The sequence below is a fragment of the Rhinopithecus roxellana genome, chromosome 6, assembly GCF_007565055.1.
Source record: "Rhinopithecus roxellana isolate Shanxi Qingling chromosome 6, ASM756505v1, whole genome shotgun sequence".
Taxonomy (NCBI): Eukaryota; Metazoa; Chordata; class Mammalia; order Primates; family Cercopithecidae; genus Rhinopithecus; species Rhinopithecus roxellana.
Window position 1 is genome coordinate 39,175,172 of NC_044554.1, and position 72,089 is coordinate 39,247,260.

The window sequence follows — 72,089 nt, forward strand, 5'->3', positions numbered from 1 at the left end:
CAAATCTTTCCAGAGATGACAAAATTACATAACCTTTGCCCACTGTCATCCAGCGTCCTGCCTCAGTGGTAGGATGTTCCAGCTCAGAACTCTGCACCCCGCATGGGAAGTCCTCTCTGCTGCAGTTACTCCAGGCTGGATTCGGCTCTCCAGGTATCCCTGCTGTTTCTTTCTAACTGCCTCTGCAGAACGCATTTGGTATCCTTAAGTATTCTTTTATTTTCCCACCTTGCCACTCACATCTACAGGCGGGCCTTCCTGGATCACTTGGCCAGGCCAGATCCTTCTAACTCCTCCCTGGATCCATGGCAATTATGGTATTTTGCATATTTCTGCTCTTAATCTGTGAGTGCAATGAGGACAGAGGCTGCTGTGTGTCCTTTACACTGACAGTCCCCTCTCTCGATTCAATTACTTTTACCTTGACTCTCAGCAAATGTGGGGTTGACCAAGTTAATAATGAGACAATACAAACCAAAGAAAATCTTTTCAGACAGAGATGATTTAATTTTAAAAAGGAAACTCAGGCATTCACAAGATTAAGTAGAATTATGCAACTGTAATGAAAACGAGCAAACACACACAAAAGGAGATTTCAACCAGAGTACACATTCTCCCCTCACCCACCACACTCGGCCACATTGACCATCTTGCTTCCACAGAAAATTTCTAATCGATTTCCAATTTAGGGCTTATACACGTCTGTCTTTTCTTCCTGGAATGCCCTTCCTTTGAATCATCTCATGAGTCTTTCCACCAGCTCATCCCAGTATCTGTTCAAATGTCTTCCCCCGGAGATAATGTTCCTAAGCACCCTATTTAATCACAAACCCAAACACTTTTTAGCACTTAAGCCTGATTTATTTTTCCTCACAGTATGTGTCTGTTAGCTTTTCCTATCCCATCCATTATATTATATCATACTGTGATATATTCTTGTATTTATTACTCTTTCTAACTCTGTAGCATATTGTAGGAACTCTGACTGGTATCTCCAATTACAATGAAGTGTCTGACATACAAGCAGTAGTCAATACGTGTTTACTGCATGACTAAGTGGATTTGACCCATCTGGGTTTTATTTTGCTATAAAGCATATGGGAAGTGTCTAGTTTGCTTGTTTGTTTGTTGCTACAGACCATCATTAAATAATCGTGTCTTAAAATGATTTCAAATTTTACTTATCAAGACAAAATTCCATATATATATAAATACACACACACAACACTTTTGTAAAATCTAAAGATATGCATAGTATCTCTGCTCTTTATAAATAGGACAGCAAACACAACCTGATTTGTCCTTTCTCCTAACTCCCTCATTTTGATATTGAGTAAATTTTTGTGGTTGTTGGTTTTTTGTTTTGTTTTGCTTTTGAGACAGGGTCTTGCTTTGTCACCCAAGCTGAAGTGCAGTAGCAAAATTATAGCTCACTGCAGCTTCAAACTCTTGGCCTCAAGCAATCCTCCTGCCTCAGCGTCTCAAGTAGCTAGGAGTAGAGGCATACACCACCATGCCCAGCTAACTTTTATATTATTGTAGAGACAGGGTCTTGCTATGTTGCCCAGGCTGGTCTTGAACTCCTGGCCTTTAGCTGTCTCCTTGTCTTGGCCTCCCAAAGTACAAAGTGCTGACATTACAGGTGTGACACACTGCACCTTACCAATATAGAGTAAATTTTAATTCAACTTTACTTTAAATCTTTTAAAATTTTACTTATTATACTTTAAGTTCTGGGATACATGTGCAGAACATGCTGGTTTGTTACATAGGTATACATGTGTTATGGTGGTTTTCTGCACCCATCAACCCATCATCTAGGTTTTAAGCCCCACACACATTAGGCATTTATGTGGGGCCCCAGCATGTGATGTTCTCCTCCCTGTGTCCATGTGTTCTCATTGTTCAACTCCCACTTATGAGTGAGAACATGCAGTGTTTGGCTTTCTGTTCTTGTGTTAGTTTGCTGAGAATGATGGTTTCCAGCTTCATCCATGTCACTGCAAAGGATGTGAGCTCATTCTTTTTTATGCCTGCATAATATTCCATGGCATATATGTGCCACATTTTCTTTATCCAGTCTATCATTGATGGGCATTTGTGTTGGTTCCAAGTCTTTGTTATTGTGAATAGTGTTGCAATAAACATACTTGTGGATGTGTCTTCATAGTAGAATGATTTATAATCCTTTGGGTATATACCCAGTAATGGGATTGCTGGGTCAAATGGTATTTCTGGTTCTAGATGTTTGAGGAATTGCCACACTGTCTTTCACAATGGTTGAACTAATTTGCACTCCCACCGACAGTGTAAAAGTGTTCCTGTTTCTCCACATCCTCTCCAGCATCTGTTGTTTCCTAACTTTTTATAAATTGCCATTATAACTGGAATGAGATGGTATCCCATTGTGGTTTTGATGTGAATTTCTCTAATGACCAATGATGATGAGCTTTTATCATATGTTTTTTGGCCACATAAACGCGTTCTTTTGAGAAGTGTCTGTTAATATCCTTTACACACTTTTCAATGGGATTGTTTGCTTTTGTCTTGTAAATTTAAGTTCCTCGCAGATTCTGGATATTAGACCTTTGTCAGATGGATAGATTGCAAAAATGTTCTCTCATTCTGTAGGTTGCTTGTTTACTCTGATGATAAACCCTAGAAGAAAACCTAGGTAATACTATTTAGGACATAAGCATGGGCAAAGACTTCATGACTAAAACACCAAAAGCAGTTGCAACAAAAGCCAAAATTGACAAATGGGATCTAATTAAACTAAAGAGCTTTGCACAGTAATTCACATTTATTTTAATATAATTTAGTCATTTTATATTTTGTTATTTCTTCTCACTCAGTAATTAGGGTTATGAAAGTATTTTATTAATCTCCAACAAGGACTGTTTTTGCATCTCATTTCTTCATTTGAGTTCACTTCCTGCCAAATTATTTCCTTTAGCAAATTTTCATCAATGAACAGGAGTTATGACATTATGTTGTTTTATTTTAAATCAAAATTTGGCCGCATATAGAGTTCTAGATTGATTATAATTTTATCCAGTGTATTTAAATATATATGGCTGTATGTGCATACACACACGCATACATATATATACTATATATGTACGAATGTATGCAATTTCCCTGCAATGTTTCTTCTTGTTGTTGGGGAATCCTCCATCGGCCTAGGTGCAGTGCATACACAGATACTTGTGTATTGTTCCTAGCCTCATAAGGTGTTCTCTTCATCCTTATTGCTTCATAGTTTCACTTTGTTATAACCGGGTGCTGATTTTTTTTTTTAATTGGTTTTCTTATTGTGTTTGCTTCTTTGGTACTTTCAATTTCTTACCCATTATACTGTCTGTTACTCCCTCCATTTCCTACTACTACCGCTGTCATGAAATATGGTAGACTTGTAAATTCTTCTGCATCTCTTAAGTTTTGTTTCATATTTTTTTCATCTCTTCATTATTTTGAGCTGCATTCTAGGTGCTTATCTCAGTGTCATTTTCCACTCAATAGTATCCATGCCTGTGTCCAGATTATCACTGAGCTGATTGCTTCAAAAACATTCAACCATTTTCCTATTGCTGGTATAACAATTACCACACATTGAGTTGCTTAAAACAACACACATTTATCATTTTAAAGTTCTGGGGGCCAGAAGTTGAAAAAGAGTTTAATGGGCTAAAGTCAGGGTGTCCATAGGGTTGGTTTCTTCCAGAGATTCTCAGAGAGGATCCATCCCCTTCCCTTTTCCAGCCTCTAGAGTCTGGCTGGAGATTCCTCTAGACTCTGGCTTCTTGAGAGACAAAATGATACCCCTCCCCCCAAAATTTTATTTCTATAAATCTGTAAAGGAAAGGTTCAAAATTTCAAAAGTCACTTATCAGTTGGAAACATTTTTAATAGTTTATTTTATATTTAAAATCATATTAACATATAATCAGATAAATCCACACTACTTTCATACTTTTGGCTAGAGAAGTAAGTTTTCAAAGTTCAAGCAGAACTTGGGGAGCCCATCCATCAAAAGAAGAAAAGCCAAGAAAAAGGACTTTGTCAACAGTCAAACTCTGTGTGTATGATCAGCTTACTGCTTCCCTCCTTGGGACGTACTATTAACTTGTGACCCAGGTGAGCCACATTTACCTCATGTTCATGCCCTTGAAGAGTACATACCTGCTTTGACTCTGGCCTTGGTCATGTGACTTACTGTGGCAAATTAGATATTAGCAAGAGTGGTATAGCAGCAGATTGAGAGATGCCTATGAATTGAAGCTTGTCCTCTTGGAATGTTCTATCTTGGGGCCAGTCACCATGCTTTAAAGGAATGTGGGCTAGAATACCGAATAATGGAAACTGTAGAGACAGATCTTGGATTCAAAATATCTTCTTGGAAGTCCCATCCTGCCCTGAGCTCCCAGCAAAATGCAGATGCAGATATGAGATTGTGGATACCAAGTGGAGCAAAAGTGTCCAGCTGATCACAGTCAATACTATTGGCTTGCAAGAAGTGATAAATCATTGATATGTTATGCCCCTAAGTTCTGAAGTGGATTTTTATGCAAACAGGTAACTGAAAGACCCATGGATGGTATTAGACTCAATAACAACTTTTTCTTTCTCATTCAGGGCACAATGAGTCAGGTCTGAATGAGATCTTAGAACAGGACAAGCATGTTCTCTTCATGTCAGTTAACCTAAGTTAAACAGACTAGAGAAAGTTTCATGTTTTAATTTCCTACCTTTGTCAAACTTAAGTAATTATCTCACGGGACTATGTTTTGCTTAAGTTTATGTGTGTCATGGGTGTTCAGTATCTGTTTACTGTGTCGGTATCTTCCCATTTCACATGTCAAGCAGACACATTTGTTCATCTTTGCAGAGTTTTTTGTAATTGGAAATTTCCACCGCTTGATTTTTCTCCTCCATTGGGAACAGATGCATGCAATACTCCACATTATAGGAACTCTTCTATTTGTTCATTATGAAAGGTAAAATTAAAACAGAGAATATATCCTTCAGGCTCAGCAAACATATAAGGCAGCAAAACAGCAACACTGACTCTAATTTTAAAGGGCTGAGTTTCCAGGAAGGAGAATTGTTCTGCCTAAGCTCAGAGACCATCATTCACTGGTATGAAATTTGTCACTAATTTGTATTTGTATCATTGGTACATTCATGTAATATCCAACCCTATAAATTATCTTTCCTGGATTAACATACCATACAGTGTAAGATAAGAGATTTCTTGCTGGTAGTTCCAGATTAACATGACCTGGAAACTAAGATAGCATAGTGCTCATGTTGGCTTACAGGCCGATACTCCAATCGCTATGTAGCACCATTTTATTAAGCCAATAAAGTACCACTATTATAAGATTTTTATAACCTCGCAGGCCATAGCCTTTTCAGGGGCACTGATAGTAAGTATAGTTACTTTAATTGAATTGCCCAAAAATACTTGACCCAGTGTTAGAATTGTTCATTATTTACCCACATCAGTCCTGTGAGCCTTTATGGCACTCATTGTCTCAGAGCAAAGCCAGATAATTTTATAGGACCTGCAATGTACAGGAATCTAAGGGTCTTGGGTTAAGCAGTGAAAATGAACCTTCTCTATCTCGTGTACTGACACACAGGGAAGCTTAATTACAGAGTACAATTTAAGGGGTGGAAGGCTTGGCTCTGGACTTGTAGCACCACGGAATAGTTTCAGGTCTGCTACTTTTCCCATTGGTAATTTTGGGCAAGTTATGTAAGCCCTCTGTGCCTCAGTTTCTGCAATTCTAAAGCGACAATAACAGAACTTGCTTTATATTAATAATGCTATCATGAGTTGTAAATCTGTTATACATTTAAAGCACTCAAAAACTATTTGCTAGTTAGGCATTCACTATATGTTATTTGTAATTATCCCTTTAATATCATTTTTACTGATGGAATTTAACTGATAGGGAGGAATAAAAATATTCTATGGACTGTCTCCCTCTGAAGTTTCCCCTGTCACGGTAGCTCTTATTGATCTGGACAATTGAATAAAACACTAGATGATGCTTGTTCAACTGTGTTATTTCTCACCGTAACTATGAATTCTAAATTTCAAGTCACACAAATTCATTGTTTGGTCCATCAGGAAATACCAAGTTTAAAGCTAACTGCTATGATCTAAATATTTGTGTCTCTCCAAAATTCACATTTTGAAACCCTAATTCCCAAGGTGATGGCATTAGAAGAGAGGGCCTTTAGGAGATAATTAGGACACCAGGACTCAACCCTCATGAATGCGATTAGTGCACTTATAGAGAGTGCCTTATTAAGGGTGCCTGTTTGTCCCTTCCTCCATGACAGGGCACAGCACAAAGGTGCTGCCTTCCAGGCAGAGAATGAGCCTTCAGCAGACACTAGATGTGTTGTGGACTTCCTAGGCTTTGGATCTCTGGGGCATAATGTCTGCTGTTTATGAGCCACTCAGTTTGTGGTATTTTATTATCACAGCCTTAAGAACCAAGACACCAGCAAAAGCATGGGTAGTCATCATCAGAATGAATAGGATTGAGGGCTATACTGGAAAGAACTTTAAGTAAAGCTTTCTTAATTCACACCTTAAATGGTCTTATTTCTGTCATGATTTAGTTTGCAGTAAGGGTTTTTCTGGGCCCATCTGGCTTCTAAAATATTAGGGTCTTCTATAAATTCTGATGGAGTTGAAACATCATATTCTGAAAAAGGTTAACATCCCTTTCATAAGTTTCCCAGGGCTGCCATAACAAAGTGCTACAAACTGAGTGGCTTAAATGGTAGACATTAAATATCCACAGTTCTAGAAACTAGAAGGAAAAAATTAAGGTGTCGGCTACTTCATGCTGTCTCAGAGGCTGCAGGAGGAAGCCTGATCCATGCCGTTTTCTTAGCTTCTGGTGTCACCAGCAGTGTCTCCCGTGCTTACAGTAACCTGATGCTCATCTTTGCTTCTATCAACACATGGGCCTCTCCCCATGTCTCTGTGTTTGCACCTGGCCTTTGTATGACCTCAGTCTTAATTACATCTGTGACGACCGTCTTGTCAGTGCCACATTCTGAGGTACATGGGTTAGAACTTCAATATATCTTTTAGGGGGTGGGGGGACGCAATTTAATCCATAATGCATTTTCAGTGAGACAGTGAAGGGGAATTCCAGGTCCCGGGCAACAACCAAGAAAAACAGATGTGGAAACCAGCGAGTGATTATGCTGATTGTGGTTAGGGCAATTGGTACAATCTGATTGCATCTTATATAATTCAAAAGTAAATTACAGGTTCTCTCTGCCTTAAGGGACTGTCCAATCTGATCAGTAAAAGGTATAAAATAGGAAACAGAGTATCCCTAGTTTCTTCAACTTAGTATGCTTTTGGGACCTTGTGCAATTTTCCTGGACTCCAACCCTGTTTCACAGTCTCACGTGGTGGTGTGGAGGGCAAGCCCGCAGTTTGCCATTTGTTAGGTACACTTTTAAGTGCCTTGCTGTGTATGACTTGACTCAGCAAAATAGTGTAACTATGTTGGGCATTGGCAGCATAGGGAGAGAGTTGCACTGGCTTTTAACTTTTTCCCTTATTAGCCATTAAAATAACATTCTTTTTTAGAAAATAGGTTGTCAGTTTGAGGGAACAGAAACAAGAAGTAACTTATTTTCCTTTCAATGAGAAGTAGGAACGGAGAGTAGACAGATGCCTGGAAATTGGCCATTCTAACTTCCCGAATACTCTTCCTGGAATTTTACAGTGGTAAATTTTCTCCCTTACATTCAGTTGGGATCAATTTCTGTGCTATTAATTCATAGATATAAAGCTTATTAAGTTTTCTTACCACTTGAGTATAATCTGTCTTTCCTCTAATCTTTCAGTCATGTCTTGCTGCACAGTCATGACTTTTATCATCATATGTGATTGTACACTGAAGCCAGAATGGAGATTGCTCAGTGAAGTTCACATTTGTTTTCAATTATTTTTTAATGAACCTCGATATCTTTTCTTCTGAAATTTCTCATTCATCATGATATATATTATGGGGCAGTATGATGTGATTTTTAAATTTTTTAATTTAAAAATTAATTTCAATATAATTTTTGTTTATTTCAACAGTTTTTGGGGGATACAGGGTTTTTGGTTACATGGATGAGTTCTTTAGTGGTGAGTTCTGAAATTTTAGTGCGCCCATCACCTGAGAAGTGTGCACTGTACACAATACGTAGTGTTTTAATCCTTACCCCCTCCTAACCACCCCCTAGCAAGTCCCCAAAGTCCATTGTATAACTCTATATGCTTTTGCATCCTCATAGCGTAGCTTAACTTCCACTTATCAGAGGAAAAATACTGTATTTGGTTTATATCATTTCTGAATTACTTAGAATAATGGACTCCAGCTTCATCTAAGTTTCTGCAAAATATATTGTTTTGATCCTTTTATAGCTTAGTAGTATGCCATGTTGCATATATACCACATTTTTTTATCCACTCGTTGGTCAATGGGCACTAAGTTTGGTTCCATATATTTATGATTACAAATTGTGCTGCTGTAAACCTACCTGTGCATGAGTCTTTTTCATATAATGACTCCTTTTCCTTTGGTTAGAAACCTGGTACTGTGATTGCTGGGTCAAATAGTAGATCTACTTTTAATTCTTTAAGGAATCTCCATACTGTCTTACATAGTAGTTGTACTAATTTACATTCTAGCCAGCAGTGTAAAAGTATTTTTTCCCCACATTCATGCCAAAATCTATAGTTTTTTGACTTTTTAATTATGACCATTCTTGCAGGGATAAGGTGATGTCTCTTTGTGGTTTTAATTGGCATTTCCCTGACGATTAGTGATGCTGGTCATTTTTTCATATACTTAAGGCTGTTTGTATATCTTCTTTTGAGAATTGTCTATTCATGTCCTTTGCCCACTTTTTGAGGAGATTATTTGTTTCTTGCTGATTTGTTTGAGTTCCTTGTGGATTCTGGATACTTGTTCTTTGTTGGATGCATAATTTGTGAATATATTCTCCCACTCTCTTGATTGCCTGTTTACTCTCTTCCTTTTCCTTCCTTCCTTCCTTCCTTCCTTCCTTCCTTCCTTCCTTCCTTCCTTCCTTCCTTCCTTCCTTCCTTCCTTCCTTCCTTCCCTACTTCCTTCCTTCCTTCTCTTATCTTTCCTTCCTTCCTGTCTTCCTTTATCTTTTTTCCTTTTTCTCTCTCTCTTTTTTAAATTTGCTGTGTAGAAGCTTTTTTAGTTTAATTAGGTCCCATTTGTTTATTTCTGTTTTTGTTGTATTTGCTCATGGGGCCTTAGTCATAAATTCTCTGCGTAAGCCAATGTACAGAAGAGTTTTTCTAATGTTATCTTCTAGAAATTTTACAGTTTCATCTTGAGTAGATTTTTGTAAAAGCTGAGAGATGGGGATCCAGTTTTACTCTTCCACATATGGCTTGCCAGTTTTCCTAGCACTATTTATTGAATAGGGTGTCCTTTTCCCAGTTTATGTTTTGTTATGCTTTGTCAAAGATCTGTTGGCTGTAAGGGTATTTGGATTTATTTCTGGATTCTCCATTCTGTTCCACTGGTCTAAGTGCCTATTTTTATACCAGTATTATGCTGTTTTGGTAACCATAGCCTTACAGCATAATTTGAAGTCTGGTATTGTTAAGTCTCCAGATACGTTCTTTTTGCTTAGTAGTGCTTTGGCTATGTGGGCTCTTTATTGGTTTCACATAAATTTGGATTGTTTTTTCTAGTTCTGTGAAAAATGATGATAGTATTTTGATGGGAATTGCATTGAATCTATAGATTGCTTTAGGCAGTATGTTCATTTTCACAATATTGATTCTTCCCATCTATGAGCATGGAATGTGTTTCCATATGTTTGTGTCATCTATGAATTATTTCAACAGTATTTTGCAGTTTTCTTTTTAAGATCTTTCACCTCTTTGGTTAAATATATTTCCAGGGTTTTTTGTTGTTGTTGTTTTGCTTTTTTTTTTTTTTTTTTTTTTTTCAGCTGTTGTAAAAGGGATTGAGTTCTTGATTTGATTCTCACCTTGGTTATTGTTGCGTTTTAGTAGTTCTACTTATTTATGTGCATTGATTTTGTAACCCAGGACTTTGTTGAGTTTGTTTATCAGATATAGGAGACTTTTTGATGAGTCTTTAGGATTTCTGGGTATACAATCATATCATCAGCAAATAGCAACAGTTTAATTTCCTCTTTTCCAATTTGAATGTCCTTTATTTCTTTGTCTTGACTGATTCCTCCAGCTAGGGCTTCTAGTAACGTGTTGAATAGAAGAGGTGAAAGATGGACATCCTCATCCTGTTCCATTTCTCTGGGGGAATACTTCCAATTTTTTCTAGTCAGTGTAATGTTGCATGTTTGTTATAGATGGCTTTTATTACTTTGAGGTAAGTCCCTTCTGTGCTTATTTTGTTGAGGATTTATATCATAAAGTGATGGTAGATTTTATCAAATGCTTTTTTGTGTCTATTGAGATGATCATATGATTTTATTTTTAATTCAGTTAATGTGATGTATCACATTAGTTGACTTGCATAGGTTAAACAATCCCTGCATCCCTGGAATGAAACCCACTTGATCATAATATATTCTCTTTTTGATGTGCTATGGGATTCAGTTAGCCAGTATTTTGTTGAGGATTGTTGCATCTATGTTCATCAGAGATATTGGTCTGCAGGATTTTTTTGTTTGTTTGTTCTTCTGTGCTTTTCCTGGTTTGGGTATCAGGATGATATTGGCTTCATAGAATGATATGGGGAGGATTCCCACTTTCTCTATCTTTTGGAATAGTTTCAGTAGAATTGGTACTAATTCTTCTTTGAATGTCTAGTAGAATTCAGCTGTAAATCCATCTGGTTCTAGACTCTTTTTTTTTTAACTTTTTAAAATTACCGATTCACTCATGCTGCTGGTTATTAGTCTGTTCAGGGCATCTTTGTATTTCTGATTTAATCTAGAAGGGTGTACATTTTCAGGAAATTATCCATTTCCTCTAGATTTTCCAGTCTGCATATGCAAAGGTGTTCATAGTAGCCTATAATGATCTTTTGTACTTCCATGGTATTGGTTGTAATATCTCCAGTTTCATTTCTAATTGAGTTTATTTGGATCTTCTCTCTTCTTATGATGTGATTCTTAGAGAAAGAAGAAATAAATTTGACCAAAGGCCTGGAAAGGAAACAAAGGTAAAGCTTGATCACTCTCTCTTAGCAGTGACCAGTTATAATTCCAGAGGCTGAAAGATCTCTAAATTGCTGTCCCAGTTTGAAATATAACATCCCATATCAGCATTTACTCTCATGATAAAAGATTATTCTATCTTTCCTAACTACCTACTAGTTAAACTGTATCTTACATACTCAACTGTCTTTTTAAATTTTAATATGACTAGTTCTTATTTTCATAGTTAGAACAGTGAAACATGTCTCCTCATCCTTTAATAAAGATAATGCAAGATATAACACATGTGGTATTTACCCGCAGTGCGGAGTACAAACACTCTCCAGTGTCTTACACATTCATCTGTTCCTCTTTCTAGGAGTTATATGAAGTGTCTTCAACTTGTTTGGAGGAACTATTAGGGGAGGTGCAGCTACTCATATATCCTTGACAGAAGAACAATCTTCCTCTATCAGGGAAGGTTGTCTTCTTCCATCAAGTGCTCAGCTTTGGGAATAGTGAGGGTAAGGGAACAACCCGCCTAGCCAGTCAGATCAGCCAAATTAAGCCTGGCGACCAATGAGGTCACAGCTGTTGCAGCCAGATTGACCGCACATCTTATACCAAATATCTATGAGAACGAGAACACCCAACTTGCTTGCTGCCCCATTCCCCTGTATGCTTTGCCCAGTAGTTAAGACCTTTGCCTCACATACAGCTCAACTAAGAATCCTGTGACCTATCAGTCTAGTGAGTTTTTAAATTTACATGAAAATGTTTTCAATTTCCTGTGAAATCTTTTATTGTTTAAATTTCTGTTACTCTTAACTCACATCCTTTTGCAGTCTGTTTTTTTAAAATTCCTTGTCTCAGCTTAATCTTTTCAAAGACCCTTTTCCCAGTCATCTCATGAAAAAATTTCTGAGATTGCAGAGTCATTCCTGAGGCTACTTCTTGGTATACAAATAAATCAGGATTCTTATTTATTTGCATAAATAAGGGTCCTTATTTCATGTTGTTGGGGCACAGAATGTTAGTTTGACCACAGGTTCTTTTTGCAGCATCTCGGGAGGGTATGAGTGAAGAGGTGTGTGACATTTGCTGCAGGTCATCCTACCACCAACATGTTTCTAGGCAAGGAGGGCTTCTTCATAAAGTCCCTGTGATGAACCCCAAATTCAGGAGGGGGGACGCTCTTTCTGGAAGCTATGGATTGATAGAGTCTTGTCAACCTCCAGCTGTTGGCCAGCAAAACATCAGATGCCCTGTTCAGCAGGAGAGCCTTCCCTGCCTTGGATTAGTTCTTTGACAATATGGACAGTGTCGTGTGGTTAAGTTGACTGCTGGGTCTTAATAAAGATCTGTGTGGCTGACTCTGCAGCTCTGCCTGGCCATGGCATGCAGAAGAAAGATGGACAGGCACATGTGAACATTTCTAACATTCATGTTAGAAATTGGTGCCAGAACCAACAGGAGACATCGGAATCAGTGCATACTCAAGTCCTGCAGTCAGTCCTGTGGAACACAGCCCTGTATAAAAAATAGGCCTTTTGTATGCCTGGTTTTCCCATCCCATGATTTTTGAAGCGCCTTCAGAATGAAATGTATTCTTTGTTAAATTTGCATACATTTGTACATTATAATTTTCCTGACATTCTGAAATTTCAGCTTATAATTCATCTTGCGTAGGATCTTTCTGTGTGTGTATCTGATTTTTACCCTTTCTATAGGCTCAGACTTTCCTACCTAATATTTCCAATTCAACAGCAGATTTCTGTTGACTCTGTTGATGCAGGACTACGCTAGTGGAGATACAAGGAATCTGGTTTTTAAGTCACGGGGTGACTTGGCTTATATTGCAGTTGCTTGACTGTTTCCTTTTCCTCTTTCTACCTCAGGCAGTAGCTGGATAAATGTGGCTCATGGCTCTTGCTGCAGAAAGTGACTGCAACTTTACTTTCCCTGTGTTTAAATCTGGGAAAGCTGGGAGGTGAGCATAAGTTTTCACCTAGGAGTCTTCTTGTTATCCACTGATACCTGAAGTTTCCAGGTATGAATGTTTCTGTATTTATACTACTTGGGGAACAGAGAGCTTCTTAGACTCGTAAAGTTTTTCATTGAATTTGAATAGGTTTTGGCCTTTATTCTTCTAAAAATTGTGCCCCTTTCTCTGACTTCTGTTACAAATTGTCCCACAGATGTCTGAGGCTCTGTTTTTTTTTTGTTTTGTTTTGTTTTTCTTCTTCTTCGTTATTTCTTCATTCTGTATTCTTAGGTTAGATTATTTTTCTTGATCTATCTAAAATTTTATGATTCATTTCCTTACCATCTTAAATCTTTTGTTGACATTTCTGGTATTTCCTTATTTCAATTACTGTGCTCGTTAACACCAGAATTTCCATTTGATACATTTTTCTCAATACATTTGTAATTTCTGTAATTTTTCTCACAATTTCTGTTGTTAATTCGCTGTGTCATATCCTTCTTTTAATCCTTTAAATATTGTTTCCTCTAGTTTTTGAACGTATTTTTAGTAACTACTTTGAAGTCTTTGCTAAATACAATGTATAGGGATACTCAGACAATTTCTATTTATTATTTTTTTATTAACAGTTTTACTGAGATACAATTCATGTACCATAAAATTTGCTGATTAAAAGTGCACGTTTATTTTCAATATATATACAGTAATATGGTTTGAATTGTGTACCCTAAAATTCATATGATAAAGTGTTCACCTCCAGTATTGCAGAATGTTACGTTATTTGGAGACAGGATCTTTATGGAAGTAATCTTCAAACAAAGTTATTAGGATGGGCCCTAATTTAATAAGATTAAGATCAGTGTCCTCTAAAAGGGGGAAAGTTGATGATGCATTGTAGGAAGGACGCTGTGTGCAGATGAAGGCAGAGGTTGGGGAATGCTTCTGCAAGCCAAGGAGCACAAAGATTGACAGCAAAGTAACAGAAGCCAGGTGAGAGGCATAAAACCTCTTCTCCAACAGCCCCCAGAAGGAAGCAAATCTGCCAACACCTTGACTTCAGGCATCCAGCTGAGGGACAAATAACTCCAAAACTGTGGAAAAGTAAACTGCTATTGTTTAAGCCACTTTGTCCATGCTATTTTGTATAGCAGCCCTTGTAACCTCAAAGGTACAGATATAGATACACACAAGAATCACCACAGTTTTAGACCATTTTTGTCATCTAAACGGAATTCCTGCACCCTTTTGTATTACCCCTTATTCTCCATCCAGCCCTAAGAAACCACTAACCTACTTCCTGTCTCTACATTTTGCCTGTTTTGACCATTTCATGTACAGTCACTCCTCTGTATATGCAAGGTATTGGTTCCAAGACCAACAGCAGACATCAGAAGCACCCCATACTCAAGTCCCACAGTCAGCTCTGTGGAACCCAGCCGGGTATGAAAAGCAACCTTTTGTACACCTGTTTCTCCCATCCCATGATCTGCATTTGGTTATGAATGTGGAACCTGTGGATACTTAGCACCAATTGTATTTATTGAAAACATCAGTATATAGGTGGACCCGCTGAGTTTAAACCTGTGTTATTCAAGGGTCAACTGTAAATGGAATCAAATGCATTGTTTTTATGACTGGCCTCTCTCACGTGGCAGGGCTTTTTCATAGCTCATCCCCATTATAAAATGTGTCAGAACTTCATTCTTTTTAGGGATGAGAATTACACATACTACATTTTGTTCCTCCATTAGTCAGTGGGTGGACATTGGGGTTGTTTATCCTTTTGGCTATTGAGACTAATGCTGCTGTAAACATTCACATACAAATTTTTGTGTGGACATATGTTTTCATTGCTCATGGGTATATGCCTGAGAGGAGAATTGTAAGTTCATATGTCAAAAAGTGTTTAACCATTTGAAGATTTTCAGAGTGTTTTCCACAGTTCCTACATCATTTAACCTTCTCATCACTAGTATCTAAGGGCTATGATTACCACATCTACTCACCAACACTTACTACTATGTGATTTTTTGATTTTAGCTCTCCTAGTGGGTTTGAAATAGTTTTCTTATTGTGGTTTCAATTTGCATTTCCCTAATGACTAATGATTTTGAACATCTTTTCATGTGCTTATTGCTCTTTTGTATGTCTTGTTTGAAGAAATGCTTATTCATATTCTTTGTCCATTTTCAATTGTGATATTTGTTTTTTATGTTATTAACTTGTGTTAGTTCTATTTAAATTCTATGTACAAGTATTATATCAGGTCTATTATTAGCAATTATTTTCTCCCATTCTTTGGGCCTACTTTTCACTTCCTTTTTCCCTTATTTAAAAGTATTTCATTCTCAAATAATGATTGAATGTATTTAAGGTGTATAACATGGTGGTTTGATATATGTATATATTGTATGATGCTTACCACAGTTAAATTATATCACCATCCATGCTGTACACAGCCTCCCAGAACTTGCTGGTCTTATAACTGAAAGTTTGTACCCCTTGACTAATATCTTCCCATTTCTTCTACTCCCTGAACCCTGACAATCACTAGTCTACTCGCTGCTTCCAAGAGGTCACCTTTTTAGATTCTACATATAAGTGAGATCATATCTCATTTGTCTTTTTTTGTCTGGGTTATTTTACTTAGCTTAATGTCCTTTAGGTTCATACATATTGTTGCAAATGGCAACATTTCCTTTTTTGTAGATGAATAATATTTCTTTGCATATATGTACCACAACTTCTTTATCTATTCATCCAATTATGGACAAATAGATTGTTTCCATATATTGGTTATTGTGAATAGTGCTATAATGGACATGGGGGTTACAACTATCTCTTCAAGATACTGATTTCATTTCCTTTAGATATATACCCCAAAGTAGAATTGATAGATCATATGATAGTTCTATTTTTAGTTTCATGAGGAGTTCCATACTGTTTTCCATAGTGACTGCACCAATTAACATTCCCACCAATAGTGTACAAAGGACATCTTTTGTCCACATGCTCACCAACACATTATCTCTTCTCTTTTTGATAATAGCCATCCTAACAGGTGTAAAGTAATAGCTCACATGGTTGTGATTTACATTTTTCTAATGATTAGTGATGTTCAGCAATTTTTCATATACTTGTAGGTTACTTTTATGTTTTCTTTGAAAAAATGTCTATTCAGGTTATTTGATCAGTTTTAATTGGGCTAGTATTATTATTATTTGCTTTTGAGTTGTTTGAGTTGCTTATGTATTTTGGCTATTATTGATTATTAGATGCATGATGTGTAAATATTTTCTCCTATTCTATATACTCTCTTTTCGTTTTGTTGATTATTTCCTTTGCTGTGTGGAAAATTTCAGTTTGGTGGAGTCGCACTTGTTTACTTTTGTTTTCATTGCTTGTGTTTTGGTTCATATCTTAAAAAGTTATTGCAAAGAGTAATGCCAAGAAGATGTTTTCCCTAATTTTTCTTCTAAGATTTTTATAATTTCAGAACTTACATCTTTTTAGTTTAGTAGTGCCCTATTAAAAACACATTTTTAAAAATTTTGAAGTCTGATTTATCTATTTTTTTTCCTGTTGCTCTTGGATTTATGTCATACCTTAAAATCAGTTGCCAAATACAAAGTTATAAAATTCACTATATGTTTCATTCTAAGAGTTATTGTTTTAGCTCTCACATGTAAGGTGTTGATACATTTTTAGTTAATTTCTGTATATGATGTGAGAAAAGAATTGACTTCTTCCTTTCACATATGGCTATCCAGTTGTCCTAGCACCAGTTGTTGAAAAGATTTATTCTTTCCTCATTGATAGGTGTTAGCGCCCTTCTCAAAAATCATTTGACCATCCATGTATGCGTTTATCTCTAGACTCTCAATTCTGTTTGATATGTATGTGTGCACATGCATGTGTGTATGTGCATGTGTGTGTGTGGTTGTGTGTACATGTAAGTTTGAGCCACCTACTTGTTCTTCTTTTTCAAGATTGTTTTGGCTATACCCAAATTATTGGGTAATTTTTGGATCACTAATCTTGTCACTTGTAATTAGTCTATTCACAATGTATATTTCTTCTTGAGTCAGTAGTTTTTGATTTTCTGGACATTTGTCCATTTCACCTAAGCAACTTCCAAATTCATATGAATTTTTATATTCTGTTTGTCAATTTCTACAAAACATAAGCTGAAATTCTAATATGAATTGAGTTGTAGTTGTAGATTAATTTGGATAGTATTACCATCTTAATAATATTAAGCTTTCAGAAGCATGGGATATTTTTACATTTACCTAGATCTTCTTTATGCTCAACAAGGCTTCTATAGTTTTTAAAGTACATTTTACACCTTTTGTTATATTTATTTCTAAGTATTTCATTATCTTTTGAAGCTATCGTAAATGAGATTTCTTAGTTTCATTTTCATGTTATTCGTTGCTGCTATATAGAAACATAACTGATTTTTAATATTGATTTTCTATCTCGCAACCTTCATGATCATGTCCGTTAGTTCTAGTAGCCTGTTTTAGTGTGTTCCTTAGGATATTTTACATCCAATACCATGTCATCTATGAATAGAAATAGTTGCACTTTTTCCTTTCCAGTTGGAACATGTATTTTATTTTACTTGCTTAATGTCTTGACTGGAATACCTAGTACAAGGCTGAGTAGAAGTGGCAAGAGCAGGCATTCTTGTTTTGTTCCTCATTATAAGGAAAAAGCATCCAGTCTTTTTACCATTAAGTATAATGTTAACTGGGGTGTTTCATGATACCCTATAAAGTTGAGGAAATTTCCTTCTGCTCCTAGTTTGTTGCACATGTTGTCATGAAATGGTGTTGCAATTTGTCAAATGCCCTTTTTGCAGTGATAGAGATAATAAGTTTGGTATTTATTCTATTGATATGCTATAATATATTAATTAATTTTGGGCCTGTTAAACAAAATTTGCCTCCTGGGATGAATCCCACTTGGCCAAGATGTACAATTATTACAACATGCTGATCAATTAGGTTTGCAAGTAATTTGTGAATCATTTATTTCCATTCAAATTCATAAGCGATATTTGTCAGTAGTATTCTTTTTGTGAGAAATTTGTCTGGTTTAGTGTATGAGTAATATTGGCATCATATAATGAATTGGCATGTTTTCTCTTATCTCCATTTTTTGGTAATGTTTTGTAAAGCATGGGTATTAATTCTTTTTTAAATGGTTGGTAGAATTCAGTTGTCAAGCCATCTAGGTCTGGGCTTTTTTGTGGGTAATTTTTGGATCACTAATTTAATCTCGTCACTTGTAATTAGTCTGTTCACAATGTATATTTCTTCTTGAGTCAGTAGTTTTTGCTTTTCTGGACATTTGTCCATTTCACCTAAGTGACTTAATTTGTTGGCATGTTCATAGTATTATTGTAACTTTTTCTGGTTTTGTAAGGTCCAGAGAAATGTCCTTCTTTCATTTCTTTGATTCCAGTAATTCTGAATTCTCCATGTTTATTTTCTTGGTTGGCCTATGTAAACGGTTTGCCAATTTTGTTAATAACCTCAATAACTTCCTTTAGCATTTCATGTAAGGTGGGTCTGAAGGCCACAAATTCTGTAGTTTTCATTTATTTGGAAATCTCTATATTTTACTTTTATTTTAAAAACAAATATCCCATTGATATGCTAAAATATATTAACTGATAACTTTGCTGGGTGTAGGATTTTTGGGTGACATTATTTTATTTGAGCAATTTGAATATATTATACTACTACATTCTAGTTCTACAGTTTCCGATGACCAATGAGTTAACTTAATTGGGATTCTTTTTTAAATAATAAGTTACGTTTTTCTTCCTGATATAAATATTTTCTCCTTCTCTTTACCTTTCAACATTTTTAAAATGTGTCTATTTGAAGATCTATTTGTATTTCCTACTTGGAGTCTGTTTAGTTTCCTGTATGTGTGGGTTAATAACTTTTAATAAAATGGGGAAGTTTTTAGCATTTATTTTTTTTTAAATAATTTTTTCTCTCTCCTTTTTTCTGATATTCCCCTTATGTGTAAATTGGCATGCTTAATGGTATCTTCTATTTCTCTGAGGCTTTGTTTATTTTCCTTTGGTATTTTTCTTCTGTGATCTAGATTGCATTCTCTATTACTCTTCAAGTTTGCAGGGCTCTCTGCAGGACCTTCTTTGTTTCCTTTTCTGACCACACGTAAATTTTAAGCTCCACCAGTTTTTGGCGGATTACTCTATTGCTTTTAACATGCCCAGTGGCATATATTGCTCTACAGGTTAATACAAACAAAATTGATATCCTTTGAATGAACAGTTCTGTGGTATGTTTGACATTTGTTTTGACTTCCAGAGAGCTTCTTTTAACTCTCTTTCCCTGATTCTCTGTAGAAACCTGCACAGTGTATAGTGTAACCTCTATCTTCATTGAATCTACCAATTTCTTCTATTGGCATTCCGCTGTAATCTCCACTAACTTTGAGAATGCTCTTAGACTTGACCAGGTGCAGTGGCTCATACCCATAATTCCAGCACTTTGGGAGGTTAAGGCGGGCGAATCACCTGAGGTCAGGAGTTCGAGACCAGCCTAGCCAACATGATGAAACCCTGTCTCTACGAAAAATACAAAAATTAGCTGGGCATGGTAGCATGCACCTGTAATCCTAGCTACTTGGGAGGCTGAGACAGGAGAATGACTTGAACCTGGGAGGTGGAGGTTGCAGTGAGCCGAGATCATACCACTGCACTCCAGCCTGTACAACAGAGTGAGACTCTGTCAAAAAAAAAGAAAAAAAAAATTCTCTTAGACTTGAACTTCTCCATATTCAGTGGCAAATAAATTTCCTTTCTTGGGAAAGGATTGAGAACTATCTGTTTTACAGTTTATTTCTCTTCCCAGGCAAATTCTCTGAACCAGAGCTCTGGAAATGAGAATGGGGACAATGGCAAACTTCTCTTAGTGTCATGCCCACATTAGGACCTGAGAGTTTTTTGGTAGTGTGGGGAGTAGTAGCCTGAGGTCTTCTCAGCTTGCCTCTCCGGACAGTAACACCTTTGCCTCACTAGTCAGTGTTAGGACAAATGGGGCCTAAGTGTTCTCAGTGGTACTCATGTAAAATAGAACCTCCATCTCACAAGTATGGGCTTGCCAGAAAAAGAGTCTTTTCACCTCTTGGGTGTACTTGTTCAAACAGGCAGCTGGGGGAAGGATGAGAAATGAGAATGTTCTGCTCCTCTGAACAAGTCAACCCTGGAAGAGGGAGCTGAGTGTTGGCTGCACCAGTTTGGAGTGAAGTTTTCATTTCACTGAGCTTGGAGGGCAGAGGGAGGGTACATACATTCTTGCATCAAATATCATAGATCTTTTATGAAACTTTAAAAGATCTCTTGAATAGATGTTTCTTCATTTGCTCTATCACGGACCATTTCCAGAGGCTTAACATAAAAAAAAATAAATAAATAAAAAAGAATTTTCACTAGTTTCACTGGGGATCAGGTAAACAAAAATCTTCAAGCCATCATACCGAAAATTAAGATAATAATGATTTTTGTTTTTCCCTACCTATATGTCACATGGATAACATTTTTCTATTTCTTTGCTTGTGATCTATTTTTTTCTTGAGAATTAATCATTTTACATATTGTGAATAGATATTAGCAATTTGTTTTTTATGATTATCAAGTAGATTTTTATTTTCCTTCTTTTTCTTTTTCTTTTCTTATGTTGAATAGTTTTAGGGGAACAGACATTTGATTATATGAATAAGTTATTTAGTGGTGATTTCTGAGATTTTTGATGCACCTATCACTTGAGCAGTGTACACTGTACCCACTGTGTTGTCTTTTATCCTTCTCCTCCTGCCAGTCGTCCCCCTGAGTCCCCAGAGTCCATTACGTCATTCTTATGCCTTTGCATCCTCATAGCTTAACTCCCATTTATCCGTGAGAACATGCGATGTTTAGTTTTCTATTCCTAAGTTAGCAGTTTTGGACTTTGTTAGTAACTTGTCTAAGCTCTGTCTGAAATCTGTCTGTCTTATGTCTGCAGCCATCAATGTATCTCTTCAGTTACTTTTTCTTATTCTTATTCTTTTTATTTTTAGCCTGGCTTTCTACAGGCTACATTTTCTCAGCCCAGCTTAGTGCTCAGCCAATGATTGGCAGAGTTTTTCTCAAACTACTCAGTTCCAGCCTCCATCCTGACCTGCGATGCTTCTGCTCATCCTGATGATCCTCTGTATTGCTGGATTTGTGTGAGGGTGGGTGAGTGTGTGAGAAGTGCAGGCCTTTCAAGTGTGCCCTGGCTTTTCTTTTTAGTGGGGCCTTTCTCCTCTTTGTTTGCAGCCTCAGTGTTGCCTGGGGTACATGGACACTGTGAACCCTCTCTGGTCTCTGGAGCAAACGCAAACTAATAAAATCATTTCTGTTTCCATTAAAAAGACACCCATATTTGATTTCCAGGCTGCTAAGTGATTGTGTTTGTCAATGCTTTTTTCAGCTTTATTATTCTTCTTGGCAACTGTCTTCACCATAGGCAGAAATCCTGATCTTGATTCTATTTTGACTTGACTTTTGCATTGCTTTTAAAAATTCTATAAAATATTATTCATTTCTGTAAAAGTTTTATTAATCTATTCATAAAAATGTGCATGTCTTTCTGATATAAAGTCATGATTTGAATGTTATTATATAAAACTTACATTTAATAGGTTTTAAAATCTTTTTCTCAGTATTGGTTGTATTTTGTAGTCTTGAGATTTGTTATCAGTATTTAAAAAATTATAATGATAACAATAACAAACATCATAAAAATGGAAATATATCAATCATGTGCACCTAAGATCAATTTAAAATAATATGTAATGAGAAGTGATATTGCATATAGACAACATTTGCATGAGATGATATGATATCAATCTCACAAATAAACTTTATTTTAACAAAGACTAAAATTATTTGATATTGCCTTAGTTTTCTATTGTTGCTTCAGTGAATTACCACAGTCTGAAATGAGGCAAATTTATTTTATTTTATTTCTGTACGTCAGAAATCTGGTTAGGTGCAGCTGATTTCTCTGGTCATGATCTCCCAAGGTTAGAGTCTGGGTGCCAGCAGTGCTGCATTTCTTTTGAGACTCTGGATAAAATCTGCTTCCCTGTGAATGAGGCTTTTGGCAGAACTTGGGTTCCTATGTTTGTAGGATGGTCACAAATGTTTCTATCCCCTCCATTCTCAGACCAACAGCATGTGTCAAGTCACTGGACTTCACATTTTTGACTTCTTGTTCTGCCATGTCTATTCCATCTCTAGCTGGAGAAAGTTCTCCGCTTTTAAGGGTTGATGTGATTGTGATTGGGTTCACCTGGCTACTTTTGGCTGCTCTGTCTTAAAATAGCCTTAATCCTGACTGCAAAGTTCTTTTTTCTGTGTAATGTAGCACATGCTCAGATACCAGGAATTAGGGCGTAAACTCCACTGAGGAGGGCTGAGATCATGTGTGATCAACGACACATAACTGATCACTTCCAAACCAAGAACTCAAGCCCAGGGCTTTCTGTTTCCAAGCCTATTGCGTTGCATTGTTATTGTCAGTTTTAGATGCATTTGTGTTAGTATTTTCTTATATTTACCTTTAAATATTTTTTTTTTGCAAAATCTTAAATATTCTATTTTTACCTTTTTTGTTACAAACACAGACCCCTTTCATTAGTGAAAATTTAAAAATTAGAGAAATGTTTTATTAAAATATGAAAATGATAGGTAATCCTACAATGAGGTTGCCAGAGTGAAGATGTGTGTGTATGGGTGTGTGTATATCTATATATGTATATGTGTGTGTGTGTGTGTATATATATTTCAATTGCTTCTATATGTGTAAATACAAACATGCTTGCATTACATTTTAGGTTAATATAACCTTAGTTAATACTATTACATTAATTTTTTTTTTTTTTGAAACAGGGTCTTGCTCTGTTGCCCAGGCTGGAGTGCAATGGCACAATCTTGGCTCGCCGCAACCTGCATCTCCTGGGTTCAAGTGATTCTCATGCCTCAGCCTCCCAAGTAGATGGGATGACAGGCGTGCACCACCACGCCCAGCTAAGTTTTTATTTTTAGTAGAGACGAAGTTTCACAATGTTGGCCAGGCTGGTCTCGAACTCCTGGCCTCCAGTGACCTGCCCACCTCAGCCTGCCAAAGTGCTGGGATTACAGGCCTGAGCCGCTGCGCCCTGCCAATATTACTACATTAATTTCTGTTGTCCTTAAATGTACTTCAAAAATACTGATTGTTTAGTAGACTTCACCAGAAAACCCATACCATTTTTGTCAACCATTTTCTTAGTTTGATTATTTGGGCTATTTCAAAAATTTTTTTTAATAAAAATTACAAAAAAATACTTTTATAATGAAAAAACACTTTCTGTTCCCATGAAGAACAATTGTCTGTATTCTTTAACAATGAAAACAAGAATGAATAACTTAAAATTCTGCCAACGTTGGCAAAGTATGGTAAACTGGATTGTTCCAGCATGTCAGACTATTTTCTTTGGGTGGAGTAGGAGTTGTGAAAGCATTTAAATAGCTTTGAAGTGTTTCGCAGGTACTCCTAGTACACTACCCATACGAGTCATAACCAGGTTAATCCTTACTAGCTGGAATACATGGTACTTATTTCTAGCTGTTTTGAGGAAAGAATATTTTTTAGAAAATCTAGAAATTAAATATATTAATTTTTTTTTCTCTTTTTTTCAGAGTCCTTTGCCCAGGCTAGAGTGCAGTGGCGCAATCTCGGCTCACTGCAACCTCTCCCTCCCGGATTCCAGTGATTCTCCTGCCTCAGCCTCCCAAGTAGCTGGTACTACAGGCACCCGCCACCACACCCAGCTAATTTTTGTATTGTTTAGTAGAGACAGGGTTTCACCATACTGGCCAGGCTGGTCTGGAACTCCTGACTTCATGATCCACCCGCCTCGGCCTCCCAAGGTGCTGCGATTACAGGCGTGAGCCACTGCACTCGGCCGTTTTTTTCTTTTTAACTTCAAATCCATGTGCAATTTTAATACTTGCACTGCATTCCTGAGCTTAGTCATCTCTAAGACTCCTGTGCTTGGGCAGACTCTAGCAAGGCAGAGATCTGCAGGGCAGGCCAGAAGGTCTGAAGTCCTCATATGAGTTTATGTTGCAGTTATGAGTTCAAATTTCACAAGGCAGGCCAGACAGGCTGGAAACTCAAGCAGGGTTTCTATGTTACAGTCTTGAGGCTGAAATTCTTGTTCTTTGGGAAACCTCAGGCTTTTCTTTGAAGGCCTTCCACTGACCGGATGAGGCCCACCCACATTATGGAGAGTAAATGGCTTTACGAAAAGTCCACTGATTTAAGTGCTAATCACATCTAAAAACTACCTCCACAGCAACAATTAGACCGGTATTGACCAAAAACTGAGCACCATAGTCTATCCAAAGTGGCATAAAATCAACCATCACATGGATTTTTCTTTTTTCTGAGCACATTTAGGACTCCAGTTGTCTTTCATTCAGTAATTGTCAATTCCACTGATTCCTAACTATAGGTCTCTTGTGTAATTAGACTATGTCAGGAATCGGCTCCTGCATGACAGCTAGATGAGAGGACATGAGTCACATGTGTCTGTACTCCCAATGGTAAGGGTCAGTGACTACACACTTCCCCAGTGTGCACCGCGGCACTTAATCAGAAACCATCAGATGGTCCCTGTTGCTTAATAATTCTTGATGTCCTTTATTAGTTCTGTTCACCAAACTGTGGCCTACAAGTCAAATCTCAGCCTCCATCTCTTTTCGTAAATAAAGTTCCGTTAGAACATATCACAGCAATTCATTTCATAGTGTCTGTGGCGACATTATGCTATAACGTTAGTGTTGATTCGTGGCAAAAGAGACCATATGGTCTACAAAGTCAAAAATATTTACTATATGTACCTTTGCAAGAGAAGTTTGCCAACTCTGTTGTACACTATAGCACTAATCCCTTATTTCAGGACTCTGCTTCATAAACACACCCCGACCTTTACCTTCCCACATTTGCCCTTTCCCTCATAGTTTCCACTGCAGGGATGTCTTTTCCCTCCTTATGTGTTGGAGAATAAAAATCTACTTTTTACCAGTTTCCATGTCAAGTAATATCTCAATGCCAAATGCCTTTCCTAATGTCTCCAGATATAAACTGATCTTTTTAAATCATTATTTTACCAATGGCTTTTTACATGTATCTATTTTTGTCATATATATCATGACTTCATGATTATTATGATTCCATTTGCCCCATTTTCCCCTTGTTAATGGTATACTTTGCAAATGCAGTATTCTCAACTTACTATTTAATATAGTTTCCAGGCTTTCTGAGTACCTTGCAAATTGTAAGTAGCCAAAAACAATTTATTGCATTGAATTATACTATGTTACACTGTGTTGAGTTAAATGTTGTATCTGTTAGTAATTTTCTTGCCCCCTAAAAAAAAAAAAAAAAAAAAAAAAAAACTTTTATATAGACAATGGGAAAGCATTGTCCTCATTTAAAGTACAAATTAAAAACTGCTTTTCTGTAAACAGAAAGTAAATATTTTGGGCTTTGCATACTGTAAATTCTTAATGTCTCTGTCACACATTCTACTTTTTTAAAATTTTTAACTCTAAAATGTTTCCAAAAATTCTCAAGTCATGAAGAGTACAAAAAAGATTATAGGATTCTGTTCAGGATTTGGCCTATTGGAAGCAAAACTTTATGTTCTTCCTTCTCATGGGCATCCAGTGTTGAGAACCACTACTGCAGATGGGTGGCCCCAAGACCAGAGAACAAAATTTAGTAGTTGAAAAGTGATGTGTCTATAGAACTAGTCTTTACATTCTTATGGTTCTCTGAACTATTCTAATATAGACTGCTAGGACTTAAACCTGCCTCTCTTCCTTTACAAGACCATACACAAAAAGGTTTCTAACACATAGTGTTTGACATACTTACACACACTTATTTATAAACCTATGAAGTGGACTCGGACCATTTAAGGACTACTTTCTTTCTGGACATTTCCACTGAGAGTGTAAGTAATAAACATTTATACTGCCGTTTGGAAAAGGAGCAAGATTTGATTGTGAGAAGTGTACTTCTATGGATACTTGGTTCATGCAAAGGGGGATAGTGTTCCTCAAATACCACAGTAGACTGATCTCCACGTAAAGGCAACACATTTGTCCCTACAATGTGAAGTTTATTCTTTATAACTTACAGCCACAACCCTTTGATTTGCTGTTTTTATGAAAAGGATAATTGATACATTTTACTGGAGACTTTCTGAGGATCACTCAGAAAGAAATGAACAAAGTCTCTAGTATTTTCTCTCTTGAGTTAATTGAGGTAATTACATTACTTGTAAATATTTGTTTGGTATTTAGACAGGTTTTTTTTTTTTTTTTTTGCTAGTCATTAAGCACTAATTATCAGTTTACATTATCAGTACATAAATAAACTCTTAGAGAAATTACTACACCTAAAAATTTAAACAGTAAAGATATGAAAGTGACAGAAATAACTATCATATGCATGAATAATACTGAGAAATCACGTTGCTTAGATGTCTTGCTGTTACAAAGACTCTGCATGTTTTTATTATTTCTTCAGCATTCTCACTGTACCTTAATCATAGAGTATTATTTGGCTAAGACATGGCTTCATTCTTTAGAAAACGTTGAATTTTGAATTGTGCAAGGTACTCATCATTTTAGGAGTTTTGCACTTTCCCATGGTCAGTAATTTTGAGAAAAATACACTGAAAAGATGTTGTACTATAAATAGATAGAAGCGGTTGTGAGGCTGTAAAATATTCTGAGTTACACAATGAGTCAGATAAACATTGAAAAGTATGATCAACAGCATTAAAAGTAAACTTATTTTATAAGAAAGCATTGGTATGACCAGAACAACAGAATAAATGTTTTATCCACTGTATACATTGTATACATTTGAGTCATACTCATAAGCCAATTGTGTGTTGAGTTGAATAGTCTAATTAAAGTTTTATTACATCTATTAGAAAAAAATGAGAGATACATTTAACAAAAAAAGAAAGAAATGAAATGATTTCAGAAAAATTCAAATTCTCATATGGCCAAAGCAAACAAAAAATAATAATAAAGTAGAAGGGAGAACAGTTTAATAGCATTCACAAACTTACCCACACTTTATCAAACTCTTCATCATCAGCCTAAATTACTATTAAAATATTATACTAATTGTGGGTCAATTTTAGAGGGCTTTCTATGATCATGCAAATCTCACCCTTCCTTAAAGATCCATGCAATAAATAGCTTATTTACAGCAACATAAGTTCTGTTAAAGAATGAAGGTTTTTCTTTGGTTTCATTAACTGCTGTATCACCAGTATCTATAAAGATGCTTATCAATAAAAGGTGCTCAATTACTTCTGAGTACATGCTACTCATTTTCTATATTTAAAACACCTGTAACATTTGTTCAGGTCAATTAGTACACACATACAGATATTTATGTGTATGTGTGTGTATATTTATATAAAATACATATATATATACACATATACATACATGTATTTTATATTACACAAATGTATAGTCTTTGGTATATGTATTTTACCTCTGGGAAACATTTTGTATGATTGTTGTGGCAGGGACATTTAGTGCTCACTAAATAGCCATTTGCTGTCCTATATTTCCCGGCTTCCCTTGCAGAGCTTTAAGCAGATGTGTAATATATACTTTTCAGGCCAAGGCTGTTGAAACATTGTATATCTCATTTGTTCTTATTGTCTCATAATGTGGAATCCTTGAAGGGACCCTATTCTCAATTACAGTAACAGAGAAGGACAGTGTAAGCATTATTTGTCTTTAATATTAAACCCTTGAGATCCTGAATTTACATGTTATATCAACAGAGGCTATCCTACTATGATTAATGCAGATATTTGGTATTACCAGCTAGCGAATTTATTATTTCACCTTTCCAGATGGTGTTTCTTTTGGATGATACATACTGATAAAACAATGGTCTGTATGGTCTGTAGGTAGCATGTGTTTATAAAACTCAATGTTCATTGATAAGATCTACACACAGCGTAGACATTGATGGAATATGAGTTGAATGGCTTAACATTGATTTCTTTCCTGTTCTCTTCTTTTCATTTGATGATCTATCTACACATAGAACCTCCAGCCTGTAATCTCAATCCTAATCTTTCTTTCTTTCACTTTTTTGGGGAGTCATCTTCATAGTCCAACAAAAAATTCATCTTTGCTGATGGTGGTTTTCTTAATTTTAAAGAGTAAAAAGGTGTATATTATTAGTATTCTGGATGAAGTGACTTTCTGGGCAACATACAGATATATAGACAAGAAAGGTGCTCTTGTGGTCCTTGAAACGTTTACATATCCCATACATCCGGGTGCCTTTTTGGATCTCTTTTCCATTTAGTTGAATATTTCTGTGACAAATGAAGTTATGGCTGAATTCTGTGCTCTGTTTGTTTACAAACACCCTGATCAAGGCTAAGCCCTTGTCCACTCTATGTCTGAATGGCCCACTCACCATCTCATCTGTTCTGCATTAGCAGGGCTTTTTTTCATGGTGTAGTAATTCACTTTTCACCTTTTACATAATTTTTTTTATTAACTCTTAGGCTGTTTCAGAGATGAAGTTAGGCAATACTGCTCCTTCAAAATGAGGTTTGTCATTTTCTTGCCTTTGCTTTTCATTTCTTCGTGGAACTCCCTGACTTAGTCATTCTATTCAATCCTTCATCTAATTATGCCCTACAAGAAAATGACTCCTACATCAATCTGCCCAACACTGAAGTCTCTCTAGGAAAAGAGTTTTATGTTTTAGGTATTCTCGGTGCTCCAGGCATTTTATTTATGAGACTTGTATTAAACCGTAGCCTCTTACACAGCACACACCCACTTCACTTACACAGTGGTACACTGTTGCTAATGGTGACAGTTTGTAGGCTTCCTAGCTAGATTTCTTACGAGTTCTGCTGATTCATTAGGAATAGACATTTCTGTATAATATATGGCCTTTGTTGTAATTTATGAGAATAACGTTTTAGGTTTCAGAGAAAGGCTGATGATCTAAAATGACTTCAAGAACCCACCACAACTTAGTAGAAAAACACAAAATAGTTGTGTCTTACCTATTGAATTTAATGTTATTTGGGATAGCTTCTGTTAGAATTAGACTTTTATTCTCATGTACATGTAAGTGGGAGGTTTCATTATGGAGAGTGACATTAAAATAATGGAGTGCAACCTCTGTATAATCTTGATGTGTTAACCCATGTTTTATGAACTCAAACTTATAAATTGCATTTGTTCAATCTTGTATAGGCACGAGGGTGCATTTAATATCTCTTTCACAACTAATTCTCTTGGAAGGTTTTTTATGTAAAGATAGACATATGACTGAGGCATGAATGTAATATTTGGCTGGAACATAGCATCGCAAATTCCATAGCAGACTCTGGCTGTCATCATTTATTCTGTTATGATACACTCAATCAGGCACTGGCACTTGCATTTCGCAGATATTCATATGAAGTTTTCCATGTAACAGGTACTGTTTTCAGCACTAGGGATTCATAAACAGGAGAAATATTTTTATAATGAGTATTCTGAATGATATCTTACATCTTAAAGCCAAGGGTATCTCTGACAGAGAGCATACCAATTGCAAAGTTTCTTAGATGAGAGATAGCTTAGTTTAGGAGAGAAAGAAAAGGAAACCATTGTGACTGGAGCTTCCTTACCAAGTGGTGGGGGCTCAGTGTCAAAACAGGAAGAGCAGAACCAGGAAGGGTCGTATGAAAAGTAGAAGACACTGAAGCGTTTTCAAAGGGAATTTTATAATAGGTAGGAATTGGAGTTTAATAGGGATGACTATCGTTTATGATGGAAAACAGATTACATGAAGTAAGAATTGAAGGAGAGTGGCCAGTTAATATAACAGTTGAGAAATATGCATAATTCTTAGGATAACTCAGCTGTGGTTCCCACTACACTGTGGATCTTTCACTGAGATAAGGCTCTAAAGACTATTTTCTCCTATATCCTTTATTAAGAATAAAAATAGGCTGACTGATACCCTCTACACTCCAATGATGAAGTGAAGCAAAGAGATAAACAAGAAAAGCATTTTTTTTAAAAAAGAAAGTCTATTACCAATATTATTTCTGTTCTTCCCATTAAGGTTTTGTCTTTAGCAATGTGATATACTTTTGTTCTCTTTCTTGCAATGCTAAATTCTGGCATCTTAAGTGTGATTGGCACACTTTTGCAGAAAATTGCCTGGGTTCCCCCAGGAGATCAACTATCTGTTTCAAAAAAGTGGTTTTCAAACATTTACATGTATGAGGATCTTACATGTGAGAGGGCTCTATGCATCTGTCTTGCTGGACCTTACATCTAGAATTTCTGATCCACGAGGTTTGCAAAGGGGCCCATGAATCTGCATTTCTTCTTCTTTTTTCTATTTTTTTTGGAAACGGAGTCTCTCTCTGTCACCTAGATTGGAGCGCAGTGGCGCAATCTCGGCTCACTGCAACCTCAGCCTCCTGGGTTCGCGTGATTGTCCTGCCTCAGCCTCCCGAGTAGCTGGGACTACAGGCGCAGGCCGCCACGCCTGGCTACATTTTTGTATTTTAGTAGAGACGGGGTTTCACCGTTGTTGCCCAGGCTGGTGTCGAATTCCTAAGCTCAGGCTATCCGCCTGCCTTGGCCTCCCAAAGTGCTAGGATTACAGGCGTGAGCCACTGGGCCCGGCCATGAATCTGCATTTCTAAGAAGTTCCTGGATGATGCTGATGCTCCTGCTCAGGAGACCACGTGTCAGAGCCACAGTTAGAAAGTCATGTGAATGCATCTGAAACTTTAGTCCGGGAAGGACAGCCTAATGAAGGTCTTTATGTCTTGTTATTAATATACAAACAGATAATCAAAGACAATGGTATTTCGGACCCCAAAATTATATTTGGCCTTCATTCTAGCTTTATCTGCTTCTTAGTTTCTTCTAATAATATAATATTGTATTATAATATAACATTTTATAATATATTGCAACAACAATGTAATACAATATACAAATAACAGAATAATCTAAATACAGTTTAATGATATGCTGTTAATATAGTATAGTTAATAGTCATTTTTAATGCACGGTGTTAAAGATACATGTGTTTGGACACTTTCTGAAGTCCAGACAGAAAAAAAAAGGAAAGAGGAAAATCAAGGAAGAGGAGAAGAAAACAAAAAGGAGGAGAAGGGAGACGCAGAGGAGGAGGGAGAGGGAGGAGAAAGAAAACGAGAGACGAAGTGGTTTTACTAATTCTTTGGAGGCAGATGAATATGGCATTCTATTCTATTTCACAAGGTATGCTTTCTTCCCCACTGAGAACTTGTCTCCATGATGTTTTCCATTGATAATCTCATACATTTTTAAACTGTATTAAATTCAATATGTTGATATTGATATTTCATATATTGATAATTTAATATATTTTGGCCAAAATCCACCATGTATTATAGAAACAAGGGTTGCAATTTAGTATTTCTTTATTTTTTAAAATGTCTTGCTCCTAAATCACAGTAAGATCATTAGCTTCAGTTTTTCAGCTATACAATGGAAAAATTTACCTACCTCATTGAGTTGCTGTGAGGGCAAAACTAGATAAGGTAGGCAGTGTTTAACACATTATGCAATCCTCAGCACTTTTTAATCTTTCTTATATATGGGTACTTTTGAATAAACAAAACAAACATGTACTCTAGTGGGTTGACTGCTATCTCTCCAAAATCCGCACCCTTGTGAAATCTCAGGTTATGGCCCTATTTGGATATAGGATCTTTGAGAATGTAATGAATGAATGATCCTGAAGATGATATTATTCATTCACTTGACCCTTCTTATATAGGATGGCCTTTATGAGAAGAAGAGAGGATATGGTGTTATATAGAGAAGAGGTAATGTGAAGATGGAGACTGAGATTGGAATGATTTCTCTATAAGCCAAAGAAATCTGTGGACACAAGAAAAGGAAGAGGCAAGGAAGGATTTTTTCCTAAAGCCTTCAGTGGAAGCACAACACTGCTGGCATCTTGATTTCAGATTTCTAACCTTTGGAACTACAGGAGAATAAATTTCTGTTGTTTTGAGACCCTAAATTTGTGGTAATTTATTAGGGCTGCCCTAAGAAACTGATGCACACACCAGTCACTTCTGTTACTGTCAGTTTTACATTTTTAGTTTGTGTCATATTTCTTTCTTGCCTTCATTTTCTGACCCGAAGTGAATTGTATTAGATTCCCATGACTATTATAATAAATCACTACATGCTTGGTAGATTAAAACAATGTTCATTTATTCTTACAGGTTTTGAGGCCAAAAGTCTGAAATCAAATTTACTGGGCCAAAATCCAGGTGTGTCCAGGACTGTATTTCTTCTGGAGGCTGTAGGGGAAAATCTCTTCCCTTTTCTTTCTCAACTTCCAGAGGTCACCTACTTTTCTTAGCTCATGGCCCCTTCCTTCCTTCACTGCAGTCTCTCACTTCTGTCATCACATCTCCTACTTTTGTATCAAATTTTCCTCTGTGTCTGTCTTACATTCTTGTGATTTGGGTTCAAGCAAATAGGATAATTTCTCCATCTCAAAATCCTTAACTTGATCACACTACAAGGTCCACAGGTTCTAGGCCTTAGGACATGGATGTCTTTGGAGGTCATTATTCAGCCTACCACAGAGGCTAATATTTTAAACTTTATTTTTGGGTCCCGTTTCAGATTCTTATCTACATTCATTCTGTTCTCTTAGTTATATGAAATCTCAATACTCTAACCTGTTGACCTGCAAAAACTGATAGAGAAACAGAATCAATGAAATAGATAATAAACAGTACTTAAATACATTCACAAGGCACTGTGTTCACAAAGCTCCGCTTACTTCAAGCCCAGGTTAAACACAGAGTCCATGGGACATGAGCCCAGGTGACTCCCCAGGACCTTAAGACAAAGAGACAAAGATAAATATTCGTACCAAAACCGTCCCACAGTGATGGTATACATGTTCCCTGTGGGCTGATCCAAAAACTGTTCTGGAAAATGATGAGTGCTAACATCAAGGTATTAAATTCAATTAATTTAGGAATAAAATTTCAAAGGTGAAATAAGAATGTGGTTGGAATTAAGAAGCAAAAATGTAATCAACGATGTCAGACTGTATGAGGAAGCGTAGGTGAAGAGAAGAAGAAAGATAAGCTTGAGTTTTGAAATGAAAACCCAAAGATCTTGGGGAAAGGGGACTTTTCAGGTTCATGACTTCCATTTTTTTGCTTATTGATATTAACCTATTAGGGTATTTTTTTTTTTTAAGAAGAAGAACACATGAGATTTTCAAAGCCCAATGCTATTAAGTATACAAACTACATAATAAACTACTACTCAAATTTGAGGGCTTTTTTTGTTTTTGATGAAGTCTCGCTCAGTCGCCAGGCTGGAGTGCAGTGGCACAATCTCGGCTCACTGCAACCTCCACCTTCCATGTTCAAATGATTCTCCTGCCTCAGCCTCCTGAGCAGCTGAGACTACAGGTGCGTGCCACCACCTAATTTTTTTTTATTTTTTTATTTTTAGTAGAGATGGGATTTCACTGTGTTAGCCAGAATGATCTCAATCTCTTGACTTTGTGATCCACCTTCTTCGGCATCCCAAAGGGCTGGGGTTACAGGTGTTAGCCAGTGCCCCTGTCAAGTTTGAGTTTTATACCAGCAAGTTAGTCTTCAACAGTGTAGGCTCCCTTTCTTGACCTTATATATCAGAGATAAAATGCTGACCAGTCTGACAGAGTTCAACCCTTGCACTGCCTATAGAAATTAAATGAGCTGCAAACATGTCTATGTGAACCCAAAGTGATGGCTTGAGAGTTTAGGTTTTGTTTGTTTTCAAACTTTATTGTATCGGTAAGTTAAAATTAACATGTATTATTTCCATAAATAGTTATAAACCATTACATCATTTATGTAAAATGAAAGGCAGGAAACTTTCAAGGAGGCCTAGGTGAGGGCTGGCATGTGCTTCCTAATATTGGCCTTGGTCTTTTCACAAGACACAGTTTTTATATTTGCTTTCTTGTTTGCTTTTCCTTAGATTACTTCCCTTTCTCTGTTTCAAAGTTTTTCTGCATGTGCTAAAATATTTCATATTAGTTTATGTATCTGGAGAAAGAGATTAAACACACTATTTTTGACTCAAACTGATTGTGAAGTTACTGAGATGAACATCCTGTATGCACTATCTATTCTCGTGGTTTCAGTGAGTTTTTCCTCTGTTGTTGCTCCTTGAAGTGCAAAGTGATTATGGTGTTGTCAATATTTTAGCGATAGGATTTCACAAGACCATATCCATGAATGATAACTGAGTGATAATGAGTCATCCAAGTGACCACTTAGAAGAGCAGTTTCTTGGCCTAAATGAGGAGAATGGGTGCTCCAGGCAGGTGGGGCCATCTTACTAATGTTCTGGGGGCCTAGTAGACTCCCATTAAGGATGAGAGCACTTCTCTATCACTACTCTGCTGAACAGGAGCACATTTACATAAAACGGAGGTGTAAAACTTATGCCAACCTGGGCACTTTTTCCCTGTGTGGAAGCTAAGAGCCTGCATAAATCATGAAGGAAGCAAAAGAAAACAGCACTTCATTTCTTCCACTATCAATAGGTCTCTAGTGAACACTTCATAGGATTGTTCTTAGACAACTTGGTAAGAAACATGGTTAGAGTGCCAAGTTAGAGGGGATGTCTTGGGAAAATCACCTGTGAAACACAGATTTCTGTTGTGTTGATCCACAGTTTGTAGAATTGTCTACACTGTATCATGCTTATTATATAAAAATTTGAAGAAAATATTAAAGAATATATATCAAAATTACATAAATTATGCCTTTTATTGGTATGAATAAGTGATTTTCTTTTGCTGTCTGTTTCCATGTTTTCCGAAGTTTTAATTAAATAAGAAAATTGGTGCGATAAATTATTTTTAATAAGTGAAAATAGCAGATACATGGAAAATCCTAGAGAGCTTTAATGTTGATAGTGCTTGCCAAATAAAGGTGATAGTGACCTTATAAGTATGAATCTTGACTTTGAAGGTTTCCAAACATCCAATTTACCACTTGACACATTTATATTTTTCAAGTATTTGTGAGCCATTAGAAGAAGGTTGAAGGACCTATGTGACTAAAAAGCTCAGACTTCACTTCCTGGGCTGAACTTGAACTCTTGACCCATAAAGATACACCGCTTCTCTGCTCCCTGTTACCCCATCTCATCAAATGGCACCACTGTTACCAGAATTTGCTGAGCCATGCTTGATACGTCATCTCTCTATTATTCTTTTTCTCTATTATTTTCCTCTTGAATCAATTTTATCTATAAACTATCCCTCATCTATCATTTTATCTCCATCTCTATTGCCATCTTGTTAGTATAGACACAAGCATCTTTCTTTTGGACTGCTGATCTTCTGGTTCCCACTAATTTTCTCCTCTCTATGCAGAAGCTAGAGTGATCTTTAAAATTAGATGGGTCATGTCACATTTATTTAAGATATTTCGATGACTTCTTTTCCTGTGCACTTGAATTAAATTTTGACACTTTAGGAATACATGGCAAATCCTGCGTACGATTGTCCTCTTGCATTTTCAATCACAGCTTATATCATTATCCCCTTTGCTCATATCACTTCAACCATGAGAAACGTTAAGGAGAAATAATGCAAGATACGTTAAAAAGAGGAGCTTCTATCATGAAGAGGACAAGCTGGAGCTGATTGTATAGAGGTATATAAAAGATCCATTTTTTTTTCCCAAGCAGCTAACAGTTCTTGGGAATAGTTACCATCCAAAATACCCAAAGAGTGAATATCTATTTACACATGTGCATGCCAATAAATGGGCTTTCCCAACTTACCTAAACTCAGTTGACTGTTGAGATAACAGTGATTAGGGTTTGTCATCTCAGGTCATAACTAGTGAGAGACAGAAATGTCTTAGAAGCAGAGGTGCCCATGGATGGGCTTTGCTAGCCATAGGTTGCTGGCAATTGGAGGCAGACCAGCTAGGAACGTCAGCTACAACTTGCCTCTGCTTCCCATCCTTAGTCAGATGTATGGAAACAGTGGCCTATACTTAACGCCACAGAACTGGAAACTCATTAGCACATCCTAGTTTGAGAGAAGACTGGAACATGGAGGGGAAATTGGAAAAAAACTCATATAATACCTTCACTGAATATCATAGAATGAAGTAAACTATATTGAAATTATTTTATTACATCTTTCACTTTATGCTTAAAATTAATTTCTGTCATTAAGTATCTTTGATTGTTTATTGCTGTTTGCTGCTAACTCAAAACACAATGTAAACATAATTGAAGGAACTCCAGGATAAAATAAGTAACCTTCAGAAGCTATGGAATAAAACTGAAGCAGATTGGTTGTGACTGATTTAGAATAAGTTAGAATAAAAATATTTTAAATGATATATAAGAAGAAAGAAATCTGGGAAAAATAACAAGGCTGGAGAATTAATGTTACAGATGAAACTGCTTTTGTGGTGCCAATCTTAATCTACACACTTGTTAGCAAAGTACCATTCTTTTTTCTTGCTGGGGCATGTGGAGAGAATGAGTCAATTGTATCATCCTTATTTTATTAACAACTGGAATGTTAGGTCATTATCAACATAAAAATTCTTCAAAGCCTACGCTGCACACGTGGAATATTTTTATGTGTAAAACAGTTCCTTAATGAAAGCAGATTTTGCAAAACAGAAATAAAATACGTATAGGTAAACTGCAATTTTCCAATTTTCCCATAGACCAAAGTTACGTAACTTTACTTGCTTAGTGCAAATACGTTCATTACTTTTCATTTTCAACACAGTAGCACAGATATGAATGGAACCTATAAATAAGTAGGTTTGATTTACAATCTTTTGGATATACGTACTCCCAACTGGATTAACCCATGTCCCCCAGTACAACCAAGAAGCCATCAAGGGAGATGACATAAATATAAAGTATGCTAATTTCTCTAGAGTCTTCACTTCCCCTTTATTTAATGAGCTTACCTTTAACTCGATGTTCCTAATCTTACATTATGTTTTAATCTTTAATAGCAAATTAGCAAACTCTTAGTTTTTTCTTGTCCTCATTTTATTTCGTTTGCCTGCGATGCATGCATAGGTTTTAAGTGCAGTAGCAAGTGTTGTGTCGCTTTACAGGGTTTTAAATTGTATTATGTGATGACAACCATCTGCTCAGAGTCTCATTTATCTTTTCCATGGAAGCAACTTGAAATGAAAATTGACAGTAATGCTGTTCTGCAAGCACTTACACAGAAAGCAAAGTGGCGTACATCTCTGCTGATGGAAAATAGAGTATCTTAATACTTAATACTTTTGTATTTAATTAGAATGTTATATAGCATACTCTGTAAAAGTAAAGTGATGTTGCAAAGCACAGATCTAATGAAGAAAATGGTATGGGTAGTTCAGCAAACTTCCTCTCCACCACACAATGGAAAACAGAAAATGTGCATTTCTGGAGTCCTTGGACCAATGTAGAAGCCACTTAGGATTGCAATGGTGGAAACCCAAATTAACGAATCTAATTAATTACTTCTATTAGTAAGGGAATTCAAATAAATGATTTCTTTCACTATCACTAAAAACTGTGTGATAACAACAGCACTGTACTTGAATTTAGAATGACTGGCTTTCAACTCCTATCCTGTGGCCTCTTAGCCTATATAACTGAGAAAATATATTTAACCTCCTCATATCCATCTGGTGCTCTGTCAAATGGGGATTGTTTAGAAAATCAGATAATTCAGTGTGTTAAAGTTTGTTTAGCAAAAAATAACAAATTAGACAACATTTTAAGAATATTTTCTGTGTTGGGAATGCACAGCATCTCCCTCTTGGTCCTGCAGCACTCCCTTGGTAGTGACCTTGGAGTCACCTTTTTTTTTTTTTTTTTTTTTTTTTTTTTTTTTTTTTTGAGACGGAGTCTCGCTCTGTTGTCAAGGCTGGAGTGCAGGGCGCAATCTCGGTTCACTGCAAGCTCCGCCTTTCCGGTTCACGCCATTCTCCTGCCTCAGCCTCCAGAGTAGCTGGGACTACAGGCGCCCGCCACCATGGCTGGCTAATTTTTTTGTATTTTTTTTTAGTAGAGACGGAGTTCCACCGTGTTAACCAGGATGGTCTCTATCTCCTGATTTTGTGATCCGCCCACTTCGGCCTCCCAAAGTGCTGGGATTACAGTCGTGAGCCACCGCTCCTGGCCCCCAAGTCACCTTTAAGGAACCTCAAAGCTGGGCAGAAGTTGACCAAAAAAAAAAAAAAAAAAAAAAAAAAAAAAAATTCTGAAACATGATATGGAAAAGGGCTTTGAAAAAAATATAAATCATCATGCAATTACTACATGTAGTTAAAATTAAGTGCTGTTACTTGTTAATGTGTGTCTGTAAAGTTCAGTTTTAGAAGAAGAGCAAATGCATCTGGTGTGGGTTAGTAGATGGATGCTGTGCTTGGCCACACAGGTGCCTTCTGAACGATCAAGATTTTTTGACCCACTGCTGCCAGACAGATAAACTCCAAGGTTATGACTGCCTTCCTCTCTGAGAATTTGCCTAATAATTTGACTTGCTTCTAAGTCACTTCTTCTCCAGTGACTAGTCAATGTGGGGTATGATGTCTGGTCCTTGCACCTCATTCCTGGACATATTTAAAGTGTGATTCCTGCCACAGAATTTTCCATATAATCAACTGTTTCCTCTTTTGCAGCTTAATCCCACTTTTATTTATCCCTCTGCTCATTGCTGCTTTCCTCATCCCACACAGGGTTGTTTACTGGAGATCTCTCCCAATGAACCTCCTGCATGCCACCCTCTGTCTCAGAGTCTATTTCAAGGTGATGATTCTAAAACATTTTGTTCCAAGAGCAGCTATAGGAATAAAACTGCAAAATAAGATTTTAGTGTTGTATCACCCACTTTCTAACTGGTCCTCCTTGCTGGTAGTAGACAAAGTACTGATAGCCCTTAAGATGCTGCAACAGCACAATTGATGAGATGGTCACTGGTGGTGAACCATGTGATAAGATGCCTGTGGCTGGTACAATATCCCGGGCATTTGAGAAATATGGGGAAGTAGTTATTGTAAATATTATGGAATCAAATATCTGTTGTTATATGCTATTGACATGGGATAAATGAATAAGACTGAGGGTAATTAGTCATGAATTTAAGGTCTCCTTGGAATCTTAAAAAGATATTTCTATCTTCAGCAAGAATAAAAATAAGTAGAGTGTCAAATGCAGGACTTAATTAAAAGGGTAGGTGAGCTTGAAAGAAGATTGAATTCTCACCCCAGCAAATTCCCTATATGGAGTTGAAGGTTCTGAGCTGAAAGGAATATGACCCAACAATTGTGAGTGTGATATCCGGATTGATAAACTTGAAGACTTGGAAGTTCTCGATATGCTCTGAAATTGCGGGTCATACAGAAGTAGCTCACTCCTCTCAATTAAATGCTGGTGCTTCTGCTTCCTTGCAGACAATGAGACTTCTGCCTTACAAGACATCAAGTATCCCATGCAGCATCTACTGCCAACTCAGCTTCTGCCCATTCAATCAATAATTAATTCAGTCAGGGAAGTGCAATGTTTACTAAGGGAATAAAAAGGGTTTATACACTAGAGGAGACAGGATCCAGCTAACATGTACCATCAATAGTCACACAATTATGCAACCCGATCTTGATGATGGTGTAACAAAAGCGGACAATACATATTTAAATAAGGGAGAATTTATCAAAAGAGAATGAGGACAAATATGACCCATTAACATCTTTACTAAGAATCCTAGATATTCCTATGGGCTAGGGTGGCTCTTGGAATCTTGTACAAATAAGAACTCCACCTAAATGAAGTGGAAATGTTAAGAACTTCCAAGAAAAAATGCAGAGGAAAAGAATCAAAAGACTTAGGGAGATTTCCTGCTAGATAATCTTTATTATGTAAGTTTGAAAATCCTCCCAGTTGACTATGCTCCATGAGAGATTCTGGAGAACATACTGTTTGTAAGAAATGCTGTGCTGCACTAAATATGGAAAGGAACAACCAATACCAGCCATTGCAAAAACATGCCAAAATGTAAAGACCATCAATGGTAGGAAGAAACTGCATCAACTAACGAGCAAAATAACCAGCTAACATCATAATGACAGGATCAAATTCACACATAACAATATCAACCTTAAATGTAAATGGGCTGAATCCTCCAATTAAAAGACACAGACTGGCAAATTGGATAAAGAGTCAAGACCCATCAGTGTGCTACAATCAGGAGACCCATCTCACATGCAGAGACACATATAGGCTCAAAATAAAGGGATGGAGGAAGATCTACCAAGCAAATGGAAAACAAAAAAAGGCAGGGGCTGCAATCCTAGTCTCTGACAAAACAGACTTTAAACCATCAAAGATCAAAAGAGATAAAGAAGGCCTATGTAATACATAGCGGTAAAGGGATCAATTCAACAAGAGGAGCTAACCTAAATATATATGCACCCGATACAGGAGCACCCAGATTCATAAAGCAAGTCCTTAGAGACTTACAAAGAGACTTAGACTCCGAGACGGGTAATAATAGGAGACTTTAACACCCCACTGTCAACATTAGACAGATCAACGAGACAGAAAGCTAACAAGGATATCCAGAAATTGAACTCAACTATGCACCAAGCAAACTTAATAGAGATCTACAGAACTCTCCACCCCAAATCAAAAGAATATATATTCTTCTCAGAACCACATCACACTTATTCCAAAATTGACCACATAGTTGGAAGTAAAGCACTCCTCAGCAAATGTAAAAGAACAGAAATTATAACAAACTGTCTCTCAGACCACCGTGCAATCAAAGTAGAACTCAGGACTAAGAAACTCACTCAAAATTGCTCAACTACATGGAAACTGAACAACCTGCTCCTGAATGACTACTGGGTACATAACAAAATGAAAGCAGAAATAAAGATGTTCTGTGAAAACAATGAGAACAAAGACACAACATACTAGAATCTCTGGGACACTTTTAAAGCAGTGTGTAGAGGGAAATGTATAGCACTAAATACCCACAAGAGAAAGCAGGAAAAATCTAAAATTGGGACCCAATATGACAATTAAAAGAACTAGAGAAGTAAGAGCAAACACACTCAAAAGCTAGCAGAAGGTAAGAAATAACTAAGATCAGAGCAGACCTGAAGGAGAGAGAGACACAGAAAACCCTTCAAAAAATCAATGAATCCAGGAGTTGGTTTTCTGAAAAGATCAACAAAATTGATAGACCACTAGCAAGACTAATAAAGAAGAAAAGAGAGAAGAATCAAATAGATGCAATAAAAAATAAGGATATCACCACTGATCACACAGAAATACAAACTACCATCAGAGAATAATATAAACACCTCTATGCAAATAAACTAGAAAATCTAGAAGAAATGGATTCCTGGACACATACACCCTCCCAAGACTAAACCAGGAAGAAGTTGAATCCCTGAATGGAGTAATAACAGGCTCTGAAATTGAGACAATAATTAATAGCCTACCAGCCAAAAAAAGTCCAGGTCTGAATGGATTCACAGTTGAATTCTACCAGAGGTACAAGGAGGAGCTGGTACGATTCCTTCTGAAACTATTCCAATCAATAGAAAAAGAGGGAATCCGCCCTAACTCATTTTATGAGGGCAACATCATCCGGATACCAAAGCCTGGCAGAGACACAACAAAAGAAGAGAATTTTAGACCAATACCTCTGATGAACATTGATGCAAATATCCTCAATAAAATACTGGCAAACCAAATCCAGCAGCACATCAAAAAGCTTATCCACCATGATCAAGTGGGCTTCATCCCTGGGATGCAAGGCTGGTTCAACATACGCAAATCAATAAATGTAATCCAGCCTATAAACAGAACCAAAGACAAAAACCACATGATTATCTCAATAGACGCAGAAAAGACCTTTGACAAAATTCAACAGCCCTTCATGCTAAAAACTCTCAATAAATTCCGTATTGATGGGACGTATCTCAAAATAATATGAGTTATTTATGACAAACCCACAGCCAATATCATACTAAATGGGCAAAAACTGCAAGCATTCCCTTCGAAAACTGGAACAAGACAGGGATGCCCACTCTTACCACTCCTATTCAACATAGTGTTGGAAGTTCTGGCCAGGGCAATCAGGCAGGAGAAAGAAGTAAAGGGTATTCAATTAGGAAAAGAAGAAGTCAAACTGTCCCTTCTTTGCAGACGACATGATTGTATATTTAGAAAAATGCCATTGTTTCAGCCCAAAATCTCCTTAAGCTGATAAGCAACTTCAGCAAAGTCTCAGGATACAAAATCAATGTGCAAAAATCACAAGCATTCTTACCCACCAATAACAGTCAAACAGAGAGCCAAATCATGAAGGAACTCCCATTCACAATTGCTTCAAAGATAATAAAATACCTAGGAATCCAACTTACAAGGGATGTGAAGGGTTCTTCAAGGAGAACTACAAACTACTGCTCAACGAAATAAAAGAGGACACAAACAAGTGGAAGAACATTCCATGCTGATGGATAGGAAGAATCAATGTCGTGAAAATGGCCATACTTCCCAAGGTAATTTGTCGATTCAATGCCATCCCCATCAAGCTACCAATGACTTTCTTCACAGAATTGGAAAAACTAATTTAAAGTTCATGTGGAACCAAAAAAGAGCCCGCATTTCCAAGACAATCTTAAGCCAAAAGAACAAAGCTGGAGTCATCATGCTATCTGACTTCAAACTATACTACAAGGCTACAGTAACCAAAACAGCATGGTACTGGTACCAAAACAGAGAGATAGACCAATGGAACAAAACAGAACACCCAGAAATAATATCACACATCTACAACCATCTGATCTTTGACAAACCTGAGAAAAACAAGAACTGGGGAAAGGATTCCCTATTTAATAAATGGTGCTGGGAAAACTGGCTAGCCATATGTAGAAAACTGAAACTGGATCCCTTCCTTATACAGAAATTAATTCAAGATGTATCAGAGACTTAAATGTTAGACTTAAAACCATAAAACCCCTAGAAGAAAACCTAGGCAATACCATTCAGGACATAGGCATGGACAAGAAGTTCATGTGTAAAACACCAAAAGCAATGGCAACAAAAGCCAAAATAGACAAATGGGATCTAATTAAGCTAAAGAGCTTCTGCACAGCAAAAGAAACTACCATCAGAGTGAACAGGCAACCTACAGAATGGGAGAAAATTTTTGCAATCTACCCATCTGACAAAGGGCTAATATCCAGAATCTACAAAGAACTCAAACAAATTTACAAGAAAAAAACAACCCCATTAAAAAGTGGGCAAAGGATATAAACAGACACTTCTCAAAGGAAGACATTTATGCAGCCAACAGATACATGAAAAAATGCTCATCATCACTGGCCATCAGAGAAATGCAAATCAGAACCACAATGAGATACCATCTCACACCAGTTAGAATGGTGATCATTAAAAATTCAGGAAACAACAGGTGCTGGAGAGGATGTGGAGCATTAGGAACACTTTTACACTGTTGGTGGGACTGTAAACTAGTTCAACCATTGTGGAAGACATTGTGGCAATTCCTCAAGGATCTAGAACTAGAAATACCATTTGACCCAGCCATCCCATTACTGGGAATATACCCAAAGGATTATGAATCATGCTGCTATAAAGACACATACATACGTATGTTTACTGTGGCACTATTCACAATAGCAAAGGCTTGGAACCAACCCAAATGTCCATCAGTGATAGACTGGATTAAGAAAATGTGGCATATTCCCAGCACTTTGGGAGGCCGAGACGGGCGGATCAGGAGATCGAGACCATCCTGGCTAACACAGTGAAACCCCGTCTCTACTAAAAAATACAAAAAACTAGTCAGGCGAGGTGGTGGGCGCCTGTAGTCCCAGCTACTTGGGAGGCTGAGGCAGGAGAATGGTGGGAACCCGGGAGGCGGAGCTTGCAGTGAGCTGAGATCCGGCCACTGCACTCCAGCCTGAGTGGCAGAGCGAGACTCCATCTCAAAAAAAAAAAAAAAAAAAAAAAAGAAAGAAAAGAAAATGTGGCATATATACTGTGGAATACTATGCAGCCATAAAAAGGATGAGTTCATGTCCTTTGTAGGGACATAGATGAAGCTGGAAACCATCATTCTCAGCAAACTAATGCAAGGACAGAAAATCAAACACCGCATGTTCTCACTCATAGGTGGGAATTGAACAATGAGAACAGTTGGACACAGGAAGGGGAACATCAGACACCAGGGCCTATTATGGGGTTGGGGGAGGGGGGAAGGATAGCATTAGGAGATATACCTAATGTAAATGACGAGTTAATGGGTGCAGCACACCAACATGGCACAGTATACATATGTAACAAACCTGCACATTGTGCACATGTACCTTAGCACTTAAAAAATTAAAAAAAAAAAAAAAAAGAAAAGAAAAGAAAAAAGAAATGCTGTGCTGAAAATAGTACCATTTATTTTGAGAGGTTTCATGGTTACTGATATCCTTAGGCTGGTATAATGGAGGGAGATAGTATTACAGGACTGGACTCTTTACAACGTTAGGCACAACAACACCTTGAAATAAGAGGGGCCAGGGTGCACAGCTTAACTGTGGGTAACAAGGTGGAAACAATTATCATAGTGAATGACAAGGTCTGAGTGACAGCCAGGGGTTGCTGACCTAAAGAAAATCACAGAGATATTTAATAAAACATGGTGCACTTAAGGGTAAGATGGATGGGCAGCCAAGAGGAGTAATGCTTAATTCGTACAATAAAAATTAAATCAAGGAATGGCACTTTCAGCCTAAAAATTTAGAGTTTGGAAGTTGTCTCTCCTATCTTCACAACATCAAGAACAACAGCAGCAGCAACAACAACAACAACAACAACAAAAACAGAAAAAAGCCCAACAACTTCCCTTAGTTCCATTAGATTATTGAAGTCACTGGGCAGGTTGCCACTTGCAAACTTCAAGATACAGTTAAATGCAAAGAATCACAGCTGTAATCTCAGCTTGCCAGGAGCAGAAGCTGCTGGAGCTAGTGACTGACTGCTAAGAATCCTTAAGCGACAATTTTGATAAATGCTGGAGGCTGAGTGTGGGCTAGTTTGATAATTACTATTTCTTGAGAGTTCAGTGTTGGAGAGGGACACACTTTCATGGGTTTTACCTCCAGGGGTTCCATTAGATTCTCATAGTAAAAATGAGAAAAATATCCCCTGCTCTACTGGGAAGTAGGAGGAGGAAAATAACCATTAGAATTATTCCCAGGACTTTCTTCATAACAAAGCACTGTCCTCTAGAGAAAACCATTCTCTACCCAGAACCTTTTCTGCTATGAATACAAGTAATAATAAATTCAATCCTTCTAGCCTTTTTGTCTCATATAAGAAGAGAAAAAAATGGCTAGGAAGTGTGTTTAAAGGTCACAACCCCAGGGACTGAGGCCCACTTTAAAAATGTGATTTAATCTGTGGGTGACAGAGTGAGACTCCATCTCAAAAAATAATAGTAATAATAATAATAATAATAATGATACTATAAAACACTTACTCTTATAAAACAGATCTTATAAAACACTTCCTCTTATAAAACAGATCTTATAAAACAGTCCCTCTTGCAGCAACTTACCTCCACATTGAATTGGCTGTAGCACAATAACAGTGTTGTCTTTGGGTTTCCCTATGAACTACTTCTTAAATAGAGTCTGTGTCTACTGCTACTGTGTCTACTACATCTTAAATAGAGTCCCTTAGCTGTAACTAAGAGAGCTGCAAGATGCAGACTTTATTTAAGATGTAGTTCACAGAAAAACCAAAAGACAACACTGGAGAAAAAACACAAATCAAACAAGGAAACTGGGATAACCTAAAGCCCCTGGTATCTGGAATTACAGAAAATTTTAAACAGCAAAACTCCCAGCCAGATTAACATAAAACCTTTCACTATAATTCTACATACCTAAGACCAAATTACCTGATACATCATAGGTATTTTCAAAAAAGAATTACAAAGCATGCAACAGGCAGGAAAAAAAAAAAAAAAACAGTCTGAAATAACAAAGGATATATCATAAATAGATTCAAGCATGATCAGATAGGGAAATTAAAATTGCTATGATTAATATATTAAATGCTCTAATGCAAAAATAGACAACACACAAGAACAGATAGGCAATTTAACCACTGATCCAGGACACTCAGATAAAACCAAGCAGGATAAACACCAAAAAATAATTCTACCTAGGCATATATTTAAACGTGGAAGACCAAAGTATACTTTGGCTACTTGAGGTCTTTTGTAATTCCATGTAAATTTTAGAATTTTTTAAAATTTCTATGAAAAATATAATTGTAGCTTTGGTAGAGATTGTATTGAATTTACACAACTTTTTGGTAGTATGGACATTTTGACATTAATTTTTCCAATCTATAAAACATGGGATGTGTTTCTATTTATTCTTCTTTAATTTCTTCATCAATGCTTCACAGTTTTCAGTGTATGGATCTTTCATATCCTTGGTCAGATTTATTTCTAAATATTTATTCTTTTTGAAGTTACTGTAAATGGGGTTGCTCTCCTGATTTCTTTTTTAATAGACTGTTATTGGTGCAAAGAAATGCAACTGATTTTTTGTGTTTATTTAGTATCTTGTAACTAACTGTACTGAATTCACTAATTAGTTCTAACAGGTATTTTTATTTACGCGTGTGTGCGTGTGTGTGTGTGTGTGTGTTTGTGTGTGTAGTCTTTAAGATCATGTCTGCCAACCAGGGTGATTTTACTTCTTCCTTGTTGACTTAGATGTATTTTATTTGCTTTTCTCATCTAATTTCTCTTGCTAGTACTTCCAGTGCTATGTTTTAACAGAAGTGTCAAGAGTGGATATGTTTGCTTTGTATCAGATATTGGAAGAAAAACTTCGTTTTTCTTCATTGATTATGAGTTAGCTGTGTGCGTTTTAATAAATCATGTAGAGAAAGTTTATTTCTGTACCAATTTTTTGAGATATTTTACCATAAAAGAATGTTGAACTTTGATCAAGTGGGTTTTCTCTAACAAAGTATTCATGTAATTTTTGTTTTTTATTCTGTTAATATGGTATATCACATTAATCAATTTGCACATGCCAAACAAACCTTGCATCCCACGTATAAGTTTTACTTGGTCATGGTGTGTAATATTTTTGATGAATAAAGTTTGCTAGCATTTTATTGAAGGTTTTTGTACTTACCTCTATCAGAGATGTTGGCCTTAAGTTTTCTCTTCTTGTGGTGTCTTTGTCTTGCTTTGGTATAGGATAATGCTGGCCTCATAAAATGAGTTTGAAAGTATTTGTTCTAATTTTATTTTTCAGAAGAGATTAAGAAGGGTTGGTGTCAGTTCCTCTTTGAATATTTAGTATAATTCACCAATGAAGCAATCTGGTCCTGGGCTTTTCTTCATTGAAAGGTTTATTGTTTTGTTTGTTTGTTTGTTGTTTGAGATGGCATCTCACTCTGTCGCCCAGGCTGGAGTGCAGTGGCACAATCTTGGCTCACTGCAACCTCTGCCTCCTAGGTTCAAGCAGTTCTCCTGCCTCAGACTCCCGAGTAGCTGGGGCTGCAGGTGCCTGCCACCATGCCCGGCTAATTTTTGTGTTTGTGGTAGAGATGGGGTTTCACCTTGTTAGACAGGATGGTCTCGATCCCCTGACCTCGTGATCCACCTGCCTTGGCCTCCCAAAGTGCTGGGATTACAGGTGAAACGTTTTTCAAATTACTACTTCGATCATTTTATTTGTTATTGCTCTGTTCAGGCTTTCTATTTTATCTTTATTCAATTTTGGTAGGTTGTATTTTTCTAAAAATTTATTGATTGTCTGCGGTTTATCTAATTTACTGTCATATAATTGTGATAGTCCCATGTACTCCATTTAATTTTCGAGGCATCCGTTGTAAAGTGTTCTATTTCATTTCTGATTTGAGTCTTCTTTCTTTTCTTGTTAATATAGCTAAATATTTGTCAGTTTTTCTTATTTTTAAGAAACTCAGTTTTATTCATTTTTAATATCTTTTATATTCTCTTTTTTCACTTTTTCTGCTCTGATTTTTCTTATGGCTTTTTGCTAACTTTGGGGTTAGTTCATTCTTTTCATTCTAGTTTCTTGAGATATAAAGTTATGTTTATTTGAGATTTTCCTTCTTTTTGATGTAGGTATTTATTGCGAAAAACTTCATTCTTAGAACAGCTTTTGCTGCATCTCATAAGTTTTTGCAAATTGTGAGGAAAATTCTGCAAAAAGCCGAAACAGAAAACCTTACCTCTCGAGTAACAAGGAAAAGAATGGCATTGGCCTGTATGTTGGACATCAAAAACCTGTGCCAAATGACTGAGTGGAGTCAGACATTTAAAGTCTAACAACAACAACAACAACAACAACAACAACAAACTCACTTCTCTGCCTCCAGTGAAATTTCAAAGGCATAAAATATATAAACACTTTCTCAGATGAACAAAAACTCGGGGAATTTGTTGCCTTAGAAATAATGTTAATAGAATTTTTTAGAGAGAAAGAAAATGGCGTAGATTATAAATTTGGATATACATAAGGAAAAAGAAAAAGCAATCAGAAAAAAAAAGAAAAATGAAAGGTTTAATTAATTAATCTAATAGCTGGGAAAAATAATAGCAGCAATATATTGGGTGATATAGCACGTGGATAAGTTAAATGAATAACAGCAGTGTCGTAAGTGATGGGAGGAAAGACTGAGAGATATTCTGTTAAGTGGCACCCACGTTACATAGTGTAGAACACTTCTCCCAGCTGCCTTAGATTAACTCATGTATTCCCCAGTTTCTCGCTTATAGTTCTCAAGAGTAACTGTAGAATGTGCTGGGAATGCAACATCCTGAATTGACGGGCTGGCCAGAACAGCCCAGGCTCTACTCTTGGCTCCTCTAGATAAAGGAGGTTTTTCAACACTTTACTGCAGTGTATGCTGTGTCCTCTGGGGTATAAAAGCCATGGAAGGCTGCTTCCTGAGGCCACTCAGCATCAGCGCAAGTGGGACATGCATAGAAAATATTCCATCTGCCCTGAGCGGCTTTACTGAGCCTTAGGGAACAGGCTGACACTAAACCGTAGGCTTCTACTGTCCCTTGTTACCTATCTGTAAGTACCAAACCCACTTCATGCAAGTTGTGTGTGTGAGTGCTCTGTTTCACAGGACTTAGGTGAGTAGTAGACTTCGCAGCCCAAGATGCAGAGGACTCAAGTGGTAACTCACGCATGATTGACCGGCTTTGTACATGAAGGGGTATAATGTTATTTGAAAGTAAATTTAGATCTTTTTTTTTTTTAAGGTGGAGACTGGCTCTGTCGCCCAGGCTGGAGTGCAATGGCGCGATCTCGGCTCACTGCAAGCTCCGCTTCCCGGGGTCACGCCATTCTCCTGCCCCAGCCTCCCGAATAGCTGGGACTACAGGCACCCGCCACCACGCCCAGCTAATTTTTTTTGTATTTTCGGTAGAGACAAGGTTTTATCGTGTTAGCCAGGATGGTCTCCATCTCCTGACCTCGTGATCCGCCCATTTCGGCCTCCCAAAGTGCTGGGATTACAGGCGTGAGCCACTGCGCCCGGCCAATTTAGATTCATTCTAAATGCACATTGCAACATCTAAACAAACACTTTTTAAAAAAGGAAATATGTTTAATATTAAAGAAAAAAATGAAAAATAGAAACATAGAAAATGCTCCATTAAAGCCAGGTAATGCATATGTACATACAATGGAATATTCTACCTAACAGGGAAGGGAATTCTGACACATGCTACACCATGGAAAACTTTGAGGAATTTATACTAAGTGAAATAATATAGCACAATCAGACAAATATTTTATGATTTCACTTCTTTAAGGTACTTAGATTTGTCACATTCACAGAGACAGAAGGTAGAATGGTAATTGCCAGGGACTGGGGCAAATAAGGTAGGGAAAGTTATTGTATGATAGGTTAAAAGTTTCAGTATTTTAAAATGAAAAGAAACCTGGGGATGGATGGAGGTGATGGCTGCCAACAGTGGGAATGTACTTAATACCACGGAACTGTACACTTAAAAATGGCTAAGATGGTAAATTTTATGTTCTGTGTATTTTTAAACAACCAAAAAGGAAAGCATATAAGTCTGAAAAAGAGAGGAAGTCAAAATATTTAAATCTAAATATATTATAGAGATATGGCTGAAAATATATAATATAAATATATTATATATATATGGCTGAAAAAAGAGAAGATAAAAGTAAAAAATTGCAGCAAATAGACCACATTTATAAACATTGGAAAAACCAATCCATTTTTAATTACTTTATGTGTGAATAGCCCAAATAAACAAAATAAAACACAGACTATCAGAGCTGACAAAAAATCACGACCTAACTCTATGTTGTCTACAAAAGACCCACTTTCAATATAAACACCCAGGTATATTAAAAGTAAAGGGATGGTGAAAGATATTCCTTGTTAATCCTAATAAAATAAAGCTGGAGTTACTAAAGTTATATAATTTGGGGGGGATTGAGTTGTTCATAATAGTCCTGTAGTATCCTCTTGATGATCATAATATCACTCATGATGACCCTCATGTAAGGTGAGTTAATTATTTCTCTTTCTGACTGGTGCTCTGTTTTATGGATGGATAGCAAATTCTGCAACAATGCAATAGATCTTTTCATATAGTTTATCATTACGTTCAAAACTGTTCAATGAAACCCACATAGCTTATAAAATAAATGGTGCCTAATTCCCAAAACTAAAAATGTCAGTCTTAGACATATTAAAACAATGATAATCTAATCAAAATTTTAATATTTATGCATGTTAACTATAATTTTATACACGTTGAGAAGTACATAAATGCTACAACAACTATGCTCATTATTGTGATAGGAACCTGATATTTACTCATGGAAGTGATCATCAGAATGTTTGCAGCTTATGAGTTATTGTGAAGTGGTTGAACAAGGGTAATCTAAAGTCATATAGAGAATTGTAACACCAGATCAAGAAGGGTACGGCTCATAAGACACGTGGTGAACTGAGGCAGCAGTTCTTATTTTTCTGCTGTTCTGAATTTACTTCATTTCTTCTATGTATTTTGGTTTTAATTTGTTATTTTTCTAAATTAATTTCTTAAGGTAGAATCTGAGTTAGTTGAATTAATATATCTTCCTTTCTAATTACACAATTAGTGCTACAAAGTTCTCCAAACTCTGCTTTGGCCATATTCCACAGATGATGGTAATTTTTGTTTTCATTTTAATTCAGTTAGAAATACTTTCTAGTTACCTTTGATTTCTTCTTTTATCCAGAGTTATTTAAGAGTGTCCTATTTAGTTTCAAGTATTTGGAGAATTGCCAAAATTTTTTAACTATTAATTTCTCATTTAATTCAATTGTGATCAAAGAATGTATTTAAATGTATTTAAATTTAATAATATATATTATTCATACATAATACTCGTTCATAGTTATGGGATACATGTGATATTTTGGTACACATGCATACAATGTATAATAATTAAATAAGGATATTTATCCACCATCTCAAACATTTATCATTTCTTTGTGTTGGGAACATTTCAGATCTTCTTTTCTAGCTATTTTGAAATACATAATAAATTATTGTTAACTATAGGTGCCCTACTGTGGTATTGAACACTAGAATTTTTTTCTGTTAGCTAACTGTACTTTTGTGTACATTAACCATTTGCTCTTCATTCCCTCCTCCCCGCTAACCTTCCCAGCCTCTGGTAACCACTGATCTACCCTCTACCTCCATGAAATCCACTTTTTTAACTCCCACATATCAGTGAGAACATATGATACTTGTTTATCTGTGCCAGGTTTATTTCACTTAGCATGACTTCTAGTTCCATCCATGTTGCTGGAAATGACAGGATTTTATTCCATTTTATGGCAGAATAGCAGTTTATTATATATATAAAATATGATATTCATATTATAAATATATAACTATTTATATATTATAAATATTAAATATAATATAAATATATATACTATTTTCTTTACCCATTCATCCACTGATGGACACTAAGGTTGATTCCATATGTTGGCTATTATGAATAGTGCTGCAATAAACATGGGAGTGCAGATATCTCTTCAATATAGTGATTTATTTTCTCTTGGGTATATACTCAACAGTGGGATTGCTGCACCTTATGGTAGTTCTATTTTCCATTTTTTGAGGAACTTCCATACCATTTTCAATAATAGCTGTACTAATTTACAGTCCCACTGACAGTGCACAAGTTTTCCGCCTTTCCACATCCTCTCTGGCATTTGTTATTTCGTGCCTTTTTGCTAATAGCCATTTTAACTAGGGTGGATGAGATGATCATTATGGTTTTGATTTGCATTTCCCTGATGATTAGTGATGTGGAGCATTTGTTATGTGCCTGTTGGACATTTTTATGTCTTCCTTTGATAAAGGTCTATTCAGATCATTTGCCCATTTTTAAAATCAGATATTTATTTTTGGAACTGAGTTGTTTGAGTTCCTTATATATTCTGGTTATTAATCTTGTGTCAGATGAATAGGTTTCAAATAATTTCTTCCATTCTGTAGGTTACCTCATCACATTGTTGATTGTTTCCTTGGCTTGCTAATGATTCTTATTTATTTTATGGCATGTAATTTGTTCTGTCTTTGCAAATATTTCATGTTCACAGTATTTAAAAAAGTATTTGGGGCTGATTTGAATTAAATGTTTTAGTTATGTTTATTGGACCAAAATAATTGTATTTTAATTCCATGTTCATTTTTTAAAAATCTATTATACATATCCCATTAACTACTGAGAGAGTGATATTCAAATTGTAATTACAATTGTAGATTTCTCTAATTCTGTTTTTAATTCTGTCGGTTTTTATCACACATATTTTGAAAATGTTATTAGGCACACCAACTATGTCTTCTTGATGAAAAGCCCCCTTGTCATAATGAAATGCCCTTTCTTATTCCTGATGGTTGCTGTTTTCCTAAATGTATTTTGTTTGGTAGTAACATAGCAACTGCTGATTTCTTTTTTATTGTTGTGGTAAAATACTCATAACATAGAATTCACAATTTTAAGCATTGTATAAGTGCAATTCTGTGGCATGAATCACATTCACATTGTGTGACCGTGACTTCCCTCCATTTCCAGAAACCTCCATCTCCCCCAGCTGAGATTCTTTACCCATTAAAAATAACTTTCCACTTCACTCTGACATCAACACTGGGCAACCACCATAATTTCTGTCTTCATGAATTTGACTACTCTATTATTGTGTATTGTGCTATTTGGTATCATATAAGTCAAATCATACAATATTTTTCCTTGTCTTACTGGTTTATTTCATTTAGCGTATCTTCAGGGTTTATCCATGTTGTTACATATCTTAACAATTTTCTTCCTTTTCAAGGCTAATATTTCATGGTATGTATATAACAAATTTAGTTGATTTATCCATCAATGGACATTGTGCTGCTTCCCCCTTTTGACTGTTATAAATAATGTTGCTGAAGGTAGTCAAATACGCTATCCCCAAATCTCTTTAGCGTAAAGATTATTCTAAGCTGAAGGTGATTGAAGAAGCAGATACAAAATATGATCTCCAGCTTTTCTCCAAACTTTGCCTAAAAGCAAGACATAAATTTACAACGCTGTCCTTCCTTTCCTCGTTACTGGGAAGGACAGACTTTCAGGGGAGATTATTATGCATTGATATCAGCCTGGAGACAGCACCAGAGGAATCTATGTAACAAACTTTATTATCTTTTAAGTACTGTTAGATTCCTATATATTTACTTCCACACAATTTGCGGCTTCTAGAGACTCAAAGTCTTTTTCCTTTGTCTTGTCACTTACCGAAAATGTATTCTTCTTTGTTGAAAATGCCATATGCACCGGAATTCTAAGCCACTTATTTGAGAATTGCTCATTTCCTGGGTATCTCCCATGTGTATATGAGAATCACATGTTAATGAACTTGTTTGTTTTTCGCTTGCAAATCTGTCTTTGTTAGAGGAAGCCCAACAACAAATTCAGAAGGTAGAGGAAAAATTATTCTTCCTCCCTTACACTATTACAAACATGGGTGTACAAATATCTGTTCAAGTCCCTGCTTATATTTCTTTGGGTATATAGTCAGAAGTAAAATTGCTGGATCATATAGTAATACTTTGTTTAATTTTTTGAGGAATTGCCCTACCATTTCCCATGGTGGCTCCATCATTTTACATTTTCACCAGTAATGCTTAAAGACTTCAATATTTTTCTCTCCCAAAAACACTTGCTATGTTTTTCTTTCTCTTTTTTTGGGCGGTGGATGATAGCCATCCTAATAGATATGACCTCCTCTCTTTTTATGAGTGTTAACATGGTATATATTATTGTAATCTTTTATTTTAACCCATTTGTGTCTTTACATTTAGCACGTGTCTCATAAACAGGATAATTTGGGCTTGCTTTTTATCCAATCTGACTATCTTGTAATTCTGGCAATTCTATGATTTATATTTTATGTCAATAATTGAATTATCAGGTTTATCTATTATCTTTTTATTAGCTTTATAGTTTCTCTATGTGTTTGTCATCCCAAGTGTTCTCTTTTCTGTTTTTTTGGATTAATTTAAATTTTGTTATGATTTTAGTTTTCTATTTTGCTAATTATCTTTAGCTCTTTTAAGAAAGTTTTCTAGTGCTCGTCCAAGCAATATATCCATTTCATGCGTAGTATAAGAACTGAACAATACTGTACTTCCATTTCTCCCATTGCAAGCTTCATGTCGTTATTTTTATATGATTTATTTATAAGTTACATATTTATAATTTTAATCAGTCAATTATTTATCAAAATATTTAAATTTTAGAAAGAATCTTATTTATTTCCCAGTTTGGATACTTTTCTTAATCTTCATTTCCTTGCATAGTTCTCTGCTTTCGTCTGACAGATGGAATCTTTTTTCTTTTCTTTTGCCTGAGGAGTTTCTTGTAGTGCTGTTGTACTGACCATAGATTCTTTTAAAATTTTATGCCTAGAAAAGTCTTTATTTTATCTTCATTTTGAAAGACACTGTCTTTATGTGTAGACTTCTAGGTTCACAGCTGTTTTATTTAGGATGCTGACAACTTTTCTCACTGTGTGGTTTCCAATGAGAATTATTTTCTCAAGCCTATCTCTGTTCTTCTGTATGCAACGTGCTTCCCTCCCCTCAAAGCCTGGTTACTTTTAAGGTTTCTTTTCTCATCACTTTTGTGCATTTTGATTATAATGCACTTTTATGTTGTATTTGTATTTCTTTGGCTTGGGTTTTGTGGCACCTTTTTAAGTCTTGGATTATGTTTTTAATAAAATTTGGAAAATTTTCCTTCATAATTTAAAAAAGTATTTGTCTGCCCCCCAACCATATTGGACCCTTTCAAGTTGTCTCGCAGCTCACCAAAGAGCTTTTCATTTTGTTTATGGTCTGTTTCTTTGTTTTTGTTGTTGTTGTTGTTTTTTTTGGATAGTTTGTCCATGTGCCTCAGTCTCACTTTTAAGGTCTCCTGCCATGTCAATCTGTCATTAATCTCACCCAGTATAATTTTTTACCTCAGATGGTGTAGTTTTTTCTGGAAGTTTGACTTTGGCTCTTCTCTCTTCCAAGTTTCTTTTTGCTTTCTGAAATAGAGATTTATAATAACAGTTTGAATGTCCCTCTCTGCCCACTCTCACACTTGTGTCAGATTTGATGGGGTAACTTCTCTTTTATGTGTCATATGTTCCTACTCTTTTGCAAGCCTGGTAATGTGTGATTTGAGGACAGCGTTGTAAATTTCACCATTTCAGTGCTGTACAATTTTGTTTCTTTATGAATGTTCTTAAACTTTTCTCATAGAACACAGTTAAATTAGAAACAGTTCTATCCTTTTGGGTCTACTTTTAAGATTTTAGGTGGGCTCAGTTTGGCATTGAGTTCAGGGCTAATTTTTTCCCATTACAGAGACTCTGAATGCTCCACATTCAACACAGAATGCACTGTGTTGGAATCCCAATGAGGTTTCCAGGTGACAATATTTTAATATAGCAAGAGAAGACTGTTCAGTTCTTGTTCCACAGAGCTGTGTGTGCACGCCTGGGAAGATAAGGAGGCTGCTCCCAAGTGGCCTCACATAACAACATTCATTATGTTTTTAAAATTTTGAAATTCAGACTTCTGAGAACAAAGGCCTTATGTTGTCAGCAGTTTGAGTGTGGATCACAAAAGAGTTGCATGGGCCACTATACTGATTACTAATTTACAATGAAAAATTTACTTGATAAAAGAGCCGGGATATGCACATTGTCAAGATCATGCCATTCTCTCCCTGTAGCTAAGGTTTAGGGTAGGTTAAATGACAGTTTAATAATTTTCAGTAAGAAATAGCTGTGAAGCTTTTATGACCAGTGAATTATCTCCTCCCATGGGAAGGCAAGTGAGTTCTAGGTGAATATATATCCATATATGTGTTCTGTAATCATCTCATTATATACAGTTTGAATATGTATAACATATAGTTCTAAGACCTCAGATAAATGGATTCATTTTCCTTTCTTTTCATTCTATAGAGAGGTGAATATTTTTAAGTTTAAAGGCAAAACTCGCTTTTCCCTGGACATAGCCACTACCAAACTGTTTCTTCTAATCTTTGCCTTTTGCATTTTTCAAAATTCTAAAGATAAACAATCTCGCACCTTTCTGATGCATGTATCCTTGGCTTAGATAGGTTTATAGATTCATTCTTAACGTATTCAATTTGTAAATCATTTAATCCTTCGAAGCTTTTACTAATTTTTGTCTGCTAATCTACTTTGTCTAACATTTGCGGTTTAACACAGGGGGACAATTATTTTTCTTCTCTTTAAAGTTCTTGAAAAACATATACATTCTATCTTGGAATTAGTGACAAGAAGGACCTATTTTGTATTATGCACTTCCTTCATCATTGCTTAATTTAAGACTGATTACCATTCAAAATACCATTGAATAATTTTAAGTGATTGAATAACATGAAGAAACCACACTTGTCATTTCAAAAGCTAGTTCTAGCAGCCTTTTGAAAGAGCAGCAGTGACATTCAAAATGCTCTTACCTGAAATTGCGTGAACACCTCTATCAGAGTGGACATAAGTCCCAATGGCAAAAGCAAGACCTTGTACGATCCTGGCTGAAAAACATGACATGTCAATTTTTGAGTTGCTGCATCTTTGGAAGACACAGAGTAGTCTTAGGGAAATAGCTGGGAAAGAGCTCATCAACCACTTATTCAGTAAGACATTATTTCAACACTTTAACTGGTATGGCCTTTACAAGGGGTATTTACTAGCTATCAGCCTAGTGGAGGGGGATCAAGGAGAGAGCAATGTCTAATTGTGACTTAACAAAAACAATAACAACAAAACGAGATTAAGAGTCTTGAGAAGATGTTTGTTTCATTCTACATAATCTTTGAAGTACATTTATACAACGTAATAGGATCTTTTCCTATCTCCCACTTCATATAAAACTAATGTCTTTCATGATATTATTGGAGTATTTAAGCTACAGTACATTCATCATTATACAGAGCTTAGTCTTACATCAAAATGTTCCAATTTGGTCACTTTGTTGGAAGTCTCAGTAGGGAAGATGAAAAACAAAAAAGCTAACCTTGTATAGTTTGTCTACCAGATGAATGCAAAGAGCATTTCTTTCCCGGGTTTTAGGAAAAATGAGGGCCAGCACCTTGTACAGTTGATCATGTCAGTCACAACTCTGCCTAGTTTTAATTAAAATTTTGTTAAGCGATAAAGGTTGTCTCATGCAGATTCATCATAATAAAAGACTGTTTTAGGAGTTCATGACATTCAAAATCTATTAAAATTTCATCCCAAAACTGTCAAAGTCGTTTACATCATATTTGGTAATCTTGATGGCAAATTCCCAGTGTACTATAAGATTTGTTAATTGCCAGGAACTGTGGGGTTGAATTAAAAAAATTCTATTACTCTAAACAATTCTGTAGGGTATACACCAAATAGTTCTGTGATGTATATAGAGCCAAGCTCTGAAGTCCCCTTGTCTGTCTCTGAAGATCTGCTCTTTAACGGAAATGACAACCATATAAACACAAGAAGCATCTCCCACAGAAACATTTGAGGCCAGATCTTCACCATGCTTCATCAGCCATCTCATCTCAGACCCAAAAGATAAAAGAGGACAATTACTTCTAATATCACCAAAATTACTCTGGTAGAGATACCTCGGCTTTCTAAAAGCACCTCAAAACTCACTGTCCACACTTATAATACGTTGCTTATATAAATTACTACCTTTATAGATTGTATTATGTATTGTGGAGATGCTGTGCTAGGACACATTGTGCTTTTTTCTTAATTTTCTTTTTGCTTTATCTGGGAGTGTGTGTTACATAAAAATAAAAGATTTATAAATGTTTCTGTATATCTGCTCAAAACTTCCTATTAAGTTCTTATAAATAACTTGAAAGTTATAAAGTCAATCAGAATTTTGAGAATTTGGAGGTGACCATGATCTTCGTAGACCAGGGGTGGGTGGGAGTGTGTGGAAAGTTAGGAAAAGAACCCCTGGACAGAGATAACCCTTGAGCTGGTCCCTTAGCATTCAGCCTTTGCACTGATGGAGAGGAGTGATGGAGAGACATTAAGGGTGGGGTTTTGATGTGGAAAAAAGAAAGGAGATAGTGTGATTGTGTCAAGACCTGAGAAGAAGCATTTAGCATTGATTAAAATTGTTAAAAATTTGTTGCCACCGGTCTGTAGGGGTTTTCACTGACAATATAAAGAATTATGACTTTATATTATGGGATTTGCAGCACTCGTGGCATTTTTAAGCAGGGAAGTGTCAAGCCGAAAATACAGTTTATTCATATTTTTAATGTATTGAAATAAAAAATAAAATTGTGCCGTTTCCTCAAGTTACTGGTTTGTTAGTTCCACTGATTGCCCTTAAGGCCAAGATTTTGAGCATTGTCTCTGCATGCAGCTTGAAACATACACACAGAATCACACACACACACACACACTCACATACACACACAGAAACCATCTTTATACCTATGACATCAAAATTTGTATCTTCCCACCCAATTGTTCTGTGCTACAAATATACATTTCTAATCATTTATTCAACATTGTGACAAATATATTTATTTATTTATTTAATTTATTTATTTGTTTTTTGAGATGGAGTCTCACTCTGTCACCCAGACTGGAGTGCAATGGCACAATCTCGGGTCACTGCAAGCTCCGCTTCCCAGGTTCATGACATTCTCCTGCCTCAGCCTCCTGAGTAGCTGGGACTACAGGTGCCTGCCACCACAGCCGTCTAATTTTTTTCTATTTTATTTTTTAGTAGAGATGGGGTTTCACCATGTTAGCCTGCATGCTCTCGATCTCCTGACCTCGTGATCCTCCTCAGCCTCCCAAAGTGCTGGGATTACAGCCGTCAGCCACTGCACCCGGCCAAAAGGTGTTTCAAAAACTGTAAAAATTAGTATGTCTAAAGTGAAAGCCATGATTTTCTACTCAAATCTGGCTCTCACCCAGTGATTTTTATCTCAGCAAAGGTCCAATCATCCATCCTTTGTGGAAAGCTCATCTCTGGGGATCCACCTTGCTACTTGTCCCTTCCTTACCTGCCCTCATCATATTTAAATAAGTCCTTAAGATTTTATTTACTACAATTTCTTAATCCTGTTTACTTCCTTTCATATCCTAGTCTGAATTGCCCCTGACTCTACCCCAGATATTACCATTCTCTCTCAACAGTTTTCTCTATGTCCATTTCTGCATCTCTGGCCTTTCAATCTGCTCAAAGCAAGAGTGAATTTCAAGCAACATACTTGTGAGCATTCTCCTTAGAACTTTCCGGTAGTTTACCAGTTGACTAAATGCAGAGGTCAAAACGATTCACAACAGGCTTCAAGTTCTACATTCTAGCTATAAATATACGTCTAGCTTAACTCAACACATGCCCGTGTGTCTTTTTTGGTTATTCATGTGCTATCTTAATTATTTGTTTTTTCTACCTGTTATGGACATTACGTTCTCCTCCTTTTTTTCTAATGGCACCACTATCATCTTTTAATAAATGTGTCTGTACCTTAGCTTATGTCATTTCCTTAATGAAGCCACTCTTAAAACATCCCTAAACCACTCAAAACCTATCAGAATTCCATTTGTGCGCTCATAAATCTTACTTCAATGTGTAGTTATCCATTTACTATGATAATCTCAGTATCTTGTGGATATTTTTCAATATCTTTCTCTTTTATTTATTTTTTTTCTTCACCAGATAGACCAATGAGCACAGTAACACCCATATAGTATGCTCAGTAGCTATGGTTGGAAGAAAAAATAAATGGTGAGACCAGTGAAAAGTAGAAAGAAAGATGAAATATGTCTGATGAAATATTGGTTCTTTGGGGAACTAGGGAAGTCAAATCCATTTTGATTTCTGGCCTAACATATTCAAGAGTATAATTTACTGCACATAAGGCAAATTATAGTCATTCATGAAGGACTGCTCAGTCCTTATTAATAATGCTCAACGACATTACAACAGCTTGTGAAGTCTTAGAAAATCCATGGAGTATTCAAACTCTGAATTTTATATGTTTACAATCCATAGAGACTCATATCAAGTGATTAAATATTTCCAAATATAAATCATATTTTGATCCAAAGAACTGTTAAGCTATATTCAGGAGCCATTACCAGTAGCACAAGTCCTAACCTAGGTAAAGAAATCCCTCAATAGAGGAATAAGTAACACATACATTTGTTTTAAATACTCACAGAAAGTGATCACAGATACGCTACTTAACCAAATATGTAATAAATTTTCAGTGGAATCTTCAATGCTCAATTACTGTTTAAAAAAATCTTGGTCTTATAACTTAAAATTAGATTAATCAGATATATGGTAAGCATTGTATATATCACTTTGAATTTGGGTTTCATGTAAGTACCACAAAGACACAGATTATTGTAGGTTTTGTTCAATGCTCTTTCACCAGTACCTTGAAGGATGTCAACTACATAATAGTCACTGTTTATTGAATTAAACTATTTAAATTAATGCTTGTGTATGAATGGACATTTCTCTATGTAGAATATGTGTATTAAGTACCTACCATGTGCAAAGAAGTATGTTCAGTGCTGATGATGAGAGAGAGAACCCCGCATTTTCTACCCTGAAGGACCCTGAGTTCAGTGGAGAGATTATAACACATTAATATTTCAGAGGCAGATAGATAGGATTGTATGAGAGGAGTTGAGGAAGGTTAATTGGGTAAGAAAAAAACTGAGTCACATGTTGTGGAGAGAAACAAGTCAAGGAAGGTGAAAATATACCCCAAGGAGAACAGCACCAGACAAGAAAAGTTGATTCAAGCGAGTTGGTCATTAGGGAACATACGAGACATCTGTTCTGGAGATCCATATCTCAAGGACGTGAAGAGTCCTGTTCAGATTAGGGATTTTGAGCACCACTCCCTGGGGTGGTTCAGAGAATGACCTTGTGGGGCAAGATGTGGAGGTAGAGATAGCAGTGAGGGTACGACCAAAATATGCCAGGTGAGAAAGGATGCAGTCATACTTGGGTCAAAAGTAAATGGACTCGATTTAAGCAAAGTCTGGGAGCATAATTCGTTCAGTCTGGTGATAGTTTGTATATAGTTATCATGGAGAAGAAGTAAGGGAAGTTGTGAAAGATTTATCTCATCAGCTGCGTGGATAGTAGTGCTGATAACCAAATTGAGAATATAAATAGGGACTGATTATAAGGGGGACAGGTGAGTATCCCATTCTGGAAATCTTATTTTGGAGGCTGAATATTGGGAGAGAAATCTAGGCTTCAGTATAGATTGCACAATCGGGATAGAGACTGATGACAGTAAACTCAGAGGCTGAACCTTGGGAATACAAAGATTTAGGCCACACATAAAACATAAGATGGAAAGGCCAGTGTAAGATAAACATACTAAATTTGACATTACAGGAACCAAGAAGAATGTTAAGAAAGCAGAAATTTTCACATAAAGCTAAATTCAAGTAACTCATAGTAAAAATGAAATAGATATTATTTTTAATGTTTTCTAGATTAAGAAAATGAAAGATCATAGAATGTACACGTTTGTGTAAAGTCATACTAATACATAGGAAATGAGCTTTTATACCAACCTATTTTAAACTTTAGTATGTTGGCATTCTCTTAGATTAAGTTCTAATTTTCTGGAATGAGAATTCACCCAGATTTGGTCTTACTATGGTACAAACTTTGATGATTGGGCAACTAAAAATGAAGTAGCCCTTGAGAAAACAGTGATTTTCATATAATTTTTTAAAATTTCAAAGACTTTTAATAGAGTAAAATTGACTCATACACAGCAAAATTGATTATTTTCTTGTGACTCTTTTTAAATTTTCACTTTTTTTGAGGCTAGAGGGAGATCAATGTCAAATTATATAATCGTATAATGTAATAATGTCATCTCAGCACTCCTCAACTACTTGTCTGACCAAAATTTTGTTAATTACTCGTGCTGAACTTTAACTTAGTATTTAATAAATGAACTATAATTTAGCAGCCTTAACTTTGTCCAGCTTCATGCTGTCAGTCACTAAATATGTCTTAAACATCTGCTATTTGTGAGAAAGTACTAGGTGTCAAGGTACAAAAAATAATATACAGTCTTGGAACATAAGGGTCTCATAGTGTAGTGCAAAACATAAGTGGAAAAGTAAATTAAAAAGCAATAATAAATAAAGTGTATTTTCATAGGAAAAATGATAAAGGTAAATAAAACAACAAAGTCTAAGAGAAAATTATGAAGACTACTGTTGTTAAAAGGAGAAGCCTTAATAGTGATGATAATTTTGGGGTTGTAGAGTCAACCTAAAATGTTAGCAGGTATCCACCCGGCACATGTGAAGATGGTAGTGGAGGCTGTTGGGCAGTCCAGCATTCCAGGCAAACAAGTAGAGTAAGTAAGTCAAGGCAGAAACAGGAGCCTCCAACACTGTCCAGGAGGTCTGCCCATCAATTTTGGTGTCCAAGAGAGTCACCAAAGAATTCAGAAGACAGGAAGAAGATTCACTTTCTTCATTTTCAGATATTTGCACTGTTAGTTTGAACAAACTTCTGTTTATTATTATGTCCTGTTATATTCTGAATGAATAAGACATAAACCTTCACTGCTTAGTACATCATGCTTGTCTTGAAAAGAATATGAAAAATGCTGATAGAAGAACTTTTGGGAATATTAGAGAAAACTATAGCAAAATTCATGTATGTATACATTCAGTTCTTTATTCAAGTCATGATTATTTCATCCTTACTAAAATCTTTCTTTCCCTGTTTAGAATACACGATAACTGATATATTAAGGACATCATTAACATTTTATTTAGTTTGATAAAAAGTAGGAAAACCTGTTTTTGATATTATCTTTATTTACTCAGATATTTGCTTTCTGAAGAAATTATTATTAGCCTAGTAATTATATTCACAAACAATAATTTTTTTGTAGTACTGACCTCATTATGCTATTAAATGGTAAATCTTTTTGGTTTTAATAAAGTGATTACAGTGTAAATATAAGGCTTCAGGAGTATAATCCCTAAAGAAAATATCAGCCAAGAGCACCAGTGTTTTAGTGTTGAATTAGGAGTTTTCCTAGTTGCAATGGTAAGTGAATAGTAACGTCCTGATGCCTTGATCTGTAAGTCAGCAAATTTTCCAAATCTGATTTTGGCACATGCCATTACCAAATTTAATTAGACATTTTTTAAACCATGCCTAACAAGAGTTCAGAAAAGAAAACTAGTTTGAACCTTGCTTCTGGTGTCAATAGCATTATATAATGTGGTAAACACTGGTAATTGTGTTTAGTTCAATAGCACTTTTAATTATGACTGAGCTCTCCTTCAGAGTCTATGGATTTTACTGATTCAAAATAAACAGCAGAAAGCCAAGTGAAGGCAGCCTCATGGATTTCCATGGCCTAATTAAGGTACAGATATGTTGCTTCCCCATGGTGGCCTTAAGCAAAATAAGCTACGTGCTTGTAATTTCATAGTCAGATCCCTTTTTGCTTAAAATATGAAGCTAATACAATGAAACCTTTAGTCTCTGTATACCCTGTGCACTTATCTTTGTGTCTGAAATGTAATAGACACTTTATTTTTGTCTGCCAAATGAAGAAAAATATAGTAAAATAAACACACAATGCAGAGAAAATAGAATGTGTTGACTTGGGGTGATTTGACTACTTATGAGTTATTGATGATGATGGTTAATTACTCAAATATTTAGAACTAATTTCCTCCATGTCTTTCCACTTTTAACTCATTAGATTTCCCCACATCCTCTCTCATGTTTATTCTAAAATGAGAAATGGAGAGCAATATTAATACCCCTGGGTCTGCGGATCTCCTGCCTTCTGGCAACATTTATTTCCTTTGGAACGTTTTGTCCATATTTGCTAAATACATAGTGACAAAGTAAATCAATGACATAATTAATTGTAATCAATCTTAAGCTTTTTTTGTTCATCCTCCAGGACTCCTTCTACTTCCTGTGAAAAGGGCTGTTTCAAAGGGAAAGACATCTGTCATGTGGGCTTATGTTCTCGCTTCAGTATTGCTGAATGAAACATGACAAAAGAAATGATGTCAAATCAATTAAAAGATAATATTTGCACTTTTGTGTCCTTATCATGCTTCAGGTTTCGGTTAAGCATCTCTGGCCAAGAGATATAGGCTAATTTCTAGAACGTTAGCTAATGGAGTCGGTTAATGGAATAAAGATCTATACAAACTAGATGAAAAAGAATCAAGTGTCTGCACTTTCTGAAGAATTGAGAGATGCCGAGCATTTAATTTTGTGTTGCTGATGGGATCTTCTTTCTCGAGTTCCTCCCATTTTTACACAAATAACATTTGGGTTGTCAGGATATCCCCCCAGAACATAACATTGCCTGAATCTGCAACACTCTTTACTCAATAGGAAATTACCAATAAAACCCACAGCAACGTGACAAAAAACACCCAGATAATGCTGGTGGAAATAACATTGGTATCAATAACTTTATTTTTTTGTAAACTCAGAAATTGCATAATCCCATCAGCTGCCGGGTGTCTCCTTTCAGTGCAGCTGCTGAGAACTGTCTGCTCTCAGGTTCAGAGAGAAGCTCGTATTTGCTCTGTTCTTTGATATCTATTTTCTCAGAAATCAGCCTGGAGACTATGTGTACACTAGCGGATGTCATTCTTAAATGAATCAGAGCACATCCTATTTTGTATTTAAAACATTTAAACATCAAAATTCAGAGTTTTGTCTACATCAGAGGAGGGTTAGGCAAAATATTTACTATAGATTTATAGATGTAATTATATTATCCCAGAGGCTGTTTAAAGTTAAGAGGCTTTCTACTTGCATTACAGATTAACATTCTCAGGATTTGTAACTAAATAACAACACTAAAAATTGCAAATGAAACTATTGCTTTTAATATTCTAATTTGAGAAATTCAAGAAATGTATCATTTTGATGGTGTTTGCTTTTGCATAAAATGAACTGTATTTAAAAATAAATGTCATTTTTATTCTACTGTTTAGGTGAATTATATGTACTCTTCTTTTTCTTGCTAAAATCCAGCAAGATTTTACAGTGTTTCAATGTAATAAATATTGTACTCAACATGTGGCTCACAATACAATCTGTTAAGCAGTCTGTGAGATGGAAAAACTGTGAAATGAAGAGAATACACGCCAGACATTTTTAAAATGGCTTAAATGAATCTTTTCTGTCTCAATGCAGTGATAGCAGAGCACAGATGATTTTGCTTTGGGCAAAGTAAATCAGCAATAAAGAAAAAGTCGCTCATTTGACCTGAGTCCAATTTTGTCATGTGTGCATATATCACTACTGACTTCTACGTTTCTATATTAGCAGACTGGCAGTCAAGAATAAAAGGGGCCGGGCGCGGTGGCTCAAGCCTGTAATCCCAGCACTTTGGGAGGCCGAGACGGGCGGATCACGAGGTCAGGAGATCAAGACCATCCTGGCTAACACGGTGAAACCCCGTCTCTACTAAAAATACAAAAACTAGCCGGGCGAGGTGGCGGGCGCCTGTAGTCCCAGCTCCTCGGGAGCCTGAGGCAGGAGAATGGCGTAAACCCGGGAGGCGGAGCTTGCAGTGAGCTGAGATCTGGCCACTGCACTCCAGACCGGGCGACAGAGCGAGACTCCGCCTCAAAAAAAAAAAAAAAAAAAAAAAAAAAAAGAATAAAAGGATGTGATGCTTGCCTTATGAGACTAGTCTGAAGGAAGAATTCATATGTCAACTATATTTTAGAGTTAAAATTTAATGAATTCTTGTAAGATTATGTTCAGGAATGGATGAAAGAAATTAAAATTGTATGAATCTAAAACTGCCGGTTACAGGTGGTTTGCAGGCATTCCGTGTGTCGTGAATATGGTGTGATTTGAAGGCGCACCTTACTCAACATTGCAGGTGATATCAAAAGTAAAACGTTTGCCAATAGGAGCTGCACCAGGAGCAAGGAGGGGAGAGGAATTTTGTGCTAATTCCTGAAAAGTGGATTTACAGATTTCGAGAGCAATCCTTGAATCTTGTCCCACTGTGGCCCAAAACTCAATACTATACAACTTCCAGAATCCATAATAAACAATGTGTTCATGCTGAATCAGAGTGGTATCTGTTAACTATATTCACTTTTCCTCTGGACAATAAAAAGTGAAATATGGAAAACGTTTAGCTAGAAAGGTTATAAGAAGATGTATGTGTGTGTGTGTGTGTGTATGCATGTGTGTATGTATGTGTTTGTGTGTGTGTGACAGAGAGAATGAAGGGCAGGATGGCTCCAATAAGTAACCAAAAGAGTAGAGCTCAAAACTTAGTAAAACAGGAGGAAAAACCTTGAGAATTCTAAAACGTTGGTGCAAATGGAGTTAGAAGAACTAGAACTTACCATCATAGCTCACACAGGTTGAGGAGAAAAAGACCAGGGGAATCACCAAGTAAAAATGAGTCTTTAAAATAAAGAACAGAACACATGTCAAATATACACAAAGACAGTAAGAATATTTCATTCACTTTTGTCTGCAAAAGAGAGAGGGGCTGAATGGTGCTCTGAATAGAAAACCGTTTTCCTCCAAGATGGTATTTAAACTCAGGATTGAAGGAACACTTGAGTCAACCTCAATGTTTCTAAATATATGTCATAACCAAAAATGTCAGGTTCTCAGTTAATCTCAGGCTGTTCATGATTTTGACACCTGGCTTCGATGCAGTATGTATCTGAAGCCAGTACAATTATGTAGGAGGGAGAACAGTAAATGTCAATACATTTTCTTTTCCTTACTGAAACTTCAGTAAATAAAGGCAGATAGCAAATTTAAAATACATGGTGGTATCCCCAAGAGAGAAGTAATTTCAAGCCTTTTAATTTATCTTAAATGTTTCAGAGATTGTTTATGATTCCACCATGTCACTATTTTTTAAGTATAATAATTCATCATGCCGTGCGTTGGGCACCCCAGGAAGGTGTGTCATGAATATAGTATGATTTGAAGGCACAGCTCAATACCCCACGTGCCTAGGGAAATTCTGATCCAATCGGAGACAAAAGATGCTTGCCTGTGATTAATAAATAGTAAGTTACTACACTATCGTTGAAGGGATATTGATCAGAAAGCAAGTGTCCTAATTTGACTCTTCCTAGCTATTTAGCTAATCTAACATGAATTAATCTTTCTAGGTCGTGGTTACTTTGGTTTACCTATAATAGATTTACCTATAGTACAATTTACTTGTTTAAGGCCTTCTACATATAGGGCAAACATTTTCTCTATTGTAGTGGCTACAGGTACAGCCGTGCACCAAAATGCCTTCTGTCACTCTTTACTCAGTGACCTCAGTCAGCAAGGCTTCCACAGAGCAAGCAAATCTGTTCGTCAGACCAGTGGGACTTAAACCAGGTGTTCACCTTAATAATGTCTATTTTATACCAGTTTTACAGATGAGCTCACTAGACTGCAAGTGGCGGGACGTGCAACGAGATTTCACGCAAGCAGGGGGATTCCAGAGCTCTCAATCGAAAACACTAGCTCTACTGAGATCTCCAAGCTGCTTGAAAAAAAAAAAAAAAAAAAAAAAAAAAAAAAAAAAAAAAAAAGCTCTATACAGTAAGCATCCATTCCCCAAGTAAGATGAGGTCCCTCAAAGTCCAAGGCTCCACTTTTAGCAGTGTGTGTGAATGCTTGAAGTCATTTCAAAGTCCACAAGTGTGACTGACAGAGTGAACTTGTATGGCTCTGCCAAAAGCCTCATTGGCATTGCTGAGCGAGAGCACGTGCACACTCCATATCCCACTGACAGCCCGCTCCTCGTCTTCCTGCGAAGAGACTTCTTCTCACCTCCCATCCAAGTTGGTGTGCTCTCTAGACAGATTTCAAAATGTCTTGTCTTACCAGTTAGCAGCTCACAGAGTTAGAATTCAGGGTGAAATTCACGGATGCCTGGTTATGGAAAACTGTGGGTTGTGAAGGCAAGGCAGGAAAAAGCTGAAAGTTTGGCTTTCTCACTGCAGATGAGTCTTACAGGTGTTCTGTGACCTTAACCTGGCGTGAGAGGGGAGCAGCGAAGGGCAAGTTTTTTGTCCTTTCCAGACACTGAGTATTGAAAATCAGGACAGATGGAGTTTTTTCAAAACAAAGTTTTTAGAACTCTAGAGTATTATTCCAGAGGTTTTGCAGTTTGGGAAGGCATGGTTGGAAAGCATTAAAATAATTTTTTAAACACCAAGTGTTCTTTACACAAAGGATAACAGATCTAACATCAAATATCTTCATTACAGGCATTTTATTGTGTATCTGAGATACTACATTTGTTTACAAACTGAAGGTTTGTATCAGCCTGTGTTGAGCAACTGTATTGGCATCATTTTCCCAACAGCATGAGCTCACTTTATGTCTCCGTCACATTTTGGTAATTCTTGCAAAATTTTTTACTTTTTCATTATTACTACATGTGTTATGGCATTCTGTGATCAGTATTCATTGATGTTAATTTTAATTGCTCAGGGGGGTCATGACTCACACCCACATAGGACAGTTAACTTAATACATTAACGTCATGTGTGTTCTGACTGCCTCACCAACCATCTGTTCTCCCATCTCTCCCTCTCCTTGGGCCTCCCTCTTCCCTGAGACACAACGATACTGCAATTAGGCCAATTAATGACCTCTAAGTGTTCAAGTGAAAGGAAGAGTACAACATCTCTCACTTTAAATCAAAAGCTAGAAATGATTAAGCTTAATGAGAAGGCATGTTGAAAGCTCAGACTGGCCAAACACTTAGCATTGTGTATCAGATAGTTAGCCAAGTTGTGTGGGCAAAGGAAAAGTTCTTGAAGGAAATTAAAAGTGCTACACTAAGGAAGGCATGGATAATAAGAAGGCAAAACAGTCTTATTGTTGATAAGGAGAAAACTTTAGTGGTCTGGATGGAAAATCAAACCAGCCACAACATTCCCTTAAGCCAAAAACTAATCCAGAGCAAGGTCCCAACTCTCTTCAATTCTGTGAAGGCTGAGAGAGGATAGAACGCTGCGGAAGAAAAGTTCGAAGCCAGCAGAGGTTGGTTGATGAGGTTTTTAAGGAAAGAATACATCTTTATAACATAAATGTGCAAAGTGAAGCAGCAAATGGTGATGTAGAAGCTGCAGCAAGTTAACTAGAAGCTCCAACTAAGATCATTGATGGCAGCAGCTACACTAGACAAGAGAGTGTGAATGTAGATGTAAGAGCCTATAATGGAAGACATTGACATGTAGAACTTTCATAGCTAGAGAGGAAAAGTCAATGCCTGACTTCAGAGCTTCAAAGGACAAACTTATAGCATGATGTGCTGATTATTTTAAGACAACTGCTGAGACTTACTTCTCAGAAAAATATTTCTTCCAAAATATTATTTCTTATTGACAATGCACCTGGTCACCCAAGAGCTCTGAAGGAGATGTATAAGAAGATTATTGTTATTTTCATGCCTGATAATGAAATGTCCGTTCTATAGCCCATTGATTAAGGAGTCATTTTAACTTTCAAGTCTTATTAATTAAGACATACATTTATTATTTAAGACATACCTTTCATGAGGCTATTGCTGTCACAGATAATGATTTCTTTGATGGATCTGAAGAAAGTAAATTGAGAATCTTCTGGAAAGGATTCACCATTCTAGATGCCATTAAGTACACTTGTGATCATGAGAGGAAGTCAAAATACCAACATTCACAGGAGATTGGATGATGTTGATTCCAACCTTTATAGATGACTTGATGGGGTTCAAGACTTTAGTGGTGGAAGTATCTAGAGCACCAGAATTAGAAGTGGATCCTGAAGATGTGACTGAATTGCTGCAATCTAATGATAGAACTTGAACGGATAAGGAGTTGCTTCTTGTAGGTGAGCAAAGAAAACAAACTATTGAGATGGAATCTACTGTGAGTGAAGAGACTGTGAGCATTGTTCAAATGACAACAAATGATTTAGAATATCTTATAAACTGAATTGATAAAGCAGCAGCAGGGATGAGATTGACTCCAACTTTGAAAGAAGTTCTATGGGTCAAATGCTATCAAACAACATCTCATGCCACAGAGAAATACTTTGTGAAAGAAATAGTCAATTGATATAGCAAACTGTACTGTTGTCTAATTTTTAAAAATTGCCGTGCCACTCTAATCTTCAGCAAGCATTACCCTAATCTGTCAGCAGTCATAAACACCGAGGCAAGACCCTCCATCAGTGAAACATTACAACTTGCTAGAGGTTCAGATGATCGTTAGTATTTTTTAACAATAAAGTGTTTTAAAGTAAGGTGTGTGCCTTGGGGATGTTTTAGGCTTCATAAAATACAGTGTAAACATATCTTTTATGCGTTGGAAACCCAAAACGTTGTCTGACTTGCTTTATTGTGGTATTTGTTTTATGGCCATGGTCTGAAACCAAGCCTGTAGTATCTTCGAGTTATGCCTGTGTATGATATTTATGATGCTAATGAGACTTATAGTTTTATCATTATTCTTTTTTTTTTTTTTTTTGATGGAGTCTCACTCTGTTGCCCAGGTTGGAGTGCAGTGGCACTATCTCAGCTCACTGCAAGCTCCGTCTCATGGGTTCAAGCCATTCTCCCGCCTCGGCCTCCTGAGTAGCTGGGACTACAGGCGCTCACTACCACGTCCGGCTAATTTTTTTGTATTTTTTAGTAGAGACGGGGTTTCACTGTCATAGCCAGGATGGTCTTGATCTCCTGACCTTGTGATCCACCTGCCTTGGACTCCCAAAGTGCTGGTATTACAGGCATGAGCCACTGCGCCCGGCCTTCATCATTATTCTTTTAAAAGTTAAAATTGCAGGCTAAATATTATCTAAAACTTTTAAAATTAAATACCAGTTAATGAAATGGTAATGAAGAAATAAACATGGTCATGAAAAGACAATAAGCAATTTATGTAAACTAAAAGTTTTGAATATCTGCTGGGTTGTGTGGGGGAGAGTAGAGTCAT